General features: G+C 43.6%; 1 protein-coding gene across 1 annotated transcript; it reads right to left on the minus strand.

Moving 5' to 3' along the window:
• Positions 1–19,581: 19,581 nt before the first annotated feature.
• Positions 19,582–44,002, minus strand: LOC138662843 (oocyte zinc finger protein XlCOF6-like). The gene is made up of 7 exons (XM_069748821.1): positions 43,422–44,002; positions 42,949–43,108; positions 42,640–42,819; positions 42,433–42,556; positions 42,254–42,351; positions 41,965–42,055; positions 19,582–21,289 (listed from the first exon to the last, which is right to left on the minus strand). Exons 2-7 carry the CDS (start codon positions 43,024–43,026, stop codon positions 19,773–19,775), a joined length of 2,088 nt encoding a protein of 695 aa, XP_069604922.1. The 5' UTR covers positions 43,027–43,108; positions 43,422–44,002; the 3' UTR covers positions 19,582–19,772.
• Between the last annotated feature and the right edge of the window lie 28,087 nt (positions 44,003–72,089).

Below are 72,089 nucleotides of genomic sequence, written 5' to 3' on the forward strand. Positions count from 1 at the left end.
TGTATATAGTATATACATGTGTCATCTCCCCTGTATATAATATAAACCCGTGTCATCTCCCCATATATAGTATATACCTGTATGTCCTCTCCCCTGTGTATAGTATAAACCTGTGTGTCATCTCTTCCTGTATATAGTATACACCTGTATGTCATCTCCCCTGTATATAGTATATACCTGTGTCATCCCTCTGTATATAGTATATACGTGTGTCATCACCTCCTGTATACAGTATATACTTGTATGTCTATCTGTATGTCATCTCCTGTATATAGTATATACCTGTATGTCATCTCCTCCTGTATATAGTATATACCTGTATATCATCTCCTCCTGTATATAATATATATACCTGTACGTCATCTCCTGTATATAGTATATACCTGTCAGGAACATGAGGTATTTGATTGTGTATTATCATGCACACTGAGCTCTGCTAAGTCCCCTAAAGCTGACAAGACACCTTGCGGGCTGTTCCGACCCCCCTCTTCTCTCACTTCTGCCAGCTTATATGTGTGTAATTGAAAACCCTCCCTAGAATCACTGGACCAATCCCCTACAGCCACTCATTTCCCCCTCCCACTGGCCCAGGAATGCCTTCGTCTGAAAGCTCAGAAGTGTAAAATAGTAGAACAAGGAATGCATATTATTACTCAGCCCTCTCATTGATGTCACGACCGGAGGGCAAATCTTTACCCCTGCTGAGTTGGGAGTGAGAGTTGGTCCAGGATGCGAGCTAGCAACAGCTCGGCAAAGCTGTGCCCATGCATCTGGATATAAGAAAACCCTTTCTCCTCCATATCATATGGCCAGTCACCAACTGAAAATAATCTGAATGACCTGTAAGTGTTCTATTTAATTTTAAGCCTTTTTTATTTGTAATCTCTAATGTACGCATGTATTGTCTCCATTATAATATCCTTTTACTTTGTAAACACTGCCTACCTTTTTATGGAGTAAAATATATAACTTACTAGCTTGTATCTCTGCTCTATAAATGAACTATCGCTTCCTTTGAAGTGAATTACGCTACTGATTTGGGTTGGCTTTGGACCCATTAACCCTTGTGGAATTGGAGCTGGTGGCAGCTTACTTTGTTCTGTGCGTTTGGGAAGCTTTGTACCAACAGTGGCGTTGTTAAATATTGTTCCCACCTGAGTGGGAGTAGTTAAATTGCCCTCCCTGCAGTGAGCCCAAAAGCCAGTACATAGCAGGCAGCCTTTCTGGCGACTAATTACCCTGGCTGCAGTACCTAATCTGACCTGAGGGTAAGGGGGCGTCAGAGAGCTGCAAGTTCCAAACCAGAACTTGGAAGTGGGATATAGATAAATCCCCTTCAGAATGAACCAGGGGCAACCAAACAACCTCAGTTCGTGACAAATTGGTGTGAGGAGTGGGGGCGATAAAGATATCCTCCCCGGGATCTTTGACATATTGGTGGAAACCGTGACATATTGGTGGCAGCACGGTGGGATCCGTGACAATACCTGTGTGTCATCTCCTCCTGTATCTAGTATACTGTATACCTGTGTGTCATCTCCTGTATATAGTATATACCTGTTTCATCTCCCCTGTATATAGTATATACTTGTGTCATCTTCCCTGTATATAGTATATACCTGTGTGTCATCTCCTGTATATAGTATATACCTTTATGTCATCTCCCCATATATAGTATATACCTATGTGTCATCTCCCCTGTATATAGTATACCTGTACGTCATCTGCTCTGTATATAGTATATACCTGTACGTCATCTCCCCTGTATATAGTATAGACCTGTAAGTCATCTCTCTTGTATATAGTATATACCTGTGTGTCATCTCCTCCTGTATATAGTTTATACCTGTGTGTCATCTCCCCTGTATATAGTATATACCTGTTTGTCATCTCCTGTATACAGTAAATAACTGTGTCATCTCCCCTGGATATAGTATATACCTGTATATCATCTCTCCCTGTATATAGTATATACAGGTATGTCATCTCCCATGTATATAGTATATACCTGTCATCTCCTCCTGTATACAGTATATACCTATGTGTAATCTCCCCTATATATAGTATATACCTGTGTGTCATGTCCCCTGTATATAGTATATACCGGTACGTCCTCTCCCCTGTATATAGTATATACCTGTGTTCTCTCCCCTGTATATAGTATATACCTAGTAGTAGAAATTCACCGCACACTCTTGTTTGTCAGTTTGCAAGCGTGTTTTCACAATTTTATTCCAAAGATAGTCTCAAACAGATAAATAAACCACAAGCAGTGCAGTGATATACTAGATATAAATCCCAACGTTTCGACCCTCCAGGGTCTTAACCCCTCTGTGACCTTAGACGTACTATCCCGTCGAGGTGCCCTGGGCTTATCTGACCCTGGACGGGATAGTACGTCATAGCCGATCGGCCGCGCTCACGGGGGGAGCGCGGCCGATCGTGGCCGGGTGTCAGCTGCTTATCGCAGCTGACATCCGGCACTATGTGCCAGGAGCGGTCACGGACCGCCCCCGGCACATTAACCCCTGGCACACCGCGATCAAAGATGATCGCGATGTGCCGGCGGTGCAGGGAAGCACCGCCCAGGGAGGGGGCTCCCTGCGGGCTTCCCTGAGCCCCCCGCAGCAACGCGATGTGATCGCGTTGCTGCGAGGGTCTCCTCACCTCCCTCCCTGCTCGAGCCCCGGATCCAAGATGGCCGCGGATCCGGGTCCTGCAGGGAGGGAGGTGGCTTCACAGAGCCTGCTCAGAGCAGGCACTGTGAAGGCTGCAGCGCTGCATGTCAGATCAGTGATCTGACAGAGTGCTGTGCAAACTGTCAGATCACTGATCTGTGATGTCCCCCCGGGACAAAGTAAAAAAGTAAAAAAAAAATTTTCCAAATGTGTAAAAAAAATAAAAAAAAATATTCCAAAATAATGAAAAAAAAAAAAAATATTATTCCCATAAATACATTTCTTCATCTAAATAAAAAAAAAACCAATAAAAGTACACATATTTAGTATCGCCGCGTCCGTAACGACCCGACCTATAAAACTGTCCCACTAGTTAACCCCTTCAGTAAACACCGTAAGAAAAAAAAAAAAAAACGAGGCAAAAAACAACGCTTTATTATCATACCACCGAACAAAAAGTGGAATAACACGCGATCAAAAGGACAGATATAAATAACCATGGTACCGCTGAAAGCGTCATATTGTCCCGCAAAAAAAGAGCCACCATACAGCATCATCAGCAAAAAAATAAAAAAGTTATAGTCCTGAGAATAAAGCGATGCAAAAATAATTATTTTTTCTGTAAAATAGTTTTAATCGTATAAAAGCACCAAACCATAAAAAAATGATATAAATGAGGTATCGCTGTAATCGTACTGACCCGAAGAATAAAACTGATTTATCAATTTTACCAAACGCGGAACGGTATAAACGCCTCCCCCAATAGAAATTCATGAATAGCTGGCTTTTGGTCATTCTTCCTCACAAAAATCGGAATAAAAAGCGATAAAAAAATGTCACGTGCCCAAAAATGTTTTCAATAAAAACGTCAACTCGTCCCGCAAAAAACAAGACCTCACATGACTCTGTGGACCAAAATATGGAAAAATTATAGCTCTCAAAATGTGGTATTGCAAAAAATATTTTTTGCAATAAAAAGGGTCTTTCAGTGTGTGACGGCTGCCAATCATAAAAATCCGCTAAAAAACTCGCTATAAAAGTAAATCAAACCCCCCTTCATCACCCCCTTAGTTAGGGAAAAATAAAAAAAAATGTATTTATTTCCATTTTCCCATTAGGGCTAGGGTTAGGGCTAGGGTTAGGGCTAGGGCTAGGGTTAGGGCTAGGGTTAGGGCTAGGGTTAGGGCTAGGGCTAGGGCTAGGGTTAGGGTTAGGGCTAGGGTTAGGGCTAGGGCTAGGGTTAGGGTTAGGGCTAGGGTTAGGGCTAGGGTTAGGGCTAGGGTTAGGGTTAGGGCTAGGGTTAGGGCTAGGGTTAGGGCTAGGGTTAGGGTTGGGGCTACAGTTAGGGTTGGGGCTAAAGTTAGGGTTAGGGTTTAGATTACATTTACAGTTGGGAATAGGGTTGGGATTAGGGTTAGGGGTGTGTCAGGGTTAGAGGTGTGGTTAGGGTTACCGTTGGAATTAGGGTTAGGGGTGTGTTTAGATTAGGGTTTCAGTTATAATTGGGGGGTTTCCACTGTTTCGGCACATCAGGGGCTCTCCAAACACGACATGGCGTCCGATCTCAATTCCAGCCAATTCTGCGTTGAAAAAGTAAAACAGTGCTCCTTCCCTTCCGAGCTCTCCTGTGTGCCCAAACAGGGGTTTACCCCAACATATGGGGTATCAGCGTACTCAGGACAAATTGGACAACAACTTTTGTGGACCAATTTCTCCTGTTACCCTTGGGAAAATACAAAACTGGGGGCTAAAAAATAATTTTTGTGGGAAAACAAAAAGATTTTTTATTTTCACGGCTCTGCGTTATAAACTGTAGTGAAACACTTGGGGGTTCAAAGTTCTCACAACACATCTAGATAAGTTCATTGAGGGGTCTAGTTTCCAATATGGGGTCACTTGTGGGGGGTTTCTACTGTTTAGGTACATTAGGGGCTCTGCAAACGCAATGTGACGCCTGCAGACCAATCCATCTAAGTCTGCATTCCAAATGATGCTCCTTCCCTTCCGAGCCCTCCCATGCGCCCAAACGGTGGTTCCCCCCCACATATCGGGTATCAGCGTACTCAGGACAAATTGGACAACAACATTTAGGGTCCAATTTCTCCTGCTAACCTTGGAAAAATACAAAACTGGGGGCTAAAATATAATTTTTGTGGAAAAAAAATATTTTTTATTTGCATGGCTCTGCGTTATAAACTGTAGTGAAATACTTGGGGGTTCAAAGCTCTCACAACACATCAAGATGAGTTCCTTAGGGGGTCTACTTTCCAAAATGGTGTCACTTGTGGGGGGTTTCTACTGTTTAGGTACATTAGGGGCTCTGCAAACGCAATGTGACGCCTGCAGACCATTCCATCTAAGTCTGCATTCCAAATGGCGCTCCTTCCCTTCCGAACCCTCCCATGCGCCCAAACGGTGGTTCCCCCCCACATATGGGGTATCAGCGTACTCAGGACAAATTGGACAACAACTTTTGGGGTCCAATTTCTCCTGTTACCCTAGGGAAAATACAAAACTGGGGGCTAAAAAATAATTTTTGTGGGAAAAAAATTTTGTTTTATTTTTATGGCTCTGCATTATAAACTTCTGTGAAGCACTTGGTGGGTCAAAGTGCTCACCACACATCCAGATAAGTTCCTTAGGGGGTCTACTTTCCAAAATGGTGTCAGTTGTGGGGGTTTTCAATGTTTAGGCACATCAGTGGCTCTCCAAACGCAACATGGCGTCCCATCTCAATTCCTGTCAATTTTGCATTGAAAAGTCAAATAGCGCTCCTTCCCTTCCGAGCTCTCCCATGCGCCCAAACAGTGGTTTACTGCCACATATGGGGTATCAGCGTACTCAGGACAAATTGGACAACAACTTTTTGGGTCCAATTTCTCCTGTTACCCTTGGTAAAATAAAACAAATTGGAGCTGAAGTAAATTTTTTGTGTAAAAAAGTTAAATGTTCATTTTTATTTAAATATTCCTATTAAACACCTGAAGGGTTAATAAACTTCTTGAATGTGGTTTTGAGCACCTTGAGGGGTGCAGTTTTTAGAATGGTGTCACACTTGGGCATTTTCTATCATATAGACCCCTCAAAATGACTTCAAATGAGACGTGGTCCCTAAAAAAAAATGGTGTTGTAAAAATGAGAAATTGCTGGTCAACTTTTAACCCTTATAACTCCCTAACAAAAAAAAAATTGGTTCCAAAATTATGCTGATGTAAAGGAGACATGTGGGAAATGTTACTTATTAAGTATTTTGTGTGACATATCTCTGTGATTTAATTGCATAAAAATTCAAAGTTTGAAAATTGCGAAATTGTCAAAATTTTCGCCAAATTTCCGTTTTTTTCACAGATAAACGCAGGTACTATCAAAGAAATTTTACCACTATCATGAAATACAATATGTCACGAGAAAACATTGTCAGAATCACCAGGATCCGTTGAAGCGTTTCGGAGTTATAACCTCATAAAGGGACAGTGGTCAGAATTGTAAAAATTGGCCTGGTCATTAACGTGCAAACCACTCTTGGGGGTAAAGGGGTTAAGGTACCGTCACACATAAAGATATCGTTAACGATATCGTTGCTTTTTGTGACGTAGCAACGATATCGTTAAGAAAATCGTTATGTGTGACAGCGACCATCGATCAGGCCCCTGCTGGGAGATCATTGGTCGCTGAAGAAAGTCCAGAACTTTATTTCGTCGCTGGATCTCCTGCTGACATCGCTGGATCGGCGTGTGTGACACCGATCCAGCGATGTCTTCACTGGCAACTAGGGTAAACATCGGGTTACTAAGCGCAGGGCCGCGCTTAGTAACCCGATGTTTACCCTGGTTACCAGCGTAAACGTTAAAAAAACAAACACTACATACTTACCTTCAGCTGTCTGTCCCCGGCGCTCTGCTTCTCTGCACTCCTCCTGCATCCTGTGTCAGCGCCGGCCAGCCGGAAAGCACAGCGGTGACGACACCGCTCTGCTTTCCGGCTGACCGGTGCTGACAGTGCAGAGGAAAGCAGAGCGCCGGAGGACAGACAGCTGAAGGTAAGTATGTAATGTTTGTTTTTTTAATGTTTACGCTGGTAACCAGGGTAAACATCGGGTTACTAAGCGCGGCCCTGCGCTTAGTAACCCGATGTTTACCCTGGTTACCGGGGACCTCGGGATCGTTGGTCGCTGGAGAGCTGTCTGTGTGACAGCTCTCCAGCGACCAAACAGCGACGCTGCAGCGATCGACATCGTTGTCGATATCGCTGCAGCGTCGCTTAGTGTGACGGTACCTTAAGTCATGGGGTTACTGGAGAGAATAAGAAAACAAAGAATAAGACACTGAATACTATATACATAATTTACATAATTTACAAAGGGATACAAGGTAGCAATTTGAACCTGATAGCATAAATGATAACGGTTACCAACATAGAAAAATGCATAAAACAGAGATAGGGCAACCAGTAATAGTTGGTATAAACTAGAACAAGACATAGCACAATGTAGTAGCGATCCATGACTTTTGAGTGACATAAATTAAGACAGGCATATATTACCTTGGTTGTTGTAGCCAGAGTAGAGGGTAAAGAATGTGGAAAGGGACCCTTGGTGTTTAGGTGCCCGAGACTGCAATGAAAAATACAGTGAACCCGGCATTGTCAGGGTGACGCTGTTACACCGAGTAAAATGGTTCTTGGGTTGGAGAAATCCATCTTGTGTTTCTTTCTTTAATCTGTGGTTGAAGTTAATGAGATGCTTCATCCCAAAGAGAAGTTCCTGATTCTGGGCCCCCTGCAGTCTGTGGCAGAGGGGGTCTGTGTCGGCACGGTAATAAATTGTGTTATTTCCAGCTTTAGAGAAGGACGATAACTCCATAGAAATGACAAGAATAATAGGCCTCAGGTACCAACTCAGTTAGCAACCAATCACAGCTCAGCTTTCATCTTTTAACCCCTTAGTGACCGAGCCAAATTTTAGAAATCTGACCAGTGTCACTTTATGTGGTAATAACTCTGCAACGCTTCAACAAATCCTAGTGATTTTGAGATTGTTTTTTCGTGACACATTATACTTTATGATAATGGTAAATTTAGTTCAACATTTTTTGTGTTTATTTATAAAAAATATAAAAAATTTGAGAAAAAGTTAAAAAATTAGCAATTTTCTAAATTTGAATGATTATCCCTTTAATCCAGATAGTCATACAACAGCAAACCATTAATAAATAACATTTCCCACATGTCGGCTTTACATCAGCACCATTTGTAAAATGTTATTTTATTTTGTTAGCATTTTAGGAGGTTTAAAAATGTAGCAGCAATTTTTCATTTTTTCAAAGAAATTTACCACATTTATTTTTTTAGGGACTTATCCATGTTTGAAGTGACTTTAGGGGTCCCATATATTGGGAAACCCCCAAACGTGATACCATTTTAAAAACAGCACCCCTAAACATATTGAAAACTGCTGTCAGGTAGTTTATTAACCCTTCAGGTGCTTTACAGGAATTAATGCAAAGTGACATGACAGAAATGAAAATGTGTATTTTTACCACCTAAATGTTGCTAACTTCTAAACAGATTACTATAGCCGTCAGACTCAAAGGCCGCTATTTGGTCATGAATTGCCATCGCAAACATCAAGACCACAAAATCATGATCTAAGTGCACCAATTGGGATAAAGAAGAAGCCCCCACACTCTGTTAACCATTTATAATGAAGTAGTCACTATTGACAGCAGCATCTAAGGGGTTAAACAGATTTGGACGGTGCAAATACTGATCATGGCTGATACAGCAAGTTGTCAGCTATAGTGTACAACCAACAGATGCTGGATTGTCATCTGTATGGGGAGGCCATTCTCTTATATGTCAGGTCAGTTAAAAGGCGTATTGGCGGTCATTAAGGGGTTAAACAGCTCTGATGAAATGAAAGATGCTTAGCGAGTGGTTGCTATGGGCAACACAGGCAGTGTAAGCTGTTGTGGTCAAGAAGATGTGCCTATGAAATAGATATATTAGATATTTATTATATGGGGCATTGCGTGTGGAGTGAGTGTGGCTATGCAGAGTGGGCGGGGCTATGTGGAGTGGGCGTGGCTTCATACGCACACACATATACGTATGTATACATGATTGATTACCACTTGTCTCTGTAAAAACAATCCCCCTTAACCCGTTTCCGACATCAGGTGTAAATGTACGCCGATGTCGGACTTCCTTCCTTTGATGTGGGCTCCATCAGTGAGCCCACATCTTTTCTGGCACATGTCAGCAAGTGCACCGGAAATACCACCCACCAGTGACTGCGTCACATGATCACGGGTCACCGATGGGTTGGCATGACAACCAGAGGTCGACAGCATCCAGCAGATGTCTATGGTTGTCACCGCCGGATTGCTATGAGCGCTGTCCACTAGCTGAAAACGCAGGGACCAGGGATCATCTCGCCGAAGTCCTGCTCTCCTTTTAACATGGGCAAATCGATACTCAGGCAAAACATGGCGAGGGTAAACCAGTGTGGCAATGCTTTATAGTACCAGAAAACAGGCAGATAACATATAGAACAGTCCCAGCACAGTACCCAAGATGGTGCACATCTCAGAGTATCACCCGCTGACTCACCGGGATAATAGCAGCTGTGACTACAGATCTTCCAGGGTTGCTACCTCACCTGTGGCATGCACACAGGAAGGAACAACAAGTATAGGAAGATGACAGTCCTTTGAGTCCATACAAGGTACAAGGCCAGTTGATCTGAGAATTACAACCTGACTTCTACAAATGTATCCATGGTTCAGCGATGGTCAATTGAGATCTGGATTCTACCAAGTTGTTTGCTATAGTATGATAGATCCTTGTCCCTCATAATGGAGCCATGATCTAAAATGGCTGCTGTCCTGTCTCTGGTCCATTTGAGATGTATGAATGTCTTGGCAGAATCTCTCTGGCTGTTTCTCTGAGTCTCTTTCTACAGAGGCATGTAACCTATTTTTAGACTAAGGCTATGTGCACACATTGCGGATTAGGCTTAGGAATTTCTGGTGCAGATTCTGCCTCTCCTGGCAGAAAACGCACCTGCCGATTTGTCGCATTTTTTGTGCATTTTTGCTGCGGTTTTCTTGCGTTTTTTTTACCCCGGTGGTTTTCTATAATGGAATGGGTACAAAAATGCCACAGATTCACAAAAAAGAAGTGACATGCTACTTGTTTTTCTCATTGATTTACATTGTTCTGTAAATTAATTGTGGATCTGCAGCGATTCTGCACTGCAAAAAACGCTGCGGTTCCGCAGAGAATCCGCAATGTGTGCACATAGCCTTAACGTGTCCCTCATTCAGTATTTACCTAAAGGGTAAGAATGGAGACGAGATCAAGTAGCTTTACTTCATTATTTAAACTATTTGCATAATTTTTCCCCCTCTGCTTTAGAAGTCAAACTGGCTCAATAATACAATAACAACCAAAGAAAAAACACGACAAAGAAGTCCCAAAATTATTTAGAATAATGCATATAAATTTATTAGAAGATCAGATAAAAGATGACAAACACATGGAATAGGAGGGGAGTACAACCACATAACACATGTCAAAAAAGGACACTCACAGGACTAAAGAACAATCATAAAGTTGTATGCAGGCGGCTCAGGACATACCTGCTACCATTAAAGTATAATACTATATAAATATTGCACGGCGCCCATACTGCCTGATTATAAACCAACTTGGTGCTAGGGTGTGGGATATACATCCAAAAAGTGGAAAGGGCCACAACAGAGCCACATGAGATAAAAGGTATATTTACCCGTATAGCACCAGGAAAGAAGTCCGGGAGTGTCCACCCGACGCGCGTTTCGGCGGTGTGGCCTTTCTCAAGGGGTAGGGAAGGAAGGGGAAATAGGGGGGGTAGAGAGCCTTCCTTCCTTTTTGTTGGACACAGGAGAATTCCTAAGGCGGGTGGATGGCCTCCATATGGACAGTGACATGCTAACGGTTACAGGTGACATTGAGTCCCTGTATACCAGTATTAAGCATAAAGACGGTCTAACAGCGACCAAATATTTTCTTGAGATGTCTCAGCTGGTATTTAACCATGGAGCACCCAGGACTCATTGCTGCCATATTCTCTGACGTGTGCGCTGTCATGGAGACAGGACGCTTAGCGGCGCAGAATCGTAAAGTGTCTCACATAGCGCACACTGAACTTATTACCACCACATCCATGACGCATGCGCAGTCATGGTGACAGGACGCTCGGCGGCGGAGTCATGTGGTGCAGGACGTCATATCACATGATCGCCACTGCAGCACATAGAGACGCCGCAAGCCGACGAGGGAACAGGAACCATGACGCACATGTGTACTGTGGGGAAATCAAGGTACGCTAGCTAGTCGTATACAGTTGTAATACAATAATGAGTAGATAGATTTAGCGATATTAAATGCACACAATATGGGACGACAGATATTATATAAACAAGAATTGACGTATCATGCAGTCATAACGTCCAACATACAGGTCATCACAAAAGTATTCTTATATATCACAATCAATATGTATACTGACGAAATCTATAAATTATCTGTGTATTATGACCGCCTCATATATTGTGAATACAGATGACAAAATGACAGCAATGTAAGTAACGCAGGCTCTGTGCATTCCTTAAAGATGTCAAGGCAGAAAATTAGGTCCATATGGGTGAAGCTTCTTGATAGTATAAGAAGTCCAGCATCACAAATGTGTCCATCACAAGAATGGTCCAACATCATTTCTGGAAATGAAGGTAATGGGGCTGAATAAAAATAAACATAATAAAATCCTAATCCTAATCCTAATCCTAGTTAATGATAAACTTACCTGGAGCAGCCAGTGCCAGGCAGCAGCTGCCAAGGCAAACAGGATCATGGGGTGCATTAAAAGAGGTCTGGATACACATGATGAGAGCATTATACTGCCTCTGTACAAATCCCTAGTTAGACCGCACATGGAGTACTGTGTCCAGTTTTGGGCACCGGTGCTCAGGAAGGATATAATGGAACTAGAGAGAGTACAAAGGAGGGCAACAAAATTAATAAAGGGGATGGGAGAACTACAATACCCAGATAGATTAGCGAAATTAGGATTATTTAGTCTAGAAAAAAGACGACTGAGGGGCGATCTAATAACCATGTATAAGTATATAAGGGGACAATACAAATATCTCGCTGAGGATCTGTTTATACCAAGGAAGGTGACGGGCACAAGGGGGCATTCTTTGCGTCTGGAGGAGAGAAGGTTTTTCCACCAACATAGAAGAGGATTCTTTACTGTTAGGGCAGTGAGAATCTGGAATTGCTTGCCTGAGGAGGTGGTGATGGCGAACTCAGTCGAGGGGTTCAAGAGAGGCCTGGATGTCTTCCTGGAGCAGAACAATATTGTATCATACAATCATTAGGTTCTGTAGAAGGACGTAGATCTGGGTATTTATTATGATGGAATATAGGCTGAACTGGATGGACAAATGTCTTTTTTCGGCCTTACTAACTATGTTACTATGTTACTATGTAAAAAGCATTAAAAACAAGAGACATGCGTATATGACAACCAGCGGTCTTATTATAGAAACGGTGCAAAACTAATATTTTCATTAAGCCCCTTGGGGTGAACAGTATCCAAAATCCATATCCACCTACATTCCCGTTGGGCTAATTTAGTACTGATTTTCCCACCACGGATCCCCGGGTCTACCAAATCTATACCTCTAACTTTAAGTGTAGAGCCATCACAGTTGTGATGTGTCTTAAAGTGGTGAGGTATAGTCCGAAGTGTGGATATGTCGACATGGTCGGCGGCCGCCGCAATCCCAAGAACGTGCTCACATACACGTACTTTAAGTTGACGCGTAGTGAGACCAATATATTTAAGACCGCACGGACACGTTGCAAAATAAATCACATTTCTGGTGGTACATGTGATGCGTTGCCTAATCTCATAAGTTCTAGACCCAGAGTAGTTGGTAAATGTGTCCGTGAGGTCAATATTAGGACAGGCAACACACCGGCCACATGGAGCACTTCCACACCTTGGACCCACACCATCAATAAAGCGTAACCCAGGGCCCTCCTGATAGTGGCTCCTGACAAGACAGTCACGAAGATTCTTTGAACGTCGGATGGTTACACTAGGGTTTTTAGTGAGGATCTGCTTAAGGATCGAATCTGCTTGCAGGATAGGCCATGCTTTATGAAGGCATTATTTCATACGGGAGAACTGGGCATGGTAGTTGGTAACAAAACGTATTTTATTGGGAAGGTCACGACAATCATTACGAGCATACAGTAATGCGTGTCTTGTAGAATATTTTGCTCTATGATAAGCGCGTTTAACAGCACGTCTCCCATACCCACGCTCATAAAACCTCTCACACAGATCTCTTGCTTTAACTTCAAAGTCCTCATTATTGGAACAGATCCTCCGCAAGCGGAGGAACTGTCCAACAGCTAGTACAGCAGAGCGCCGGGGACAGACAACGGAAGGTAAGTATGAAGCGTTTGTTTTTTTTACTTTTAGGATGGTAACCAGGGTAAACATCGGGTTACTAAGCGCGGCCCTGCGCTTAGTAACCCGATGTTTACCCTGGTTACCGGCATCGTTGGTCGCTGGAGAGCGGTCTGTGTGACAGCTCTCCAGCGACCAAACAGTAACGCTGCAGCGATCCGGATCGTTGTCTGGATCGCTGCAGCGTCGTTTAGTGTGAAGGTACCTTTACTGCTTTCATGAGGTGTGTTGACTCCATAATACAATGCATAATTAGCATATCAGCAAACATCACTAGAATAAGCACACAATAAAAGTCAATTTTCCAGGATTACACAAACAAAAGTCTGTTTTCTTGACCATCCAGAAATCAACACTTAATTTGAAAGCCAACATATAGATAACATTCTATTATTCTTCGTTTGCAAAATAGTCGGCTGTTTAATTAACCCCTGAAACCCCCCAAGGGTGGTTTGCACGTTAATGACCGGGCCAATTTTTACAATTCTGACCACTGTCCCTTTATGAGGTTATAACTCTGGAACGCTTCAACAGATCCTGATGATTCTGACATTGTTTTCTTGTGACTTCATGATAGTGGTAACATTTATTTGATATTGCCTGTATTTATTTGTGAAAAAAATGGAAATTTGGGAAAATTTTGAAAATTTCACAATTTTCCAACTTTGAATTTTTATGCCCTTAAATAACAGATATATGTGACACAAAATACAAAATATATTTCCCACATGTCTACTTTACATCAGCACAATTTTGGAACCAAAATTTTTTTTGTTAGGGAGATATAAGGGTTAAAAGTTGACCAGCAATTTCTCATTTTTACAACACCATTTTTTTTAGGGACCACATCACATTTGAAGTCACTTTGAAGGGTCTATATGATAGAAAATAACCAAGTGTGACAACATTCTAAAAACTGCACCCCTCAAGGTGCTCAAAACCACATTCAAGAAGTTTAATAACCCTTCAGGTGTTTCACAGGAATTTTTGGAATGTTTTTAAAAAAAATGAACGTTTAACTTTTTTCACAAAAAATTTACTTTAGCTCCAATTTGTTTTATTTTACCAAGGTTAACAGGAGAAATTGGACCCAAAAGCTGTTGTGCAATTTGTCCTGAGTTCGCTAATACTCCATATGTAAGGGGGGAAACCACCGTTTGGGGGGAAAGCAGAGCTTGGAAGGGAAGGCGCGCCGTTTGACTTTTCAATGCAAAATTGACAGGAATTGAGATGGGATGCCATGTCGCGTTTGGAGAGCTCCTGATATGCCTCAACATTGAAATCCCCCACAAGTGACCCCATTTTGGAAAGTAGACCACCTAAGGAACTTATCTAGATGTGTTGTGAGAACTGTGAACCCATATAGTTTATATCGCAGAGCCGTGAAAAAAAAAATCTTTTTTTATCCACAAAAATTAATTTTTAGTCCCGTTTTGTATTTTCCAAAGGGTAACAGGCAAAATTGGACCCCAAAAGTTTTCCAATTTGTCCTGAGTACGCTGATACCCCATATGTAGGGGGGAACCACCATTTGGGTGCATGGCAGAGCTCGGAAGGGAAGGAGCGCCGTTTGGAATGCAGACTTAGATGGAATGGTCTGCAGGTGTCACGTTGCATTTGCAGAGTCCCTGATGTTCCTAAACAGCAGATACCCTCCACAAGTGACCCCATATTGGAAACTAGACCCCCAAGGAACTTATCTAGATGTGTTGTGAGAACTTTGAACACCCAACTGTTTCACAACAGTTTATAACGCAGAGCCGTGAAAATAAAAAATCTTATTTTTCCCACAAAAATTATTTTTTAGCCACCGGTTTTGTATTTTACCAAGGGTAACAAGAGAAATTGGACACCAGAAGTTGTTGTGCAATTTGCCCTGAGTACGATACCCCATATGTTGGGATAAACCCGTTTGGGCGCATGGGAGAGCTCGGAAGGGAAGGAGCACTGTTTTACTTTTTCAATGCAGAATTAGCTGGAATTGACATCGGAAACCATGTCGCGTTTGGAGAGCCCCTGATGTGCCTAAACAGTGGAAACCCCCCCAATTCTAACTGAAACCCTAACCCAAACACATGCCTAACCCTAATCCCAACCCTAACCACACCTCAAACCACACTCCTAACCCGAACATACCCTAGCCCTAATCCCATCCATATCCCTAACCCCAACACACCCCTAACTCCAACACACCCCTAACCCTAATCCCAACCATAACCCTAACCACACCCCTCACCCTAATCCCAACCCTAATTCCAACCATAAATGTAATCCAAACCCTAACTTTAGCCCCAACCCTAACCCTAACTTTAGCCCCAACCCTAGCCCTAATGGGAAAATGGAAATAAATACATTTTTTAAAATGTTATTATTTTTCCCTAACTAAGGGGGTGATGAAGGGGGGTTGGATTTACTTTTATAGCTTTTTTTTTAGTTTTTTATGATTGGCTGCTGTCGCACACTAAAAGACGCTTTTTATTGCAAAAAATAGTTTTTGCGTCTCCACATTTTGAGAGCTATAATTTTTCCATATTTTGGTCCACAGAGTCATGTGAGGTCTTGTTTTTTGCGGGACGAGTTGACGTTTTTATTGGTAACATTTTCGGGCACGTGACATTTTTTGATTGCTTTTTATTCCGATTTTTGTGAGGCAGAATGACCAAAAACCAGCTATTCATGACTTACTTTGGAGGGCCATTATACTGTTTCACGTTTGGTAAAATTGTTAAAACAGTTTTATGCTTCGGGTCAGTACGATTACAGCGATACCTCATTTATATTTTTTATGTTTTGGCGCTCTTATACGATAAAAACTATTTTATATAAAAAATAATTATTTTTGCATCGCTTTATTCTGAGGGCTATAACTTTATTTTTTCGCTGATGAAGCTGTATGGCGGCTCGTTTTCTGCGGGACAAGAAGACATTTTCAGCGGTACCAAAGTTATTTCTGTCTTTTTGTTCGCGTGTTATTCCACTTTTTGTTCGGCGGTATGATAAAGCGTTTTTTCCATCTTTTTTTTTACGGTGTTCACTGAAGGGGTTAACTAGTGGGACAGTTTTATAGGTCAGGTCGTTATGGACATGGCAATACTAAATATATGTACTTTTATTTTTTTTTTATTTTATTTATTAAAGAAATGTATTTATTGGAACAATACTTTTTTTTCTTTATTTAGGAATTTGTTGTTTTTTTTTTAACATATTTAAATGTTATCATTTTTGCTTTGCAATATTGCCCCAGGAGGGGACATATTATAGTGTCAGATCACTAATCTGACACTTTGCAGTGCACTGTGTCAGATAAGCGATCTGACAGGCAGTGCAGGGAGGCTTCCCGGCGCCTTCCCTGAGCAGGCGCTTGAAAGCCACCTCCCTGCAGGACCCCCGCAGCCATTTTGGATCCGGGGCCTGCAGGGAGGAGACACTCAGAGCAACGGGATTACATCGCGTTGCTCCGAGGGTCTCAGGGAAGCACGCAGGGAGCCCCCTCCCTGCGCGATGCTTTACTATGCTGCCGGAACGCTGTGATCATGTTTGATCGCAGTGTTCCATTGGTTAATGTGCCAGAAGCGGTCCGTGTAATAATCAGTTGACACCCGGCGGCGATCGGCAGCGCTCCCCCTGTGAGCGTGGCCGATTGCCTATGATGTACTATCCCATCCCTGGGAATTAAGTCCCAGGTCACCTTGATGGGTTAGTACGTCATATGGGATATAGGGGTTAAGATACAATGCTGTATGTCTTCACAATGCCAAAAGTGAAAAAAAAGTTTTTGATATTAAAGAAATAAAAGTTCAAATAGCCCCCTTTCGCCCCATTCACAATAAAATAAAAAAAATCCGAAGCATACACATTTGGTATTGCCGCATTCAGAATTGCTTGATCTATCAAAATAAGAAAAGAATTAACCTGATCGCTAAACGGCGTAACAACAAAAAGTCAAAACGCCAGAATTACATTTTTTTGGTTGCTGCAACATTGCATTAAAATGCATTAACGGGCGATCAAAAGATCGTATCTGCACCAAAATGGCATCATTAAAAATGTCAGCTCGGCACCCAAAAAATAAGCCTTCACCCAACCCAAGATCATGAAAAATGGAGATGCTACGGGTATTGGAAAATGGCGCAATACTTTCATACTTTACCTAATAAAGAGGAGTTATTAGTACTGATAAATGTTTTGGGTCGTGTATTTTCTGTTGGTATTTGGTTTATCCTATAAAACTCCCATATAATATTCTCACCTTGAACGCGTGCTGAGCATCATATTTTTGTACAATTTTTCAATAATATATATAGGTTCTCCCCATCTGAGTTAGTTTTGAAGGTCAACAAAATAAGATTTTCCTGTAATTCATTTCTCACCCTCTAGGTATAATAATGACTTTTCCCTGTGTGGGAGTTTTGATGTTTAAAAAGGTTGACAACTAGTTGGACAAGCCCTTCTCATTCCTCATGTTTGGGCCTGTTAAAATAAAAATCCTCATACAAACCTCCATGGTGGCGCCGTTTCACTGGTGTTGGTGCTTGCGTTCTTGGGGCTCTTCTGGGGTTTTTACGTCATGTGATCCCTGTGCCCAATCAGCGCTGACGTCACTGTCCCCACCTTCGGACAAATCAACCATCATGAGGCAGAGAGCAGCCCTGGCTTCATGTTCATGTTCAATACATCCGAAGGAAGGAGCAGTGAAGCTGCCGCTGATCGGGTGCAGGACTCGTGTGATGTAACAACCTCACATAAGCCCTGGGACAGTGAGTCTCGACACCGCTGAAGTGGAGCCGGCCGCCAGCGGAGCATGAGTGTTTTTATTTTAATGATGCCAAACATGAGAAATCAGTTCACTGCAAAAAAAAGATATATACTGTATATACCGTATTTTTTGGATTATAAAATGCACCTAGGTTTTAGAGTAGGACATTAGGAAAAGAAACTGAAACAACAAATGTGGTCAATTCTGTACTTAATATCCCCTATCCTGGTATGCATGTTCCCCTCATCCCTACCCTGGTATGCATGGATCCCTCATCCCTATCCTGGCAGGAATGATCGCCCTCATCCCTATACTAGTATGCATGGCCACATCCTTATCCTGGTGTGCAGGGCCCCATTTTGTCCTGGTATGATTGGCCCTATCCCTATTCTGGTATGATTGGCCCCCATCCTGGTCGTGGTATGCATGGGCCAATCCTTATAATTGGCCCCCTCCCCCATCCTGATCTGCATGGCCCATCGGAAAACATTAAAAAAAACAACATTACACTTATCTACCCGGCGCTCCCTCCCAGCATCCTGCTCCGGTGCCAGCAGATGCTTTATGCTTGTAAGCAGCACATGGCAGGGACGTCACAAGCAGAGCACAGCTGCCGGAGTACTCGCTGGGACTGTGCGCACAGAGAGTGGTGAGTATTCATTGCTCTTCAGTAGTGCGCAGTGTCAGCTACCGGCTTCCTGCTGCTGCCAGTGGTCACGTGTGCCGCTACTTAAGAGAAATGAATATTCATTGGATTCATTCATCAGGAGACTATTTAATATTGAACTATATTCAAGCAGGACTAGACGAAGAAAACCCTAAAATCATGTATCAAGTTATCCGAAACAGTCAGAAAACCAGCTACATATTGGCAGACCCCAGACTTCACACTATATATAGTGTCAGGAATAGATAGTATGTGACAATACAGTATATACCGCTCAGGGAACACTTAACTTTCAGAGATGATCTCCATATTCATACTAAATAATGGCACAGATCTCCAAGACATTATGATTGCACACATCCCTAGTCTTTATAACGATATTGCACTCATTCCTTGACAGACCGCAGCATGGCCATTAGTTAGAAGCTGCTATTGATCTTTGGAGCAGGTAAGTTTTCCCTGAGTGGTACATATTGGGCCATCTGAAAATGGAGTTTAGTCTAGGACAATTTGTCTGCACTACTAATTACCAGCTACAATTACAATACCAAACTAGGGCAGTCCCTATAGGAGAAAAACACAAGAATTATACTGTATTTTCACATACTATCTATTCCTGACACTGGAGTGGCTTATAAACTTACGAAGTACTGTATATAGTTTGAGATCTGGGGTCTGCCAATATGTGGCTGGTTTTCTGACTGTTTCGGATAACATGATACATGATTTTAGTTTCGTCTAGTCTCGCTTGAATATAGGTCAATATTAAATAGTCTCCTGTTGAGTCGCCTTTGTTGAGGACAATGAAAGCCATAGAAATGAGAGGCTTGGAGAGTGAGTGTGTATACGTCACCTCACCCTATATACTGAGATATGGGGTACAAGTTTTTTCTATTAGTCACCTACTGACTAACCTTCAGGGGGTAAATTATGGGTATAGTTTTACATTTGGAATTAATAGTTTAGTTTTATCCTTTTTTTCAGCAAACATGAGGAATGACAAGAGACAACCAATTTCAGAAGATTCAATTTTGGTTAAAACTATTCCAACATTATGAACATAAAAAAAGGCTTCTCCCCTATGTGACGTCTCTGATGTTTATTAACAGATGATTTCCAAGTAAAATATTTCCCACATTAAGAAAATTAAAAAGGCTTCTCCCCTGTGTGACTGCTCTGATGTCTAACAAGAAGTGCTTTCCATTTAAAACATTTCCCACATTCTGAACAGGAAAAAGGCTTCTCCCCTGAGTGGGTTCTTTCGTGTCTAACAAGATTCTGTTTGATGGTAAAACATTTCCCACATTCTGAACAAAAAAAAGGCTTATCTCCTGTGTGAGTCCTGTGGTGATAAACCAAAGCTGTTTTCTGGGTAAAACATTTCCCACATTCTGAACATGAAAAAGGCTTCTCCCCTGAGTGGGTTCTTTGGTGTCTAACAAGACTCTCTTTGACGGTAAAACATTTCCCACATTCTGAACAGGAAAAAGGCTTATCTCCTGTGTGAGTCCTATGGTGATAAACCAAAGCGGTTTTCTGGGTAAAACATTTCCCACATTCTGAACAGGAAAAAGGCTTCTCCCCTGTGTGGGTTCTTTGGTGTCTAACAAGATTTTGTTTGAGAGTAAAATATTTCCCACATTCTGAACAGGAAAAAGGCTTCTTCCCTGTGTGAGTTCTCTGGTGAATAACCAAATCTGATTTCTGGTTAAAACATTTCCCACATTCTGAACAGGAAAAAGGCTTCTTCCCTGTGTGAGTTCTCTGGTGAATAACCAAATCTGATTTCTGGTTAAAACATTTCCCACATTCTGAACAGGAAAAAGGCTTATCTCCTGTGTGAGTCCTATGGTGATAAACCAAAGCTGTTTTCTGGGTAAAACATTTCCCACATTCTAAACATGAAAAAGGCTTCTCCCCTGAGTGGATTCTTTGGTGTCTAACAAGACTCTCTTTGACGGTAAAACATTTCCCACATTCTGAACAGGAAAAAGGCTTATGTCCTGTGTGCGTCCTATGGTGATAAACCAAAGCTGTTTTCTGGGTAAAACAAATCCCACATTCTAAACAGAAAAAAGGCTTCTCCCCTGTGTGGGTTCTTTGGTGTCTAACAAGATTTTGTTTCAGAGTAAAACATTTCCCACATTCTGAACAGGAAAAAGGCTTCTTCCCTGTGTGAGTTCCATGGTGATTAATCAAAGCTGATTTCTGGTTAAAACATTTCCCACATTCTGAACAGGAAAAATGCTTTTCCCCTGTGTGAGTTATTTTGTGTCTAACAAGATTATCTTTGCGGGTAAAACATTTCCCACATGCTGAACAGGAAAAAAGCTTCCCTCCTGTGTGGGTTCTATGGTGATTAACCAAATCGGATTTCTGGTTAAAACATTTTCCACATTCTGAACATGAAAATGACTTATTTGCTTTAGGAGCAGTTTGTCTTTTAATGCTTATGTTGTGACTTTGATTTTCCTTAGTAGTCAGTAATGAATCAGAAGATGGGACCTGTTTCATAGGATCAGATGACAGATCTTTGCTGTGAATGGATGATGATATATCTGGAGTAATGGCATTCACTTCAGTTGTATCTTGTAGGATCTCAAGACAATCAGATTTAAAAATTGAAGATGTCAGCAGTCCCTCTGATCTCCTGGTACAGTCATCTAAGATAAAAAAAAAAACAATTATTATTTTCTACAAACTTTTAGAATTTTCTAGAACATTCTCTGACTGTTCAATAGTAGTCATACAAGTATAAAAGCACAGGTGACTCGAACCAACATTTCAGTTTATGTTATTGCTGAGTAAGAGAATAACAAATTGTAGATAAAGAGCAATTTCTTTTTTTAGATGGAATCAAGAGGTTGATTGCACCCAGCAGATGCATTTTGCTACGTGTGTGGACAATTTATAAAGACAAGAGTGAGAAAGTATTCCATGAAAGCACGTCGTATGATATGCGAGGCCTACAAGGCATATTTCAGCATGCCTGTAGGGCATCAAGACAAGTCCTGGGTACCTCATTTCACATGCGAATATTGGAAGGTAAGGTGAACAATTGCAGCTCATTTAGATGGCAGTGCTTTATTTTTGTAGAATTTCAATAATTTAGATCTAGTACAGTTTAAGGAGTTGCAATTGACAACATTTTCACATATATCAATGCACTATAGTAAAATATGTATTAAGTAATGTGTAAAATTTAATGCCTTTACATTTATATGATTAATTATATCTGCTATGTTACAGGTTGGTACAGGGGATAAAAGAGAGCCACGAAGTTTGCTAACCCGCAAATTTGGCGGCAACCGACCGACGACTCAAGCAATTGCTACTTCTGCATGGTGGATCCTGCCAAACGGCGCACAGGCAAGAATGCACCTCAAATTGTTTATCCAGGCATTCCTTCTTCCATTGTCCCAGTACCACACTGCCACGAGATGACTGTTCCAACTCCCCCAGAGAGGGATCAACCATCTTCAGGAAAAAGCAGCAAGTCGGACAGTGAGGAAGGTATTGGAGATCAAGATTATGTTTTCACAGATGCGGTTGAGGAGAGAAGGCCATACTTTCCTAACTAGAAAGATGTCAACAATCTAATCTGAGACCTTCGTCTTACCAAGTCCAATGCTGAGCTTCTGACATCCAGGCTCAAGCAGTGGAACTTGTTGGATGAAAATGTGCAAGCCACAGATCAAAGAAAGCGTCACCAAATATTTTCCAACTTCTGTTGAGAAGATGGGTTGTGCTTCTGCAACAATGTGGCCGGTCGTTTTGAGGCAATAGGTATCACCTGTAACCCGAGTGAATGGCACCTATTCATAGACAGTTCAAACCGCAGCCTCAAAGCCGTGCTGCTTCACAACGGAAACTACCTGTCTCTCTCTATGGCTCACTCTTTGTATCTCAAAAAGGACTACACCAGTGTCAAGATGTTGCGGAGAGCCTTGAAGTATGATGACTATGGAAGGGAGGTCATCAGAGGCTTCAAAATGGTGTCATTCCTGATGGGCCTTCAAGGCGGTTTCACAAAATTTCCTTTGTCTCTGGGACAGCTGTGACACTAAGGCACATTATCACAGAAAGGACTGGCCACAGCAGACCGAGTTTTCTGTGGGGAAGAGTAACGTCAAGTGGGAGCCGCTGATAGAACCTCTGAAGGTGTTGATGCTACCATTGCATATCAAGATAGGCCTCATAAAGCAATTTGTCATGGCTCTTGACAAGGAGTAAGAAGCTTTCAAGTACCTCTAAGGTCTCTTTCCAAAGCTGTCGGAGGCAAAGGTCAAGGCTGTTATCTTCGTCGAACAGCAAATCAAAAAGATCATAGAATGTGATGAGTTCGGCAAGCTGCTGAACAGGATGGAGAAAATGGCTTGGAACAGTTTCATTACATTGGTTCATGGCTTCCAGGAAATCACAAGGCTGAAAACTATGTGCAATTGGTTCAGACGCTCAAAGAATTATGCCATAATGGGATGCAGAATGTCTCTCCAAGTGCATATCCTTGATGCTCATCTTGACAAGTTCAAGGAGAACAAGAGAACTCTGAGGAGCAAGGCGAGCGCTTTCATCAAGATATATTGGACTTTAAACTTCATTACCAAGGACAGTATACCGAAAACATGACAGGGAACGACATTTGGGGGCTTGTTCAGGAAAGTGATTTGCAATATACTTGCAAATCTAGAACACCTACAGTACAGACCAAAAGTTTGGACACACCTCATTTAAAGATTTTTTTGTATTTTCATGACTATGAAAATTGTAAATTCACACTGAAGGAAACAAAACTATGAATTAACACATGTGGAATTATATACTAAACAAAAAAGTGTGAAACAACTGAAAATATGTCATATTCTAGGTTCTTCAAAGTAGCCACCTTTTGCTTTGATGACTTCTTTGCACACTCTTGGAATTCTCTTGATGAGCTTCAAGAGGTAGTCACTGGAAATGGTCTTCCAACAATCTTGAAGAAGTTCCCAGAGATGCTTAGCACTTGTTGGCCCTTTTGCCTTCACTCTGTGGTCCAGCTCACCCCAAACCATCTCGATTGGGTTCAGGTCTGGTGATTGTGGAGGCCAGGTCGTCTGGCATAGCACCCCATCACTCTCCTTCTTGGTCAAATAGCCCTTACACAGCCTGGAGGTGCGTTTGGGGTCATTGTCCTGTTGAAAAATAAATGATGGTCCAACTAAACACAAACCGGATGGAATAGCATGCCGCTGCAAGATGCTGTAGTAGCCATGCAGGTTCAGTATGCCTTCAATTTTGAATAAATCCCCAACAGTGTAACCAGCAAAGCACCCCCACACCATCACACCTCCTCCTCCATGCTTCACGGTGGGAACCAGGCATGTAGAGTCCATCCGTTCACCTTTTCTGCGGCGCACAAAGACACGGTGGTTGGAACCAAAGATCTCAAATTTGGACTCATCAGACCAAAGCACAGATTTCCACTGGTCTAATGTCCATTCCTTGTGTTCTTTAGCCCAAGCAAGTCTCTTCTGCTTGTTGCCTGTCCTTAGCAGTGGTTTCCTAGCAGCTATTTTACCATGAAGGCCTGCTGCACAAAGTCTCCTCTTAACACTTGTTGTAGAAATGTGTCTGCTACTAAAACTCTGTGTGGCATTGACCTGGTATCTAATCTGAGCTGCTGTTAACCTGCGATTTCTGAGGCTGGTGACTCGGATAAACTTATCCTCAGAAGCAGAGGTGACTCTTGGTCTTCCTTTCCTGGGGTGGTCCTTATGTGAGCCAGTTTCTTTGTAGCGCTTAATGGTTTTTGCAACTGCAAAGTGGGGACACTTTCAAAGTTTTCCCAATTTTTTGGACTGACTGACCTTCATGTCTTAAAGTAATGATGGCCACTCGTTTTTATTTACTTAAGTGCTTTATTCTTGCAAGAATACAAATTCTAACAGTCTATTCAGTAGGACTATCAGCTGTGTAGCCACCAGACTTCTGCACAACACAACTGATGGTCTCAACCCCATTTATAAGGCAATAAATCCCACTTATTAAACCTGACAGGGCACACCTGTGAAGTGAAAACCATTTCTGGTGACTACCTCTTGAAGCTCATCAAGAGAATGCCAAGAGTGTGCAAAGCAGTAATCAAAGCAAAAGGTGGCTACTTTGAAGAACCTAGAATATAAGACATATTTTCAGTTGTTTCACACTTTTTCGTTAAGCATATAATTCCACCTGCCTTCAGTGTGAATTTACAATTTTCATAGTCATGGAAATACAGAAAAATCTTTAAATGAGAGAGTGTGTCCAAACTTTTGGTCTGTACTGTACTCATTTCTGAACCTTTGAGAGATTTTTGACTGTATTTGTCAATTTACAATGCAAGTGTTGTTGTTTTTTATCAGACCGCATGAACGAAAATATAATAATTTCCTTTTTTGTCAAAATAAATACAACATTTTTCTGGGTTGTGATCATAAAATCAAAGTTTCTGTTGAATGTAGTCGTTTTTCCATAGTCTTTAAACATAAGCAATTGAAATATTTCACTTGGAAGCCAGGAACAAAAATTGTGTTACATGGTGTTATTTACCAAACCAATGACTGTTTTGTCCCCACTCAGGTCCATCATCTGTCAATGGAAAAACAGAGGTTTCCACACTATTAGTGGCTCAAAGGCTGTTGAAAAGTAACAGAGTTTATATAAACCAATCCAGCAAAATCCGCTCTCACTTCTGGGTCTTGCAGTGTGCTCAAACAACATTTAGGATCCCTGTATTTAGCAATATTATAGTGAGAAGAATCCACTTAATTTACAGAGTGTGTCTCCTGGAGCATAATCTGGGCACTATGTGCTGGGTAATAAAATGGCAAATGTGTAATTTTCACTCTCCAACATCCACTGCGTGTTAATTTCCAGAAAGTGGCTGTGGAGTCAAAATATTAATTCCTCCTATACACGTGGTCTAAACTGTTGGTTCCCCTCGTTTAACCCCTTTCTGACATGGGACGTACTATCCCGTCGAGGTGGGGTGGGCCCCCATGACCACGGACGGGATAGTACGTCCAGCGCGATCGGCGGCGCTCACGGGGGGAGCGCCGCCGATCGCGGCCGGGTGTCAGCTGCTTATCGCAGGTGACATCCGGCACTATGTGCCAGGAGCGGTCACGGACCGCCCCCGGCACATTAACCCCTGGCACACCGCGATAAAAGATGATCGCGATGTGCCGGCGGTATAGGGAAGCTTCCCGCAGGGAGGGGGCTCCCTGCGGGCTTCCCTGAGCCCCCCGCAGCAACGCGATGTGATCGCGTTGCTGCGAGGGTCTTACCTCCCTCCCTGCTTCCTCCAGCCCCGGATCCAAGATGGCTGCGGATCCGGGTCCTGCAGGGAGGGAGGTGGCTTCACAGAGCCTGCTCAGAGCAGGCACTGTGAAGGCTGCAGCGCTGCATGTCAGATCAGTGATCTGACAGAGTGCTGTGCACACTGTCAGATCACTGATCTGTGATGTCCCCCCCTGGGACAATGTAAAAAAGTAAAAAAAAAATTTCAAAATGTGTAAAAAAAAATAAAAAAAAATATTCCTAAATAATGAAAAAAAAAAAAAATATTATTCCCCTAAATACATTTCTTTATCTAAATTAAAAAAAAAACAATAGAAGTGCACATATTTAGTATCGCCGCGTCCGTAATGGCCCGGCCTATAAAACTGGCCCACTAGTTAACCCCTTCAGTAAACACCGTAAGAAAAAAAAAAAAAAACGAGGCAAAAAACAACGCTTTATTATCATACCGCCGAACAAAAAGTGGAATAACACGCGATCAAAAAGACAGACATAAATAACCATGATACCGCTGAAAGCGTCATCTTGTCCCGCAAAAAACGAGCCGCCATACAGCATCATCAGCAAAAAAAAAAAAAAGTTATAGTCCTGAGAATAAAGCGATGCAAAAATAATTATTTTTTCTATAAAATAGTTTTTATCGTATAAAAGCGCCAAAACATAAAAAAAATGATATAAATGAGGTGTCGCTGTAATCGTACTGACCCGAAGAATAAAACTGATTTATCAATTTTACCAAACGCGGAACGGTATAAACGCCTCCCCCAAAAGAAATTCATGAATAGCTGGTTTTTGGTCATTCTACCTCGCAAAAATCGGAATAAAAAGCGATCAAAAAATGAAACGTGCCCGAAAATGTTACCAATAAAAACATCAACTCGTCCCGCAAAAAAGAAGACCTCACATGACTCTGTGAACCAAAATATGGAAAAATTATAGCTCTCAAAATGTGGTTACGCAAAAAATATTTTTTGCAATAAAAAGCGTCTTTCAGTGTGTGACGGCTGCCAATCATAAAAATCCGCTAAAAAACCCGCTATAAAAGTAAATCAAACCCCCCTTCATCACCCCCTTAGTTAGGGAAAAATTAAAAAAATGTATTTATTTCCATTTTTCCATTAGGGCTAGGGTTAGGGCTAGGGCTAGGGTTAGGGTTAGGGTTTGGGCTAGGGTTAGGGCTAGGGTTAGGGCTAGGGTTAAGGCTACAGTTAGGGTTGGGGCTAAAGTTAGGGTTAGGGCTATGGTTAGGGCTATGGTTAGGGCTAGGGTTAGGGCTACAGTTTGGGTTGGGGCTAAAGTTAGGGTTGGGGCTAGGGTTAAGGCTACAGTTAGGGTTGGGGCTAAAGTTACGGTTAGGGTTTAGATTACATTTACAGTTGGGATTAGGGTTAGGTGTGTGTCAGGGTTAGAGGTGTGGTTAGGGTTACTGTTGGGATTAGGGTTAGGGGTGTGTTTGGATTAGGGTTTCAGTTATAATTGGGGGGTTTCCACTGTTTAGGCACATCAGGGGCTCTCCAAACGCGACATGGCGTCCGATCTCAATTCCAGCCAATTCTGCGTTGAAAAAGTAAAACAGTGCTTCTTCCCTTCCGAGCTCTCCCGTGTGCCCAAACAGGGGTTTACCCCAACATATGGGGTATCAGCGTACTCAGGACAAATAGGACAACAACTGTTGTGGTCCAATTTCTCCTGTTACCCTTGGGAAAATACAAAACTGGGGGCTAAAAAATAATTTTTGTGGGAAAAAAAAAGATTTGTTATTTTCACGGCTCTGCGTTATAAACTGTAGTGAAACACTTGGGGGTTAAAAGTTCTCACAACACATCTAGATAAGTTCCATTGGGGTCTAGTTTCCAATATGGGGTCACTTGTGGGGGATTTCTACTGTTTAGGTACATTAGGGGTTCTGCAAACGCAATGTGATGCCTGCAGACCATTCCATCTAAGTCTGCATTCCAAATGGCACTCCTTCCCTTCCGAGCCCTCCCATGCGCCCAAACGGTGGTTCCCCCCAACATATGGGGTATCAGCGTACTCAGGACAAATTGGACAACAACTTTTGGGGTCCAATTTCTCCTCTTACCCTCGGGAAAATACAAAACTGGGGGCTAAAAAATAATTTTTGTGGGAAAAAATTTTTGTTTTATTTTTACGGCTCTCCATTATAAACTTCTGTGAAGCCCTTGGTGGGTCAAAGTGCTCACCACACATGTAGATAAGTTCCTTAGGGGGTCTACTTTCCAAAATGGTGTCACTTGTGGGGGGTTTCAATGTTTAGGCACATCAGTGGCTCTCCAAACGCAACATGGCGTCCCATCTCAATTCCTGTCAATTTTGCATTGAAAAGTCAAATGGCGCTCCTTCCCTTCCGAGCTCTCCCATCCGCCCAAACAGTGGTTTACCCCCACATATGGGGTATCAGCGTACTCAGGACAAATTGTACAACAACTTTTGGGGTTCAATTTCTTCTCTTACCCTTGGGAAAATAAAAAATTGGGGGCGGAAAGTTAATTTTTGTGAAAAAATATGATTTTTTATTTTTACGGTTCTACATTATAAACTTCTGTGAAGCACTTGGTGGGTCAAAGTGCTCACCACACATCTAGATAAGTTCCTTAAGGGGTCTACTTTCCAAAATGGTGTCACTTGTGGGGGGTTTCAATGTTTAGGCACATCAGGGGCTCTCCAAACGAAACATGGCGTCCCATCTCAATTCCAGTCAATTTTGCATTGAAAAGTCAAATGGCGCTCCTTCGCTTCCGAGCTCTGCCATGCGCCCAAACAGTGGTTTACCCCCATATGTGGGGTATTGTCGTGCTCAGGACAAATTGTACAACAATGTTTGGGGTCTATTTTCTCCTGTTACCCTTGGTAAAATTAAACAAATTGGAGCTGAATTAAATTTTTGTGAAAAAAAGTTAAATGTTCATTTTTATTTAAACATTCAAAAAATTCCTGTGAAGCACCAGTAGGGTTAATAAACTTCTTGAATATGGTTTTGAGCACCTTGAGGGGTGTAGTTTTTAGAATGGTGTCACACTTGGGTATTTTATATCATATAGACCCCTCAAAATGACTTCAAATGAGATGTGGTCCCTAAAAAAAAAATGGTGTTGTAGAAATGAGAAATTGCTGGTCAACTTTTAACCCTTATAACTCCCTCACAAAAAAAATTTTGGTTCCAAAATTGTGCTGATGTAAAGTAGACATGTGGGAAATGTTACTTATTAAGTATTTTGTGTGACATATCTCTGTGATTTAATTGCATAAAAATTCAAAGTTGGAAAATTGCGAAATTTTCATAATTTTCGCCAAATTTCCGTTTTTTTCACAAATAAACGCAGGTACTATCAAAGAATTTTTACCATTGTCATGAAGTACAATATGTCACGAGAAAACAATGTCAGAATCACTGGGATCCGTTGAAGCGTTCCAGAGTTATAACCTCACAAAGGGACAGTGGTCAGAATTGTAAAAATTGGACCGGTCATTAACGTGCAAACCACCCTTGGGGGTAAAGGGGTTAATGACAGAAAAACCCACAATGGTCACAGCAATAACTTGAATCTGACAAAAGTAATAATAAATAAAAAATCTATATTAAAATGAACAAATGAAAGTCAGACATTGCTTTTCAGCCATGCCTCCACAGAATAAAAAAAAAATAAAACTCATGAAATCGGCCCGGACAGAAATGATGGTACCCTTAACGTAATATTTTGTTGCACAACCTTTTGAGGCAATCACTGCAATCAAACGTAAGTGTCAATGAGACTTCTGCACCTCTCGACAGGTATGTTGGCCGCTCCTCAAGAGCAAACTAATCCAGTTGTCTCGTGTTTGAAGGTTGCCTTGTCCAGACGGCATGTTTCAGCTCTTTCCAAAGATGCTCAATAGGATTTAGGTCAGGGCTCATAGAAGGCCACTTCAGAATATTCCAATGTTTTCCTCTTAGCCATTCTTGGGTGTTTTTAGCTGTGTGTTTTGGGTTATTATCCTGTTGCAAGACCCATGACCTGCGCCTGAGACCAAGCTTTCTGACACTGGGCAGCATATTTCTCTCTAGAAACCCTTGATAGTCTTGAGATTTCATTGTACACTGCACAGATTCTAGACACTCTGTGCCAGATGCAGCAAAGCAGCCCCAGAACATAACAGAGCCTCTGCCTTGTTTCACAGTAGGGACAGTGTTCTTTTCTTGATATGCTTCATTTTTCCGTCTCTGAACATAGAGCTGATGTGCCTTGCCAAAAAGTTCCATTTTTGTCTCATCTGTCCATAGGACATTCTCCCAGAAGTTTTGTGGCTTGTCAACATGTAGTTTAGCAAATTCCAGTCTGGCTTTGTTATGATTTTTTTTAAACAATGGTGTCCTCCTTGGTCGTATCTCATGAAGTCCACTTTGAGTCATACAATGACAGATGGTGCGATCTGACACTGATGTTCCTTAAGCTTGAAGTTCACCTTTAATCTGTTTAGAATTTTTTCAGGGCTCTTTTGTTACCATTCGTATTATCCGTCTCTTTGATTTGCCATCAATTTTCCTCCTGCGGCCATGTCCAGGGAGGTTGGCTACAGTCCCATGGATCTTACATTTCTGAATAATATGTGCAACTGTAGTCACAGGAACATCGAGCTGCTTGGAGATGGTCTTATAACTTTTACATTTAACATGTTTGTCTAATTTTCTTTCTAATCTGAGACAACTCTTTCCTTCGCTTCCTCTGGTCCATGTTGAGTGTGATGCACACCATGTCACCAAACAGCACAGTGAGTATCTGTAGCCCTATATACAGGCCACTCACTGATTCCAAGATTGTAGACCTCTGTGATGCTAGTTAGTGGACACACCGCAATTTAACATGTCCCTTTGTCACATTATTTTCAGGGGTACCATCATTTCTGTCCAGGCCTATTTCATGAGTTTTATTTTTTTTAATTTTGTGGAAGCATGGCTGAAAAGCAATGTCTGACTTTCATTTGTTCATTGTCATAGATTTTTTATTTATTATTACTTTTGTCAGATTCAAGTTATTTCTGTGACCATTGTGGGTTTTTCTGTCATTAAAAGAGGGGTACTAACAATTTTGACCACATATGTATAGATTACCCTCAGTGAATTAATTTACAAAATTGAATCACTTTATGGGGATTTCGACTCTTCTGGCTTTCTGTCATTTAGTCATATTAGGGCTTCTGCATATGATGTGTCCAATCTCATCTGGGATCTGTTCCTGCTGTCCAGATGGAGTAATCTGCTCCCTACTTCAGCCAATTGGAAAGTACCACACCCTAATAAAGCTCAAAGCACATGGCCGGAATCTGCCAGAAACAGCGTTGTTCTCCTCTGGTTCAGTCCACTGTGCTCAGCTTGTGGCTTGTGTATTTGTTTCCTGTTGTGACCGTGGCCTGTTTACCGACTACTCTTGTGTCTTCTGATTCTGTATTCTGTCCTTCTGGTTCTGACCCAGCTACCTGACTATTCTTCTTGCCATCTAATACCACAGAATAGCAGGTAACACCACGGTCCAAGCCTAGGGGTCCAAGTGTAAGTCCAGATCCATGTAATGGTGATAAAGGGAGATGAGCAAGGCAATCTTTGGGATATGGAAAGCAGAGAAGATAGTGCCAAGCATGTTCATGGTGGAGATCTTTTGAGCTGCCAGTTGACCACGAACAGTGCTCCCAATACATTGTGTCTGCAAACTATTCCAGCTAGATCTGAATTCAAACAGCTAAATGGCACTCCTTCCCTTCTGAACACTGCCATGTGCCCAGAGAGTAGTGTACAATCATATGTAGGGTATTGAGAGAAGCTGGAAAATAATTTGTAAGATCCATTTGTTTTCTATTATCCTTTGTGAAGAATTCCAAAGTTATCCCCACATAAAGTGACACATGTCAGATTTTAAAAATTGAAAAAACGATGAGACTTGAATACCTCAAGGCAGGACTTATACCTCAGGGTTTACATGTGGCTATTTTTCCCACTTGGGAACCCTCCGATTCTTTCCATAAATCTTGGGAGCAAGGGCTCACACAACGTTCCAATATATTAAAGAATATGCTGCTTGAACATGACAAAAAAACTCTTTTCCATCACTAAAATCCATGTTAAAGAGCTGGAGTCCAAGCTGAGTAAACTTGACTCATCACAGGCCATGAGTTTCAGGACAAAGTTAAAGATTTTAGATAAATATGAGTCGGATGTAACTTCCAGAAAACCGAAAAAGTTTCAGAGAGATAAACTGGACTTTGAGCACCACACAGTTTTTAGGTGGAAGCATAGTGGTAGTGCCCCTTACACCAAGGCTAATAACAAAAATTTCCAAACTATGGCCACAATGGATCCCTCGTCGGGTGAAGCCAGCTCCAGTGATTTTTCGTCATCAGCTGGAAGCGAGCTAGATATCGGACCCGACGGGGTGGAAAACACAACAAGAACAACAAGAAGGAGGCCAACCAGGTACAGTAGTCGGACATCGCCCTTTCGACAGACTTACGGGACCAGGCGCAAGTAACCTCTGGGCATAAGCCATCCCCTACAATGGAAAGTCCAGAGGTGAGCTTTCTATCGTTACAAGTCATTAATCTTTCTGATCATGTCTTGTCTTCTCAGATTTCTGTTATGCAGATGTTCTGCAGAAATTTGACATTCCAGGTGTACAAGAAACTTGACATTATGCAAACACTTCCAGAGGAGGAACATTAAGCTTTTCTAGATCTGCTTGAGCTTCTTGAAGAAAATCATTCCACCACTATCAGAAGTCCCTTTCCATACAGGAATAAGTCCACAAAAGCCACTTCATTTTCATTGGTACCCACAGTGAAGATATTTTTCGAACTGGTCAAACGAGACATTTTGCTTATGTCTCCTCAGGTTAGTACTTCGTCCAATCTGTTTAGGGCTGAGAAGCAGGCACTCTTTTCGCTCAAAAACAATGTCTTCCTAATTAAGGAGGCCAACAAGGGTGGCAATGTGGTTCTTTGGCCTACCCACATGTATTTGGAGGAAGCAACTAGACAAATTTGAAATTCCCTTCTGATCCAACATCAGTTTTTCTCACCCAATTTCATACACTACTCATGAAAGCGGAACAATATGGTATCATTACCTCCAATGAGAAAAAATACATGTGGGTAGAACATCCTGTTATTTCTACCTTTTACATGTTGCCAAAGATCCACAATAATGCCAACAAGCCGCCCGGCCGTCCAATACTTTCAAGCATTGGAAGCATATGTGAAAAAGCCTGCGCTTATTTGGATTTTTTTCTACAACCCTTAGAACTAACTTTACCTTCCTTCATCAGGGCCACGACTCATATAATTGAGATCTGCCAGGATATTGTTGTGCCGACGAATGCTCTCTTCATGACTTGCGATATCGAGTCGTTGTATTCCAACATCAATCACAGTGACGGAGTCAATGTTGCTGCTTTTTTCTGGACAGATGTAATCATATAGACTGCAGGCATGACTATTATTGATCTATTGAATTTTATTCTCCACCATAATTACTTCATCTTTGATAGGGCATTTTTTCGACAGATCTCTGGAGTCGCCATGGGGGCTCGATGCGCACCAGCGTATGCTAATATCTTCCTTGGATGGTGGGAGGAGAATGTGGTGTATCCCTCCAAAGCTTTCAAGGAACAGATTCGCAATTGGCATCGCTATATTGACGACATATTCTTTCTTTGGGTGGGTACTGAGATGGAATGTGCACAATTCCTAAATTAACTAAATCGGAATTCTCATAATATCCCCCCCATGTAACCTGAAAGATAAGAAAAACAAGTTATATTATACTCTGGGTGTGTCCTAGCTGGCCATGTGAGCGGTCGCATAAGAGAGAGCTCCCACTGCCATTATTGCTCTAATCCTGTGCAGACGCCGCTGTCTGCTTTAAAGTGTGATATATCTGCTGGCTGAAGGTCTCGGGAGCGCTGGAGCACGGTGGGGAGGACGAAATGACCCGGAGATGGCAGAAAGATGCAGGAGCTGGAGAGGCCGGTGCATTCCAAGATAGCGCCGCTGCCAGGGAAGACGTTAATAAGGCTAACACTGCATGTCAGAGACGCTTGGAGGCTGCTGCTAATTTGAGAAAAGTTTTCCCGGGCGGATGATGTAGCGGAAGCGAAGTTATCTGCTGAAGTTTGATCTGAAGGGGAGGAGAAGGATGAAGAAATGACTGCCGCAGGAAAGGCTGAGGTACAGAAGGGGGAGGGAGACTGTGGCAGGGCTGCAGCAGCAGGAGGGGAGCTGACCCTAAAGGCCGTATTTATACTCATATCCTCATGTAGACAGTCCCTAAATGACTTGACCCTAGAGATGAAGGAGGTTAAAGGGGAGATTGTACAGATAAAGGATGCCATACAGAAAATGGACAACCGCATGAGAGAGGTGGAAGAGAAGGTGAACAATGCAGAGGATCATGTTGCAAAGTTACAAAAGACAGAGAAAAAGTTTGCTCACAAGATATCAGAACTGGCGGCAAAAAAATGAGGATCTGGAAAATAGATCCAGAAGAAATAACCTCCGAATAGTGGGTCTGCCTGAAAAATCTGAGGGTAGAAATCCTACTGAATATATTGAAAACTGGCTGAGGGAAAAGGTTGGGGTCGAGGCTCTGACGAAAGTTTTTGCAGTTGAAAGAGCTCACAGGGTTCCACCGCAGTCCCCTCCCCCCCGGAGCTAATCCTCGTACCATGTTGGCCAAGATATTAAACTATAGAGACAGACATTCTTAGAAAGGCCAGAGAAATGGAGGATCTCACGGTTGGAGGACAGAGAATTGTCATTTATCCGGATTACTCCGCTGTGGTCCAGAAACAGAGAATGCAGTTTACTGGTGTCAAGAGGCGACAGAGAACTGGGGTTGCAATTTTCCATGTTTTTTCTGGTGAGACTAAGAGAGGTGGCTTTTAATAGAGTTCATTTTTTCCTGACACCAGAGGACGCTACCCAGTGGATTGATATTAATGCTAAGAAAATACAAGCTAAAGGAGACTGAGAACTCGTAGAGATATGGATATGGGATATTGGTTTCTCTTGGGTTAATTGCATACTTGTTTACTGCTTGTATTCTTTTCAATTATGAAAGAGTTGAGTTTAGCCATTCTGGTTCTTTGGCCAGACAATGCAGCAATAGATAATATGGAGGGCAGAGGAGTGCTTTAGAAAAAGGTGTTCTGCAAATGTGTATTATACCTCTTTTCTTTGTTCTATGTTTTGAAATGTTTTAGATGAATAAAAAGAGTTGTGACCTTAATGGTGGCGGGAGGGGGAAGGAGAAAGTAATCCAAGGGAGAGTGTCTCTAATGGGCAGAGGAGCCCCATTCCAGGTGAAGAAAAAGCTTTAGTGGGGGGGTTAGACAGCTCAGGCCAAGAAATAAGGTTACTCTGAAAGTTGATGAGAGATATGATGGGGGACTGTATTAAAATATTGAGTTGGAATATAAGAGGCCTAGAGGATAAAACCAGGCGGGCGGCAGTTTTACAGTATGCTCATGATCAAAGGGCCTCATTGATATGTCTGCTTGAAACACATTTAGTGCGTGAGAGGGTTGATGTCTTGTCTAGGCGCTGGATACAGAAAGCGTATCACTCTACTTTCTCTATGTACTCAAGGGGAGTGCCAGTACGGATTCCTGCGGGGGTGCGATTTGAGGAGATAAAGGTGTATGTTGATGCGGATGGTCAATATGTGGTGGTGAAATGTTAATTGCTTGGGATGCTGCTGTGTGTAGTGGCTATGTATATTCCACCTCCCTATTCCAGTAAGAAAATTAGAGAAGTGTTGGAGCTGCTGGGGCGAGGAGACCCGATACCACTTCTAATTATTGGAGACCTCAAGAATATACTGTATGTGATGTGTTGTGAATTCTGTTGAACTCCCTCCTGTGGTCGTGAATGGTACTTCGGCGAGTTCTGTCCATGGACTCCCTCTGGTGGCTGTGAGTGAAGCTGCTGCTTCTGAGGTTCCTTACACAGGTGACGTGGTTTTTCCTTTGGTTGGCTGCTCTATTTAACTCCACTCAGATCGTTACTCCATGCCAGCTGTCAATGTTCCTGTGCTGGTTCAGGTCGTTCTTGGATCTTTCTGGAGACCTGTCTCTTCCTGCAAGAAGCTAAGTCCCCGTTTGTTATTTTCTGTTCATGGTTTTCTAGTCCAGCTTGCTTTCATGATTTTGTCTTGCTAGCTGGAAGCTCTGGGATGCAGGGTGGTGCCTCCGCACCGTGAGTCGGTGCGGGGGTCTTTTTGCACACTCTGCGTGGTCTTTTGTAGTTTTTGTGCTGACCGCAAAGTTACCTTTCCTATCCTCTGTCTATTTAGTTAGTCTGGCCTCCCTTTGCTAAAACCTGTTTCATTTCTGTGTTTGTGACTTTCATCTTAACTCACAGTTAATATTTGTGGGGGGCTGCCTTTTCCTTTGGGGAAATTTCTCTGAGGCAAGGTAGGCTTTATTTTCTATCTCTAGGGCTAGCTAGTTCTTAGGCTGTGCCGAGGCGTCTAGGCCTGTTAGGTACGCTCCACGGCTATTTCTAGTGTGCGTGATAGGATTAGGGATTGCGGTCAGCAAAAGTTCCCACTTCCCAGAGCTTGTCCTGTGAATTTAACCATCAGGTCATTCCTGGTGCTCCTAACCACCAGGTCACAACAGTGATGACTTCTGGGATAGGAACAAAAACTTACAGAATAGGTCTGAAGGTCATACTACTACGTTTGGTACATATGTTCAGGAAATTGGCATGATTGATCTGTGGAGGGTTCGACACATTAAGGAGAGGAGGTATTCTTGCTAATCACCGGCCCATGATACCTTATCTAGAATAGATATGGCTCTTGGAAATGAAATATTAGATACAATAGTGGGAGACGTGAGATACCTGTCACGGGCATTTTCGGATCATAATCCGATTGAGGTGGAGCTGCGGCCGATGGAGGCGCGGGCAGTGTGCAGGGGTGAGTGGAAAATTCTCCCCAACTGGTTGCGCAGTATTGATATAGACAACGTACAGCGGGAGATAGAGGAGTTTTTTGAGTTTAATGATGGGAGTGCTGATATACCCACTATTTGGGACACTATGAAAGCGTATTTGAGGGGATCACTGTTTAGCGATATTAGTAGATGTAAGCGGCGGGCAAAACAGGTGGAAAGAACGGCAAGTGAGAGGCTGAGAGTAGCGGAGGACGAAATGATTGCTCTGGGTAACCTTGAGGCTGGGAAACAGTTAAAAGAAGCTCAGAATAAAATGGATATAATTCTTTTGGAGAGGGCGAAGAGAAAAAGTTTCAGAGACTAGCTTTTTATCAGGAGGGGAGGAGGTGGGGCATATGCTGTCGCTGGTGGCCTCTGCTCAGAGGAGTACATCATTTGTGCATTCATTGGTTTCAGCAAACAGTGCGAAGGTGCTGGAGACTTCTGAGATCTTGGAGGTCTTTACGGATGCATTGATGGGAGACACTGGGGCTTTTTAGGGGGACTTGAGTTGCCCAAGCTGAGTGAGGATGACAGGGAAAGTTTGGAGGCACCTATTACGGATGAGGAATTGGGCCGGGCATTAAGGTCAATGGCAAGGGGTAAGGCGCCAGGAGCAGATAGATGGACTACCAGCCGAAATTTACAAAGATATGGAGGAAGTGTTGATGTCTAGATTAAGAGTGGTCTTGGCAGAGACTAAGAGTAGGGGAATCCTGCCAGCCTCCATGAGAGAAGCCATAATAGTGGTAATCCCAAAGGGGGATAAAAACTTACGATATCCTGAGTCATACCGACCAATTTCTTTGCTTACAACAGATGTCAATCTTCTGGCCGGGGTGTTGGCAGCCAGACTGTGAGGTGTTCTCTCTAAATTAATACATCCGGATCAGTCAGGCTTTATGCCCGACAGGTCTACGGCAATTAACTTGAGAAGGCTTTTTATGAATGTACAGGTGGGTGCTGATAACTGCGGCCAGAAATTTATTGCATCCTTAGAGGCCCATAAGGCTTTCGACAGTGTAGAATGGGGTATTTGTGGCAGGTGTTACACGGTTTGGGTTTTGGTCCACAATTTGTGTCCTGGGTCAAACTGCTGTATGCGCAACCAGTGGCTAGAGTCAGGGTGAATGGAGTAAAGTTACATAGAGGTACGAGACAGGGGTGTCCACTCTCCCCTCTCCTGTTTGCTTTGGCTGTTGAGCCGTTGCCCGCCAAGATTAGGAAGTCTGCTGAAGTATCTGGGTTTAAGTATGGGTCAATTGAAGAAAAGATAGCGTTATACGCGGACGACATACTGCTGTTCCTGAGCGATCCACATATTTCATTGGGAAATGCAATTCGGCTTATGGAAAGATTTGGAGCATTGTTGGGGTTGAGGATAAATTGGAATAAATCAACTCTGTTTAAGGTAGCTGACGTAGGGGAAGAGGTGGGAGATGTTGCGGAGGGAGGCAGACAAAGTGGCTGATCAGTTCAAATATTTGGGGATATGGATCTCTCTGCCGATTACAGATTACTTGCATAAGAATTTGACTCCCGTGTTGGGGGTTCTTAAGGCAAAAGTAGGGGCATGGTCTAAATTGCACTTGTCAGTGGTGGGCCGAGTCAATCTTATTAAAATGATTCTCATGCCTAAGATTCTGTATGTTCTCCATAACTCACCTATTTGGATACCACGGAGGAAATTAAGCTGATTAACTCCTTATTTAGGAATTTGGTGTGGGGGAAGCAGCATCCCTGCATTAGGTTGGAGACGCTTCAGAGACCTAAGGATGAAGGAGGTTTGGCTTTGCCTAACCCTGAAATATACTTCCTGGTGGCTCAGTGCCGGCACTTAAAGGGCTGGGAGCGTGAGGCGTCTTCCAGCATGGTACATCAGCTGATAGAGAGGGTGACGACAAGATGTCCTGCGGTACAGAGCTTGGAAGATGGGTCTCTGGGGGCACTTGGGAAAATCTATCCTACGCTATTCCGGATATATAAATTATGTGGAAGTCTAGGATGCATGTATGATCTAAAGACGCCAATCTGGTAATAGGATTATAATATTGCACTTGTATCTTGAGCTTTGCTAAATAATCACCTGCCTGCTATAATTTATACACTATTTATTTATTTAAGATTTGTCATTTGTTCTTAGTGTTCACAACATTGTAGCACCCATTGTTTTAGTAAGGTGACTTAATTTTTTTTATCACGGATCATGCTAATTACTAGACAGCAAAATGTAACTATTGTGAGTCCTAAAGTCCCTCTTTTATTTCTGAAACCTTCTTACTATTTGTATCCATGTATTTATCATGTTTGTTGATCTAATAAAAATAAAATAAGATTTTTTTTATAAAAACCATTCCTCTGGCTCCACTACTTTATCCTTTGAGGTTTATCGTCCTCAGGATGTTTTGTCGATGTCACTGTGAGTGGGCACTAACTAATAGGATTACCACGTTAAATAGGACCAAGTTGTGTATTAATATTATCGGAATACTGTTATCTTAACATTGGGGCCGCACAGAATGGACCAAGACCAGGGAAGGCTCCTGGTCAGCTAAAGCTACGGATGTGTGTAAGAAGGGGGCAGGATCTGCACCGGCCACACTTCAATCACCAGCCAAGAGATTCTAATATAAAAATGCTTTACATAAAAACACTAAACTGCGGTGGATGAAAACGGCACTGGAAAATTATTGGGGCCAGAAAATCAGACCACGGGGACTAAGAATACAAGCTTATCCGACTTTTGATCTTGAAGATGAAAATGTAACTCAAAGGTGCATTAAGGCAGCGAATACATGCTCCTTGGAATTTATCCACATAATTATTGAAAATAATACTGCGTCATTGGCCAAAATGGAGCAGAAGTTACAGGATCTCCACAATAAGGAACAATCAGAAATGACAGCAGGATCTTTTCAAGAGACCATAACCAACATGGAGAAAGACATGGAAAGATGGGAACAAACAGTAAGTCCAACAAATATCAACGTGACAGTTCAGATTTTGCCACCGGTAAGATTTTCCACTGGCAAATAAAGAAACGCTCCATTGACAAGAACCTTTCCAGGACCTCATCCATTCAATCCATATCTTCTGTGAGTGAATGTGACATCAAATCACTGACCCTGAAGAGGCTCCTCAAACGAGGCAATTTGGGAAAAGGAATCAGCATCTCGCATCCTCAAATAAAGATCGTCGTGAGGACAATTTACAGGTAATTTATTACATCATGGATCGACAACCACACAGATGACCGTGCTGCAGAAAAGGCGAACGTTCTCCCCTTCATCTCGCCTAGATTCATTCACGATAATTAAGCATTTACATCTATTTTTGAAAAAATTGATTTAAAAAAATTGCATTATTAATCTGATCAATAGGATCTTTTTCCTATAAGGGAGGAACAGGAGGCCCTTGCTAACATTTCAATATTTATTGGATAAACAAGTCTCTGAGGTGAGCCATTTCCCACACATGTAATTAATAAATCCAAAACATTTCCCCATTTGTCTTTGGTCTCAGCAGTTGATGTTTCTACCAAAATGGTCTCTGAGGATAAAGCATCCCGACCATCTAGACCACATGAGACATCTAATCTAACACCAGAAGACAGAAAGGCTTTGGTGGATATGGAAAAATGGAATGTTGTGGTGTTTTGCTGGATGTACATTTTTTTTGTCTAAGCCTCGCATAAGCCAAAATATTATAGGCATTATAAACAATAATATCAACACTATTATATGCATTATGTAAAAATGGGGGGCAGGTCAGTGAGGGATCAGCGACCTGTCATAAGCCAATACAGATGAATATGTAATAAAAGCAACACATAAGCCCCGCCCACAGCTCCACCCAGAGCACCACAAAGCCCCGCCCACAGCACCACATAAAGCCCCGCCCACAGCCCCGCCCCAGAGCACGAGAATGTCATTAACTGAAAACTACATATACAGATTAAACAGCCAGAAGATAGATTTCATCACCAGGACTATCAGGTAGTTACAGACTCACATAAGTGAGGCAGGCCGAACCCACCACAATCAAACTATCATACAGAATGAACAGGTAAAAAAAAAGACCTAGAATAAAAAAAATATGTTACATCCCCATCAACAACGTATGTATGAGGGGAGAACTTTAAAATTAAACCGGAATTGCATTCATTTATGGTGGACCATTGGAGCTACTATGAATCCTGACCAGAAGATTAGAGGAAATAATATTGCTCCCCATTTCAGGAGAGATTGTGCAGTAATCTGAATTTCTTAGGATCAAAAACAATGTAATTTATGAGGTGGAGTGAATCCATGAAACCAGGGCTGGAGCCAACACATCTCCTGCAGGCGGGAATAAATGTATATTACAGCCATCAGCCACGCACAGCTCAGAGATATATCATGGCACCGGTGTGATGGGTTTATGTAGATTATCACAATCCTCCTTGAAGTTAGTCGGTTTTAATACAAATTGAAAAGTCGGGCTAAAGGGAAACTCTGTTATTGTCCAGAAATTCACACTTGGCCTCACTGCACATTTAATGTTGTCGATAATAAAGTGAAGTTTGGCCAGAAAGACTGGACCTGGTCTTGTAGGGACCATATGATCACATTCAGCAGCACAGAAGGGAGAGAAGGGAGATTCATCCGATAAGATCTCAGGGTTCTAGGAAGCCAACAGCATCATTACCCTCCGCTTTCTCTTACAGGCCCATCATAACATTTTTCTCCAAGTGATTTTCTACCTTGTCAGCACATTCTACGTACGCTGTCATTTGGCTTTATAGTTTACAGATCTGGGCAGGTAACAGCGTCTCCTAAACCCAAGGGGTAGGTGGATCTACCAGGTTGTAAGTTCTATAGAAAAGGGCTTTCAATGACCAAAGTTATTTGAATAGTTTTGGGTGGAGGAGAATGTTGTGGTCTAGAGGCAAAATGGTGATCATGGTAATAAGGCCGGACTACACCACTGATAAAGCAGCCACAGCCGGTGACTGAGAAGAATCTGTGACTTCTATGCATTTAGTGGTCACTACTCACCTGGGTAGCCATATGTGGGAATCTCCTCTTTACACCGCTCATCCCCCCTCACATATGTCTCTGTAGTATTAATATGGGTCAGATCTTCACCCTGAAACAAATATTATAAAAGTCACCGACAGATGGAGAGGTCACATCTATGATCAGCTCTAATCCGGCCATCTCCACCGTTCTCATTACACAAGTATAAAACATATAATACTGGTGGATAAAACAAGACTGAGCACAAGACCTTCACCGGCGTCTACACATCATAGGGGAGATCTCCTGACACCTTCTCTCCATCTACCTGATGATCCTGAGGAGCATTGGGATCTTCTTGGTTACAGTCCTGTGGAGGAAGAGGACGGGGACATCTCTCTGGTGTTGTCCTCTTACTGGATAGATCTGGAGGAAACATACAGGGAGTGAATTCATTCTTTACATACAGATAATTATAGGCCGTGTGTATTTAGTCCTGTCTATTACCTGGAGATGTGAGGGGCTGGGGAACCTCCATTATGACGTTCTTGTACAGATCTCTGTGTCCTTCTAAATACTCCCACTCCTCCATGGAGAAATAGACAGCGACATCCTGACACCTTATAGGAACCTGACACATACAATGATACCGTCATCCCCCCGATCTCTTCATAGTGTTACTGTATAATGTCCCAGCATTCCCAGCAGTGTCACCTCTCTAGTCAGCAGCTCAAACATCTTGTAGATGAGTTCTAGGATCTTCTGGTCATTGATGTCCTCATGGATCAAGGGGTGAGGTGGAGGCCCCGTGATTGGGCTCAGGGGTCTTCCCCATCCCTCAGACACAGGGTCCTGACAGCGATCACTAGAGGTCTTCTTCACCACTGTGTAATCCTGGTAATGGAGAGACACATTAATAAATCTCACTACAGACATTTCCAGAGTCCTCACCTCTCCAGTTCTGTCCATCTGTTATTCCCATAGATAAGAATGATGTAATGTGACGTCATCAGAATCTCTCACCTCTCCAGTAAGCTGGAAGAGGATCTCTAGGGTGAGGTGTAATATCCTCTCCGCCATCTTGTCTCTGTCCATATCCATCTTTGATGGGTAAAGATGGGTAAATCAGGAAGATTCTCTTTTGTAGAAGATCTTCACTGAGAGGATCCGATATTGTAGAGACCTGAATGAGAAGATGAGCCGATGTAACATCATAAGAATCCTGTGTAATAATACAATTACTGGAGATAATAAGGGAAACATATGAGGAGATTTATTATTTTACAGTATTTAGTTTCTTCTTTACATCTACTAATAAATCCTATATATTTAGGCCACAGACAACAAGCAGTTTCCTCCTCGGAGTCGGCAGCTGAATACGTTTCTCATAGACTCATCTTCCATAACGCTAATTCTCATCTCATTTACCAACCCTGGAATCGGCATTAGCAATACTGCAGGAGATATTCATTACACGCGACATGAGAAATAACTACTTCATGATGAGGACGACATCTTCATCTTCTACTACGGCTCTAGAGACAGATTTGGCCAGAGTCGGTCACTGACTCCATCACCACCGGCCTCTATATGAAGGTTTCCCGTCTTCCCCGCACTGTAATCTTCTATCACGTTAGATCTCAGCTCTGATTCACACACAGAAGTTTGAGGCTTTTTGGTTTCCACAATCAACGCGGACAGAAATGAGCTGATCCCAAAGTCTCCATGTACAGGGATTTATGGGGTTTATTTCTGGCCTTAGGCTTTCCTATATTACAGGAAAAACACCAGAAAAAAAACAGATATTGAAATGTTTCTAAAGAAAATTGGCTCCAACAATTCTTGTAAAAAGAAAAAAAAACATGGAAAAAGCAGAAGACACATTTTATAATTTTTAACATGTTAAACATTTATTAAAAAGAAATTAATCTTTTTGTGCCCAGAACATAGATATGCACCGCAGGGACGGCACAGATGAGGCTTCAATAAAAACCCTGGCACTTTAACCACTTGCTGCTGTGAAAAGCAAACATGACATCTAAGAAGGTGACAGAGTTTGGCTGAATGCCCCCCAAGTACTCAATAGTATGGGGCGGCCTAGTTATTACGATACTTACATGTCTAACAATGGGGTCTGGGCTGCAATGTATGAAGGTCTATTAGGCCGGACCAGAGGCAGCGTCCAATAAGTTACCTTTTACCGCCCCATACACATTAGACTAAAGTTCCATGAAATCACTGATTTCGGGGTTTGGGCGATTATATAATGTATTTGGGGCCTCCCGACAGGTGATGTCAGGGCAGAGAAGGATCTGACATCCTGGATTTCAGAGGATAATCCGTTTGTTCTTCCTGCAGATAATCCTCAGCTAGCGGAGCGAGGACAGACAGCGGTAGGTAAGTATGTAGTGGTTGTTTTTTTTACTTTAACGATGGTAACCAGGGTAAACATCGGGTTACTAAGCGCGGCCCTGCGCTTAGTAACCCGATGTTTACCCTGGTTACCAGCGAAGACATCGCTGAATCGGCGTCACATACGCCGATTCAGCGATGTCAGCGGGAGAGCCAGCGACCAAATAAAGTTCTGGCCTTTCTGCCCCGACCAGCGATATCACAGCAGGGGCCTGATCGCTGCTGCGTGTCACACTGAACGATATCGCTAGCCAGGACGCTGCAACGTCACGGATCGCTAGCGATATCGTCCAGTGTGACGGTACCTTTACACTGACAGCAGTGATGATACACGGCACTACAATAGTACAGGGCATCACCGGAGCCATCAGAGGCTTGTAAGTTGGATGATCACACTGATCAGAGGGGTTTAACAAAGGGTTAAAGTGAAAAACATCATAGTTTCACCAACAAGAAATATCTGTCATAGTAACATATAACATAGTAATATAGTTAGTAAGGCCGAAAAAAGACATTTGTCCATCCAGTTCAGCCTATATTCCATCATAATAAATCCCCAGATCTACGTCCTTCTACAGAACCTAATAATTGTATGTTACAATATTGTTCTGCTCCAGGAAGACATCCAGGCCTCTCTTGAACCCCTCGACTGAGTTCGCCATCACCACCTCATCAGGCAACCAATTCCAGATTCTCACTGCCCTAACAGTAAAGAATCCTCTTTGGTGGAAAAACCTTCTCTCCTCCAGACGCAAAGAATGCCCCCTTGTGCCCGTCACCTTCCTTGGTATAAACAGATCCTCAGCGAGATATTTGTATTGTCCCCTTATATACTTTTACATGGTTATTAGATCACCCCTCAGTCGTCTTTTTTCTAGATTAAATAATCCTAATTTTGCTAATCTATCTGGGTATTGTAGTTCTCCCATCCCCTTTATTAATTTTGTTGCCCTCCTTTGTACTCTCTCTAGTTCCATTATATCCTTCCTGAGCACCGGTGCCCAAAACTGGACACAGTACTCCATGTGCGGTCTAACTAGGGATTTGCACAGAGGCAGTATAATGCTCTCATCATGTGTATCCAGACCTCTTTTAATGCACCCCATGATCCTGTTTGCCTTGGCAGCTGCTGCCTGGCACTGGCTGCTCCAGGTAAGTTTATCATTAACTAGGATCCCCAAGTCCTTCTCCCTGTCAGATTTACCCAGTGGTTTCCCGTTCAGTGTGTAATGGTGATATTGATTCCTTCTTCCCATGTGTATAACCTTACATTTATCATTGTTAAACCTCATCTGCCACCTTTCAGCCCAAGTTTCCAACTTATCCAGATCCATCTGCAGCAGAATACTATCTTCTCTTGTATTAACTGCTTTACATAGTTTTGTATCATCTGCAAATATCGATATTTTACTGTGTAAACCTTCTACCAGATCATTAATGAATATGTTGAAGAGAACAGGTCCCAATACCGACCCCTGCGGTACCCCACTGGTCACAGCGACCCAGTTAGAGACTATACCATTTATAACCACCCTCTGCTTTCTATCACTAAGCCAGATACTAACCCATTTACACACATTTTCCCCCAGACCAAGCATTCTCATTTTGTGTACCAACCTCTTGTGCGGCACGGTATCAAACGCTTTGGAAAAATCGAGATATACCACGTCGAATGACTCACCGTGGTCCAGCCTATGGCTTACCTCTTCATAAAAACTGATTAGATTGGTTTGACAGGAGCGATTTCTCATAAACCCATGCTGATATGGAGTTAAACAGTTATTCTCATTGAGATAATTCAGAATAACATCCCTCAGAAACCCTTCAAATATTTTACCAACAATAGAGGTTAGTCTTACTGGCCTATAATTTCCACTATATGGAAAGCAGAGTCTCTGCACAATGTTAGTTAAGTCTCGTCCATAACTACTTTATTATACTCTATTATCCTGTACACAGTGGAGGAGATAGAAATCACAGGTCCGACAGCAATAGCTGGAATTGGGCCCTCTGACGTAAAGAAAAAAAAATCTGCTGTGTGATTCCTAGAAGTGTGTCCTAAAAGTGTGGATTACAGTAGAATTAAAACCTGAAAGATGTATACAGACTGTGCCCTGCTACCTGCCACCATAGCACTTTAACAAGCATCTCTATTCTTCCAACAGGTATTTTCATCCACCCAGCTCTCCTGCTGTCTGTCTATGAAGTGTACATAGTACATCACCCAGCTTTGCACACAGACTTTCCTCTGCTTCTAGCATTCTCATGGTATGCCTTTCAGCTAACCCTGTGTTATTTATGACGTTGTTTACTCAGGCGTGATTGTATGCATCTGTCCCTGACCAGGATGAGCAGAGACCACTCCACTCTGCTTCACACCTGAATGCACTTAGTTGTACATATATTGCATAGCTCAAGTCTGCAATGACTTTAGTATGCCTTTAGTTTAGTGTGATTTCTATAAGTGTGTCCTAAAAGTGTGGATTACAGTAGAATTAAAATCTGAATTGAACCTGAAGGGAACTGGCCGGTCACTATAAACAATGTTTCTGTTTGTTTTCTCTTTCACCCCTATAATCCTTCACTTTCTGCTACCTCCCCCAATCCCCACACCAAGTAAGGAACTGTTTATCTCTGCTTCAATCTTCCCCATCCATCTCACCTCCTCCTCAGAACTGTTCCTTAACATACAATCCTCTGTCTCCAAGCACAGGCAGCCACCTCATGCCCTCTCCTGCTCCCACCTGCTAACACTTTCTCTGCTCCTTCTCACTGCTGGTGATATCTCTCCAAATCCTGGTCCTCCTCACCATATTCCCACAGTCATTTCTACCTCCCATCCATGCTCTATCACAAACTTCCGTAACCTCTCTAACCTTATACCCATTCACCCAGCCCCCGCTTCCCCAGTCCCACTTACAGGATCTCTGTGGAACGCTTGCTCTGTCTGCAACAAGCTTTCCTACATCCATGATCTTTATGTTACTACCAAACTTTCCTTCCTCGCCATCACCGAAACCTGGCTCACCCCTTCTGACACAGCCTCCCCTGCTGCACTCTCTTACGGTGGCTTCCACCTTTCTCACACACCCCGGCCCAGCAGCAAACATGGTGGAGGAGTTGGTTTTCTCCTGTCAGATAACTGCTCCTTCACCCCAATCCCACTGCCACCCTCTGTTACCCTCCCTTCCTTTGAGGTGCAATCTGTGCGAATCTACTCCCCCACCAACCTCCAACTGGCTGTCATTTACCGCCCCCCAGGGCCAGCCACCACCTTCTTTGACCACTTCACCACCTGGCTACTTCATTTCCTTTCTGCGGACATCCCCACTATAATCATGGGCGACTTCAACATCCCCATTGACACTTCCCTCTCAGCTGCCACTAAACTTCTATCTCTCACTTCCTCCTTCGGCCTCACTCAATGGTCATCTGCAGCCACTCACAAAGATGGTCACACACTGGACCTCATCTTCACCCGCCTCTGCTCCCTATCTAACCTCTCTAACTCACCTCTTCCACTCTGACCACAACCTTCTCACATTCTCATCTCTCTCCACTCGATGTCTACAATCCCCACCCCACAAACTTTCACATCCTCGCAGAAATCTTAAACATCTTGACCTACATTCATTCTCTGAATCCCTCCTCCCTCTCACAGACATAAGTTCCATACACAATGCGGATGACGCTGCCGCTCTATATAACATCACAATAGCTGTAGCTTTGGAATCTGCTGCCCCACTTACACATACCAAAGCTCGCAAAATCAACAGACTGAACTGAAGAACTGAGGCGAGCTTCCAGGGCTGCTGAGCGCAGATGGAAAAGATCCCACTCCAACGAGCACTTCATTGCATTGAAACAGTCCCTCACTACTTTCAAGACCACACTCGCCACAGCTAAACAAACCTACTTCTCATCTCTCATATCCTCCCTGTCTCACAACCCTAAACAGTTATTCAACACCTTCAATTCTTTCCTCCGTCCCCCAGCACCTCCTCCCTCCCCACTAATCTCCGCTGAAGACTTTGCCTCATTTTTTCAAGCAGAAGATCGCACCCCTCCAATCTATTCTAAACTCTGCTGCCTGACTAATCCACCTGTCCCCCCCACTATTCCCCAGCCTCTCCCCTCTGTCAATCCCTTCACTGGCCCCCCATTGCCCAAAGACTCCAGTACAAAACCCTAACCATGACGTACAAAGCCATCCACAACCTGTCTCCTCCATACATCTGTGACCTCGTCTCCCGGTACTTTCCTGCACGCAACCTCTGATCCTCACAAGATCTCCTTCTCTACTCCCCTCTTATCTCCTCTTCCCACAATCGTATACAAGATTTCTCTCGCGTATTACCCCTACTCTGGAACCCTCTACCACAACACATCAGACTCTCGTCTACCATCGAAACCTTCAAAAAGAACCTGAAGACCCACCTCTTCAGACAAGCCTACAACATGCAGTAACCACCGATCGACCAAACCGCTGCATGACCAGCTCTACCCTCGCCTACTGTAGCCTCACCCATCCCTTGTAGATTGTGAGCCTTCGCGGGCAGGGTCCTCACTCCTCCTGTACCAGTTATGACTTGTATTGTTTAACATTATTGTGCTTGTTTTTACTATGTATACCCCTCCTCACATGTAAAGCACCATGGAATAAATGGCGCTGTAACAATAAATAATAATAATAATAATATATATAAAGCTAAGTATGTATGTATGTGTGTGTGTCATGCCACACTCATTCCACATAGCAACCAATCACTAAGCATCTTTCATTTCACCAGAGCTGTTTAAAAGAAGCTGAGCTGTGATTGGTTGCTATGAGCAACAGTTTTCCCACTCCACAGCACCTCAGCAGACACTGACCAGGTGGGAGAAATCTAGCAACCCTGGGAACATAAGCTCCAGCAATGGTCTGCCCCCCAGAAAGGAGCAGAGAGCACATGACAGAAATGAATCCCCCTCCTCTATTACTGCCGCGCTCTATTGTTACCGGCGTAGAAAATTGCATCATCAGCGGCCGCACACAGAGCCGCACTGCCAGGTTACATAACAGCACATCTCCAGGAACTCCCTGCTCAGCGCCACCCAGCTCGGGACTATGGGATGGAGGATGTGTGATGGGTTTATGGGCACTGGACTATGGGATGGAGGATGTGTGATGATCTCCCGCTTTGACTACTGCAACATCCTTTTCTGTGGCCTCCCTGCTAACACCCTTGCACCTCTCCAGTCCATTCTTAACTCTGCTGCCCAACTAATTTCTCTCCTCGTTACTCCTCCGCTTCTCCTCTCTGCAAATCTCTTCACTGGTGACCATTCCCTCAGCGTATCCAGTTCAAATGACTAATACTGACCTACAAGGCCATCTATAACCTGTCTTCTCCATACATCTATGAACTAATCTCCCGATATCTTCCCTCATGTAATCTCCGGTCCTCCCAAGACCTCCTTCTCTCCTCCACACTTACTCGCTCCTCACCCAACCGCCTCCAAGATTTCTCCCGAATATCCCCCATCCTCTGGAATTCTTTGCCCCAACACGTCTGACTATCAACCACATTCGGATCCTTCAGACGGAACCTGAAAACCCATCTCTTCAGGAAAGCTTACAGCCTGCACTGACCCCGCACCACTACTGGAGCTACCGCCTCACCAACATCGGAGCTCCTGCAACCCCCCAACCTACTGTCTCCTTCCCCATAATCCTGTAGAATGTAAGTCCGCAAGGGCAGGGTCCTCGCCCCTCTGTATCAGTCTGTGATTATTAGTTTACTGTAAGTGATATCTGTAATTTGTATGTAAGACCTTCTCATGTACAGCACCATGGAATCAACGGAGCTATATAAATAATAATAATAGCATATGGGTACTGGACTATGGGATGCAGGATGTGTGATGATCTCCCGCTTCGACTACTGTAACATCCTATTCTGTGCCCTCCCTGCTAAAACCCTTGCACCTCTCCAGTCCATCCTTAACTCTGCTGCCTAATTCATCTCTCTCCTCGCTACTCCTCCGCTTCTGCCCTCTGCAAATCTCTTCACTGGCTACCATTCCCACTTGCCTTGTCCATGTATGGTTTGGTCCAGTAGCCCATGTATCATCAGATTGTCCTGGTTCCTCGACAGCTGACGTGGACCTTGTTAATCCAGGTGACGTCTGAGCCGGCATGACTTTCTTTGATCGTGACACTCATGTTTATTGAGGAAGGCACCATAGTGTTATGGACCACTACTGGTACATTATGTCCAACAGGGCAGAGCCAGGATTTGAACCCCAGTCTCCCACATTGGTGGCTATGATTTTACTATACACAGCACATGCATTGCTGGCTTCTATGATATCTTTTACTGAATGTTACCGACTTTTTCCGATGTTAAGAAAAATGCTCCTGTAACCGATCATGAATCCGAATGTACCATATTGGTGCTGAATTTATGTTTGATGATTGTTTTCCGAACATATTCGCTCATCTCTAATTATGGCCAGCTCAACCTGCTACGCAAAATAAACCCCCCCACTCAGTATGGAGGCATTTACTGTCCACCAGAACCCCAGTATAATGGCCCCTACCAGCCACACATTCAATATGAGAGTCCAAACAGCTCTTCTCTTAATATGATGCCTCCACAATTCCTGATATTAGAAATTAAACCACACACTACTCAGCCAACCCAGTTCCTGAGGAGCGCTGCTCTGGTCTGTGCGGTGTGAGTACTGAGGCTCCGTACTACAGGTGTGATGTAGTGACGTCATTGTGCCTGCAGTGCACAGAGTCTCAGATTCAGAAGTGAAGGCTGAATGGTGGATCAGGAGCTTTCCACTCCCTGATTCACTAATCTATTCAGCGGTATCACCGTCATGGGAATGTGGATATCGCTGAAATTGTGATGATGGGAAGGAGAGGGTGACCAATACCGCACCCCACCGAGCCCTGTCTATTCATAGCCATCATAGCAACCGAGTGGGCGACCTTTATGGATGATACACTCCTGCCTATCCAACTATCGTATGGTAAATATCTCATAGATCCTGGGTTCATTAGTATTTGCACCAAGAATGAGGCTAAGTGAGTATTTATTAATTGTCGGTGGTCGGAGGTATTCAGTGAGGTGGATGGTACCATATTGTGCATGTAGGGGGCAGTACTGTGGGAACATTAAAAAGTGGGGGGATGGCAGTACTGTGGGGACATTATACTGTGTGTGAGGGGGATGCCAGTCCTGTGGAAACATTGTCCTATGTCTGTAGGAAGCCACTAATGTGGGAATAAAATACTGTGTGTGGTGGGATGATGGTACTGTGTGACGTTTATACTGTGTGTGGGTGTATGGCGGTACTGTAGGAACATTATACTGTGTGTGGGGGTATGGCGGTACTATGAGAACATTATACTGTGTGTGGGGGTATGGCGGTATTATGAGAACATTATACTGTGTGGGGGTATGGCGGTATTATGAGAACATTATACTGTGTGTGGGGGTATGGCGGTACTGTAGGAACATTATACTGTGTGGGGGTATGGCGGTACTATGAGAACATTATACTGTGTGTGGGGGTATGGCGGTACTATGAGAACAATATACTGTGTGGGGGTATGGCGGTAGTGTGAAAATACCTTTTTACGAGAGATGCCAGTACTGTGGAAACATTATACTGTGTGAGCGCCATCATATATATTACATAAGGGGTGTAAAAAGGAGAGTCATAAAAAAGACTCCTCAGGGCTGTGCTGCATTTGTACAGACTGCTATCTGCCGTCCAGACGGGACCATGTGACATCACTGGGAAGAGGGAGGGTTTCCGGAGGGAAGAGTCTAGAGGGTGCACCTGGTCAGGAGACCTTGATGACGCAGTTACTGATATTATAAAGGCCGGAGCCCCAAAGGCAGAACAGATTTGGCGCCAACAAAGGAAAGGGGTGCGGGGAAGAATCTGAGGTACCAGCTCATGGTAAAGTGCCCGAGGCAGCTGGGTGTGGGGCAGGACCTGCTTACAGGGCATAATGGGGGCATTACACTGTGTGGGGCCAAGAAAGGGGCCCTGTACTAGGAGAACAATCCGCTCCCTCACTTCCTGTCCTCCATAGTTGGCTCGTGTGTATCTATTCCAGGAAACAGAACAACAACGTTATGAATCTTATAAAGTGGCAACAACAACCCCAAAAGAGTCTCAGTGCAGAAGGGGTTAATGTCCTCGCGCTCAGTAATGGGGAATCTCCACATACCTCCACCTGCAGAGCCGCACTCCACATATATGGCTGCTCTGTGCGCACAGGACCTGTGATGAGGTCACAGGAGGGAGGAGTCAGGGTCACGTGATCCGCAGTGAAGACGCTACATGGAGACTTCTCCTCAGTGACATTTCCGCCATTATTCGCCCTCACTACTGGCACAATTACCTCGCGCCGCCTTTTCTACACAATGTTCTGTGTGGAATGTAACGTGTGATTTCTCTGGAGACAAATAGACCCCACACATGAGGGAATTATTACCGGTTACCGGACGTCTAGTATATGGCGGCATATGATTGTGCTATCGCCTCCACACCAGGAGCTAAAATGCCGAAATCTCGCTTATTTACCCCTTCCAGTGTCCGGCTAAGGGTCATATACGGCCATGCTCCTCTACAGTCGCTGTGGGGGTTTGTTAATAGGATGGAGGGCGGCGTCCATGCTTGGACTTCAGAGAGATTAATAAAATCACAGCTCACCTTCCCGATCCTTTACCCCTTATACCTGACCTGTTTAGCCAATTACCTGGAGATAAATGGTTTTACAGACTTAGGCCGGCTTCACACTCAGCGTATGAAAATACGGTCCGTTTTTTACGGCCGTAATACGCTGAAAAGTCCCCAAAATAGTGGTCCATAGCTCCTCCGTAGGTAGGGTGTTTCAGCGTTTTTTGCGCATGGCATCCTCCGTATGTAATCCGTACTGCTTTTTTTTATCGCAGGCTTGCAAAACCGACATACGGCTATACAAGGGATCCATGTGTTAAAAAAACAAAACATATATATATACTGTCATATATATATATATATATATATATATATATAACAGTATATATATATGTTATATATATGTCAGTAGACACATATATGTATATATATTAATATTTCATCCAGCGCGATATAGCAGAAAGCCGGTAATTCAATTACCGGCTTTTGCTTTCTCCTTCCTAAACCCGACATGATATTAGACCTGGTTTACATACAGTAAACCATGTCTTCTCCCCATTTTTTTTGCATATTCCACACTACTAATGTCAGTAGTGTGTCTATGCAAAATTTGGCCGTTCTAGCTAGTAAATTAAAGTGTTAAATGGCGGAAATAATTGGCGTGGGCTCCCGCACAATTTTCTCCGCCAGAGTAGTAAAGCCAGTGACTGAGGGCAGATATTAATAGCCTGGAGAGGGTCCATGGTTATTCTGGCACTTGGCCACTCTCTTCCCATTCCCGTGTAGCGGTGGGATATGGGGTAATGAAGGGTTAATGCCACCTTGCTATTGTAAGGTGACATTAAGCCAAATAAATAATGGAGAGGCGTCAATTCTGACACCTATCCATTATTAATCCAATACTAGTAAAGGGTTAAAAAAACACACACACATTATTAAAAATTAATTTAATGAAAAAATCACAAAGGTTGTTGTATTAATTTATTCTACTCTCAATCCACTCACTGAAGACCCTCGATCTGTAAATAAAAAAAAAACAACAATATACATACCTTCCGAGGATCTGTCACGTCCAACGATGTAAATCCATCTGAAGGGATTAAAATATTTTGCAGCCACGAGCTTTGCTAATGCAACATTGCTCATGTCTGCAAAACCCCGGAGAGTGTAGGTAAAGTAGGTCATTGACCTATATTTACCTGCATTTGCGGTGAGGCGCCCTCTGCTGGCTGTTCCTAGATCGTGGGAACTTTCCTAGAAAGCTCCCTGGCTCGAGTTCATATGAGGACAACCAGCAGAGGGCGCCTCTTATGGCTGCAAAATATTTTAACCCCTTCAGATGGATTTACATCGTTGGACGTGACAGATCCTCGGAAGGTATGGATATTGTTGGTTTATTATTTTGTGTTTATTTACAGATCGAGGGTCTTCAGTGATTGGATTGAGAGTAGAATAAATTAATACAACAACCTTTGTGATTTTTTCATTAAATTAATTTTTAATAATGTGTGTGTTTTTTTTTAACCCTTTACTAGTATTGGATTAATAATGGATAGGTGTCAGAATTGACGCCTCTCCATTATTAATTTGGCTTAATGTCACCTTACAATAGCAAGGTGGCATTAACCCTTCATTACCCCATATCCCACCGCTACACGGGAATGGGAAGAGAGTGGCCAAGTGCCAGAATAGGCGCATCTTCCAGATGTGCCTTTTCTGGGGTGGCTGGGGGCAGGTGTTTTTAGCCAGGGGGGGGGCCAATAACCGTGGACCCTCTCCAGGCTATTAATATCTGCCCTCAGTCACTGGCTTTACTACTCTGGCGGAGAAAATTGTGCGGGAGCCCACGCCAATTTTTTCCGCCATTTAACCCTTTAATTTACTAGCTAGAACGGCCAAATTTTGCATAGACACACTACTGACATAAGTAGTGTGGAATATGCAAAAAAAATGGGGATATGAGATGGTTTACTGTATGTTAACCAGGTCTCATATCATGTCGGGTTTAGGAAGGAGAAAGCAAAAGCCGGTAATTGAATTACCGGCTTTCTGCTATATCGCGCTGGATGAAGTAATAATATATATACATATATGTGTCTCACTGACATATATATACCTATTCTATGTGTACACATTTATTCTACCTATTCTACTATAAGCTGTCAGTGTGATTTTACTGTACACCGCACTGAATTGCCGGCTTTTCTCTCTAACACCGCTGCGTATTCCTCGCAAGTCACACTGCTGGTCCGTGTGTAATCCGTATTTTTGGGGCTTCCATAGACTTTCATTGACGTTTTATTTGCACAATACGGTGACAAACGCAGCATGCTGCGATTTTGTACGGCCGTAGAAAGCCGTATAATACTGATCAGGAAAATACGGCAGATAGGAGCAGGGGCATAGAGAATAATTGTGCCGTATTTTATGCGAGTTTTATGGATGTAGTTTCTACGCTCTTACGTCCATAAAACTCGCTATTGTGAGGCTGGCCTTACCGTGAGAGGGGCATATAACCTTATACGTATCGCCATGGTGACGGATGGAAGACCGCACACAATACACCTGAGGAGCAGATTGAACATTTGATGCTGCCATTCGGGGTAACCAATGCTTCGTCAGTCTTTGAAAATGTTATTAATTATATTTTTCTCACTGATTGGTAGATTTCAAACCTATAACATAATGCACAACTCATAGAATCATGGTAAACGTAATTTTATTAATCATAAAAAATCACATAACATAAGTAGAAGGGAAAAACAAAACCAGGTGGAAAAAGGGGTACGGGGTAACACAGAAACCAAAATAGCATATATTACGACTCATAAAATCGAATGAAAAAGATAGAAAAATCTCCAATAAATAACAAAATATATGCAAATAATAATTTCAACATAAGTATCAACAGAGTGTAAAAATAACAGTCTCGTCTGAAACGAGATCATCAATTATAAAGTACTATATAGTACCACATAAATAATTGTGGTGCCACAAGGTGTAATATTCCAGGAAAATTGAAAGTGCCAGAATGCTATTCAATATAAGAAGGGGATATAAATAAGACACCGTGCAAAAGACATTGTGTCAAAGTCATAAACTGTGTGCACAAATTATTATAGCAACAGAATGCAATTATCTATATGGCAACACAGCGTAGACATTGCGCATTAAATCAATAATATAATGCAAATAGCAGCACACTATAGCAGCACAGTGTACTGGTCTACAGGCTTTAGGTGTATTGGGAGTACACTGTGCTGCTATAGTGTGCTGCTATTTGCATTATATTGTTGGACAAGTAGTCTTTCCTTGCTGCCAGATAGATTTAATGCGCAATGTCTACGCTGTGTTGCCATATAGATAATTGCATTCTGTTAATTGCTATAATAATTTGTGCACACAGTTTATGACTTTGACACAATGTCTTTTGTACGGTGTCTTATTTATATCCCCTTCTTATATCTTATATCTTATATCTTATATCACCTTCCCCTTACTGTTGGGGTTCCTCAAGGATCAGTCCTAGGCCCCCTACTCTTCTCGTTGTATACTGCCCCTATTGGACAAACAATCAGTAGATTTGGTTTCCAGTACCATCTCTATGCTGACGACACCCAATTATACACTTCTGCTCCCGATATCACACCGACCTTTTTAGAAAACACCAGTGATTGTCTTACCGCTGTCTCTAACATCATGTCCTCCCTCTATCTGAAACTAAACCTGTCAAAAACTGAACTCCTCGTGTTCTCTCCCTCTACTAACCTACCTTTGCCTGACATTGCCATCTCCGTGTGCGGTTCCACCATTACTCCAAAGCAACATGCCCGCTGCCTTGGGGTCATCCTTGATTCTGACCTTTCATTCACCCCCTACATCCGATCACTGGCTCGCTCTTCTTACCTGCATCTCAAAAACATTTCTAGAATTCGCCCTTTTCTTAATTTCGACTCTGCAAAAACTCTGACTGTTTCACTTATTCATTCTCGTCTGGACTATTGTAACTCTCTACTAATCGGTCTCCCTCTTGCAAAACTCTCCCCGCTCCAATCTGTCCTGAATGCTGCAGCCAGGATCATATTCCTCACCAACCGTTACACCAATGCCTCTACCCTGTGCCAGTCATTACACTGGCTACCCATCCACTCCAGAATCCAGTACAAAACTACTACCCTCATCCACAAAGCACTCCATGGCTCAGCACCACCCTACATCTCCTCCCTGGTATCAGTCTACCACCCTACCCGTGCCCTCCGCTCCGCTAATGACCTCAGGTTAGCATCCTCAATAATCAGAACCTCCCACTCCCGTCTCCAAGACTTTACACGTGCTGCGCCGATTCTTTGGAATGCACTACCTAGGTTAATACGATTAATCCCCAATCCCCACAGTTTTAAGCGTGCCCTAAAAACTCATTTGTTCAGACTGGCCTACCGCCTCAATGCATTAACCTAACGATCCCTGTGTGGCCTATTTATAATAAAAAAAAAAAAAAAAAAGGTTCCTCGCATCATGTTCTCATACACTTTATGCAGTATTAGCCCTCTGTGTCTGTACTGCTACATACTTAGGCAGGTAACTGGTTCATGCAGCTTTACATGAACACCTGAGCCTTACACTATAGCTGGTCCGAATAACTAAAGCAATTGTTACCATCCACCTCTCGTGTCTCCCCTTTTCCCCATAGTTTGTAAGCTTGCGAGCAGGGCCCTCACTCCTCCTGGTATCTGTTTTGAACTGTATTTCTGTTATGATGTAATGTTTATTGTCTGTACAAGTCCCCTCTATAATTTGTAAAGCGCTGCGGAATATGTTGGCGCTATATAAATAAAATTATTATTATTATTATTATTATTATATTGAATAGCATTCTGGCACTATCAATTTTCCTGGAATATTACACCTTGTGGCACCACAATTATTTATGTAGTACTATATAGTACTTTATAATTGATGATCCCGTTTCAGACAAGACTGTTATTTTTACACTCTGTGGATACTTATGTTGAAATTATTATTTGCGTATATTTTGTTATTTATTGGAGATTTTTCTATCTTTTTCATTCGATTTTAGTCGTAATATATACTATTTTGGCTTTTGTGTTAACCCGTACCTCTTTTTCCACCTGGTTTTGTTTTTCCCTTCTACTTATGTTATGTGATTTTTTTATGATTAATAAAATTACGTTTACCATGATTCTATGAGTTGTGCATTATGTTATAGGTTTGGTATATTTTGGTAATGCACACTATATGTTTACTGTTCTATATATATGTGTATTGATTGGTAGATTTGTTGTAATTTTCCTGGGTGATATATTGAGTTAGGCCGGAGTCCCACACAGCGAGATACGGCTGAGTCTCGCAGGGTAAAACCAAGCTCTGGCACCGACACTCCGAAGCGGAGCGTGCAGCTCCTTGTGTTGCTATGCAGCCGCACCCTCCACTCTGGAGTGCCGGCGCCAGAGCTTGGTTTTGCCCTGCGAGACTCAGCTGCATCTCGCTGTGTGGGACTCCAGCCTTAGGCTGGAGTCACACTCAGCGTAAGACAATATGGTCCGTATATTACGGCCGTAATACTCTGAAAAGTCCCCAAAATAGTGGTCCGTAGCTCCTCCGTAGGCAGGGTGTGTCAGCGTATTTTGCGCATGGCATCCTCCGTATGTAATCCGTATGGCATCCGTACTGCGTGTTTTTCTCGCAGGCTTGCAAAACTGACATACGGCTATACAAGGGATCCATGTGTAAAAAAAAACAAAAAACATACATACTGTATATATATATATATATATATATATATATATATATATGTCAGTAGACACATATACAGTGGGGCAAAAAAGTATTTAGTCAGTCAGCAATAGTGCAAGTTCCACCACTTAAAAAGATGAGAGGCGTCTGTAATTTACATCATAGGTAGACCTCAACTATGGGAGACAAACTGAGAAAAAAAAATCCAGAAAATCACATTGTCTGTTTTTTATCATTTTATTTGCATATTATGGTGGAAAATAAGTATTTGGTCAGAAACAAACAATCAAGATTTCTGGCTCTCACAGACCTGTAACTTCTTCTTTAAGAGTCTCCTCTTTCCTCCACTCATTACCTGTAGTAATGGCACCTGTTTAAACTTGTTATCAGTATAAAAAGACACCTGTGCACACCCTCAAACAGTCTGACTCCAAACTCCACTATGGTGAAGACCAAAGAGCTGTCAAAGGACACCAGAAACAAAATTGTAGCCCTGCACCAGGCTGGGAAGACTGAATCTGCAATAGCCAACCAGCTTGGAGTGAAGAAATCAACAGTGGGAGCAATAATTAGAAAATGGAAGACATACAAGACCACTGATAATCTCCCTCGATCTGGGGCTCCACGCAAAATCCCACCCCGTGGGGTCAGAATGATCACAAGAACGGTGAGCAAAAATCCCAGAATCACGCGGGGGGACCTAGTGAATGAACTGCAGAGAGCTGGGACCAATGTAACAAGGCCTACCATAAGTAACACACTACGCCACCATGGACTCAGATCCTGCAGTGCCAGACGTGTCCCACTGCTTAAGCCAGTACATGTCCGGGCCCGTCTGAAGTTTGCTAGAGAGCATTTGGATGATCCAGAGGAGTTTTGGGAGAATGTCCTATGGTCTGATGAAACCAAACTGGAACTGTTTGGTAGAAACACAACTTGTCGTGTTTGGAGGAAAAAGAATACTGAGTTGCATCCATCAAACACCATACCTACTGTAAAGCATGGTGGTGGAAACATCATGCTTTGGGGCTGTTTCTCTGTAAAGGGGCCAGGACGACTGATCCGGGTACATGAAAGAATGAATGGGGCCATGTATCGTGAGATTTTGAGTGCAAACCTCCTTCCATTAGCAAGGGCATTGAAGATGAAACGTGGCTGGGTCTTTCAACATGACAATGATCCAAAGCACACCGCCAGGGCAACGAAGGAGTGGCTTCGTAAGAAGCATTTCAAGGTCCTGGAGTGGCCTAGCCACTCTCCAGATCTCAACCCTATAGAAAACCTTTGGAGGGAGTTGAAAGTCCGTGTTGCCAAGCGAAAAGCCAAAAACATCACTGCTCTAGAGGAGATCTGCATGGAGGAATGGGCCAACATACCAACAACAGTGTGTGGCAACCTTGTGAAGACTTACAGAAAACGTTTGACCTCTGTCATTGCCAACAAAGGATATATTACAAAGTATTGAGATGAAATTTTGTTTCTGACCAAATACTTATTTTCCACCATAATATGCAAATAAAATGTTAAAAAAACAGACAATTTGATTTTCTGGATTTTTTTTTCTCAGTTTGTCTCCCATAGTTGAGGTCTACCTATGATGTAAATTACAGACGCCTCTCATCTTTTTAAGTGGTGGAACTTGCACTATTGCTGACTGACTAAATACTTTTTTGCCCCACTGTATGTATATATATTATTACTTCATACAGCGCTAGATAGCTTTAAAGCCGGTAATTCAATTACCGGCTTTTGCTATCTCCTTCCTAAACCCGACATGATATGAGACATGGTTTACATACAGTAAACCATGTCATATCCCCATTTTTTTTGCATATTCCACGCTACTAATGTTTGTAGTGTGTATATGCAAAATTTGGCCGTTCTAGCTATTAAAGGGTTAAATGGTGGAAAAAATTGGCGTGGGCTCCCGCGCAATTTTCTCTTCCAGAGTAGTAAAGCCAGTGACTGAGGGCAGATATTAATACCCTGGAGAGGGTCCATGGTTATTGGCCCCCCCCCTGGCTAAAAACATCTGCCCCCAGCCACCCCAGAAAATGCACATCTGGAAGATGCGCCTATTCTGGCACTTAGCTTCTCTCTTCCCATTCCCGTGTAGCGGTGGGACATGGGGTAATGAAGGGTTAATGCCACCTTGCTATTGTAAGGTGACATTAAGCCAAATTAATAATGGAGAGGCGTCAATTATGACACCTATTCATTATTAATCCAATACTAGTAAAGGGTTAAAAAAAACACACACACATTAATAAAAATTATTTTAATGAAATAAAAACAAAGGTTGTTGTAATAATTTATTCTACGCTCAATCAACCTGAAGACCCTCGCTCTGTAACAAAGTAAAAATAATAAACCAACAATATACATACCTTCCGAAGATCTGTAACGTCCCATGATGTAAATCCATCTGAAGGGGTTAAAATAATTTGCAGCCAGGAGCTCTGCTAATGCAGCGCTGCTCCTGGCTGCAAAACCCTGGGGAATGAAGGTAAAGTAGGTCAATGACCTATATTTACCTGCATTTGCGGTCAGGCGCCCTCTGCTGGCTGTTCCTGGAGCGTGGGAACTTTCCTAGAAAGCTCCCAGGCTCGAGTTCATATGAAGACAACCAGCAGAGGGCTTGAATTATTAAAGCTATCTAGCGCTGTATGAAGTAATAATATATATACATATATGTGTCTCACTGACATATATATATATATATATATACCTATTCTATGTGTACACATTTATTCTACCTATTCTATTGTAAGCTGTCAGTGTGATTTTACTGTACACCGCACTGAATTGCCGGCTTTTCTCTCTAACAGCGCTGCGTATTTCTCGCAAGTCACACTGCTGGTCCGTGTGTAATCCATATTTTTGGGGCTTCCATAGACTTTCATTGGCGTTTGTTTTGCGCAATACGGTGACAAACGCAGCATGCTGCGATTTTCTACGGCCGTAGAAAGCCGTATAATACTGATCAGTAAAATACGGCAGATAGGAGCAGGGGCATAGAGAATAATTGGGACGTTTGTTAGGCGAGTTTTACGGACGTATTTTATGCGCTCATACGTCCGTAAAACTCGCTAGTGTGACGCCGGCCTTGGGGTACCGTCACACTATACGATTTACCAACGATCACGACCAGCAATACGACCTGACCGTGATCGTTGGTAAGTCGTAGTGTGGTCGCTGGAGAGCTGTCACACAGACAGCTCTCCAGCGACCAACGATGCCGAGGTCCCCAGGTAACCAGGGTAAACATCGGGTTACTAAGCGCAGGACCGCGCTTAGTAACCCGATGTTTACCCTGGTTACCAGCGTAAAAAAAAACAAACAGTACATACTTACATTCCGGTGTCCGTCAGGTCCCTTGCCGTCTGCTTCCCGCACTCACTGACTGCCGGCCGTAAAGTGAAAGCACAGCACAGCGGTGACGTCACCGCTGTGCTCTGCTTTCACTTTACGGCCGGCAGTCAGTGAGTGCGGGAAGCAGACGGCAAGGGACCTGACGGACACCGGAATGTAAGTATGTACTGTTTGTTTTTTTTTACATTTACGCTGGTAACCAGGGTAAACATCGGGTTACTAAGCGTGGCCGTGCGCTTAGTAACCCGATGTTTACCCTGGTTACAAGCGAACACATCGCTAGATCGGTGTCACACACACCGATCCAGCGATGACAGCGGGAGATCCAGCGACGAAAGAATGTTCCAAACGATCTGCTACGACGTACGATTCTCAGCAGGATCCCTGATCGCTGCTGCGTGTCAGACACAGCGATATCGTATGGATATCGCTGGAACGTCACAAATCGTACCGTCGTAGCGACAAAGGTGCCACTGTGTGACGGTACCCTTACTCACGTACTCTGGAGGAGCATGGTGAGCATGTCAGACAGGTTCTCCAGGTTCTACGTGACAACTATTTATTTGCTAACCTGGAGAAATGGCAATTTGTGGTACAGCAGGTCCAGTTCTCAGGACATTTGGCTTCTGCATTGGGGTTTCAGATGGACCCCGTTAAGGTCCAAGCAGTCCTTGATTGCTTTTAACCAAGTAACCTGAAAGCGTAAGGCTATGTGTACACGTCCGGAAAGTATGCAGAAATTTCCTGAGATGATCTTGAGGTTTTCTGCAGGAATTCTGCATGTGTTTTTGTCACATTTTTATCGCGTATTTTGCGAGTTCGGATTTTTCGCGTTTTTTTTTCCGGAGGTTCCCAATGCAATAAGATAGTGGGAAATCCGTTTAAAATCTGCAAAATTAATGAACATCCTGCGTATTTTTCCGCATGCGTTTTTATCGCGCAAAAAAAGGCAACATGTGCACAAAAATTGCGGAAAGCATTATTAATGATGGGATGCATATGTATGTGTATTTTAAGCATTTTTGAAGCATTTTGATGGTGAAAACACAAGCAAAAAATGCAAAAAATCTGCAAATAATCCGGAACATGTACACTCAGCCTTACAGAGATTTCTTGTAGTTGAGATACTGAGGAACAAACAAGAGAAAAATAGGGTCTTATCTGCTAACAAGATATAATGAGAATAGAGGAGTATTACACTCACCTGATAGAGCGGCACCTCAGCAACATGTTCAATGCATAAATCAGCTGCTGCAGGACACGGGGCCAAAGACTGAGCAGAATAGCTGATCCGGGTATAATGTGTCTGTACCTGCACTGCTGATGAAGACTATCAGATATGGAGATTTCCATAAAAATGTTTATTCAAATAGGTTTTCAAAGTCAACGCGTTTCACAGTCACACAGGAGCTCTTCCTCAGGAGAAACCTGATAGCGGATGAACATGTCAAGCTTGGAACGTTTTATATGGAGTCTTTTTGAGAAAAAAAACGCCAAACAAAGCGCGATATGTCAAAGTTCATAAGAAACAGTGCCTAGTAAAAAGGCTATAAAGGCACAGATGATTGGCCTCGGGGAGACCAAAACATCCAACACTGCGGAGACACCATCACGTGTTTCTCAACGCAGTGATTCCAGAACACTGCCCCCATCCCTTATGGGAAATATGCAGATGCATGTAAAGAAGCTGCGGAGACACCATCACGTGTTTCTCGACGCAAGCAGTGAATAGCCAGGCCTTTCCCCGGGAAGGAACAACCACGGGAAGGGCAGCATCCTATGAAGGAAAGCCACCTATGCCAAGCATGGTATCCATCCACAGACAGCTGTTTCGGGGTTTTTGCCCCTCATCAGTGTGGAGTAGGAATCTGGCTATCAGGAGCAGTGCCTAGTAAAAAGGCTATAAAGGCACAGATGATTGGCCTCGGGGAGACCAAAACATCCAACACTGCGGAGACACCATCACGTGTTTCTCAACGCAGTGATTCCAGAACACTGCCCCCATCCCTTATGGGAAATATGCAGATGCATGTAAAGAAGCTGCGGAGACACCATCACGTGTTTCTCGACGCAAGCAGTGAATAGCCAGGCCTTTCCCCGGGAAGGAACAACCACGGGAAGGGCAGCATCCTATGAAGGAAAACCACCTATGCCAAGCATGGTATCCATCCACAGACACCTGTTTCGTGGTTTTTGCCCCTCATCAGTGTGGAGTAGGAATCTGGCTATTAGGAGCAGTGCCTAGTAAAAAGGCTATAAAGGCACAGATGATTGGCCTCGGGGAGACCAAAACATCCAACACTGCGGAGACACCATCACGTGTTTCTCAACGCAGTGATTCCAGAACACTGCCCCCATCCCTTATGGGAAATATGCAGATGCATGTAAAGAAGCTGCGGAGACACCATCACGTGTTTCTCGACGCAAGCAGTGAATAGCCAGGCCTTTCCCCGGGAAGGAACAACCACGGGAAGGGCAGCATCCTATGAAGGAATGCCACCTATGCCAAGCATGGTATCCATCCACAGACAGCTGTTTCGGGGTTTTTGCCCCTCATCAGTGTGGAGTAGGAATCTGGCTATTAGGAGCAGTGCCTAGTAAAAAGGCTATAAAGGCACAGATGATTGGCCTCGGGGAGACCAAAACATCCAACACTGCGGAGACACCATCACGTGTTTCTCAACGCAGTGATTCCAGAACACTGCCCCCATCCCTTATGGGAAATATGCAGATGCATGTAAAGAAGCTGCGGAGACACCATCACGTGTTTCTCAACGCAGTGATTCCAGAACACTGCCCCCATCCCTTATGGGAAATATGCAGATGCATGTAAAGAAGCTGCGGAGACACCATCACGTGTTTCTCGACGCAAGCAGTGAATAGCCAGGCCTTTCCCTGGGAAGGAACAACCACGGGAAGGGCAGCATCCTATGATGGAAAGCCACCTATGCCAAGCATGGTATCCATCCACAGACAGCTGTTTCGGGGTTTTTGCCCCTCATCAGTGTGGAGTAGGAATCTGGCTATTAGGAGCAGTGCCTAGTAAAAAGGCTATAAAGGCACAGATGATTGGCCTCGGGGAGACCAAAACATCCAACACTGCGGAGACACCATCACGTGTTTCTCAACGCAGTGATTCCAGAACACTGCCCCCATCCCTTATGGGAAATATGCAGATGCATGTAAAGAAGCTGCGGAGACACCATCACGTGTTTCTCGACGCAAGCAGTGAATAGCCAGGCCTTTCCCCGGGAAGGAACAACCACGGGAAGGGCAGCATCCTATGAAGGAAAGCCACCTATGCCAAGCATGGTATCCATCCACAGACAGCTGTTTCGGGGTTTTTGCCCCTCATCAGTGTGGAGTAGGAATCTGGCTATTAGGAGCAGTGCCTAGTAAAAAGGCTATAAAGGCACAGATGATTGGCCTCAGGGAGACCAAAACATCCAACACTGCTGAGACACCATCACGTGTTTCTCAACGCAGTGATTCCAGAACACTGCCCCCATCCCTTATGGGAAATATGCAGATGCATGTAAAGAAGCTGCGGAGACACCATCACGTGTTTCTCGACGCAAGCAGTGAATAGCCAGGCCTTTCCCCGGGAAGGAACAACCACGGGAAGGGCAGCATCCTATGAAGGAATGCCACCTATGCCAAGCATGGTATCCATCCACAGACAGCTGTTTCGGGGTTTTTGCCCCTCATCAGTGTGGAGTAGGAATCTGGCTATTAGGAGCAGTGCCTAGTAAAAAGGCTATAAAGGCACAGATGATTGGCCTCGGGGAGACCAAAACATCCAACACTGCGGAGACACCATCACGTGTTTCTCAACGCAGTTATTCCAGAACACTGCCCCCATCCCTTATGGGAAATATGCAGATGCATGTAAAGAAGCTGCGGAGACACCATCACGTGTTTCTCGACGCAAGCAGTGAATAGCCAGGCCTTTCCCCGGGAAGGAACAACCACGGGAAGGGCAGCATCCTATGACGGAAAGCCACCTATGCCAAGCATGGTATCCATCCACAGACAGCTGTTTCGGGGTTTTTGCCCCTCATCAGTGTGGAGTAGGAATCTGGCTATTAGGAGCAGTGCCTAGTAAAAAGGCTATAAAGGCACAGATGATTGGCCTCGGGGAGACCAAAACATCCAACACTGCGGAGACACCATCACGTGTTTCTCAACGCAGTGATTCCAGAACACTGCCCCCATCCCTTATGGGAAATATGCAGATGCATGTAAAGAAGCTGCGGAGACACCATCAAGTGTTTCTCGACGCAAGCAGTGAATAGCCAGGCCTTTCCCCGGGAAGGAACAACCACGGGAAGGGCAGCATCCTATGAAGGAAAGCCACCTATGCCAAGCATGGTATCCATCCACAGACAGCTGTTTCGGGGTTTTTGCCCCTCATCAGTGTGGAGTAGGAATCTGGCTATTAGGAGCAGTGCCTAGTAAAAAGGCTATAAAGGCACAGATGATTGGCCTCGGGGAGACCAAAACATCCAACACTGCGGAGACACCATCACGTGTTTCTCAACGCAGTGATTCCAGAACACTGCCCCCATCCCTTATGGGAAATATGCAGATGCATGTAAAGAAGCTGCGGAGACACCATCACGTGTTTCTCGACGCAAGCAGTGAATAGTCAGGCCTTTCCCCGGGAAGGAACAACCACGGGAAGGGCAGCATCCTATGAAGGAAAGCCACCTATGCCAAGCATGGTATCCATCCACAGACAGCTGTTTCGGGGTTTTTGCCCCTCATCAGTGTGGAGTAGGAATCTGGCTATTAGGAGCAGTGCCTAGTAAAAAGGCTATAAAGGCACAGATGATTGGCCTCATACTAGGCACTGCTCCTAATAGCCAGATTCCTACTCCACACTGATGAGGGGCAAAAACCCCGAAACAGCTGTCTGTGGATGGATACCATGCTTGGCATAGGTGGCTTTCCTTCATAGGATGCTGCCCTTCCCGTGGTTGTTCCTTCCCGGGGAAAGGCCTGGCTATTCACTGCTTGCGTCGAGAAACACGTGATGGTGTCTCCGCAGCTTCTTTACATGCATCTGCATATTTCCCATAAGGGATGGGGGCAGTGTTCTGGAATCACTGCGTTGAGAAACACGTGATGGTGTCTCCGCAGTGTTGGATGTTTTGGTCTCCCCGAGGCCAATCATCTGTGCCTTTAAAGTTCATAAGAAAGTCCGTCAAACAAAGATAAATTAAGGTTCATGAGAAAACAAAAAAAACATTTACATACATTAATTATATTAAAAAGTACTTATGAATGAAGTGAGGTCACCTAAAAGAATGGATAAACATGTATGTGATGTGAATGAGAAAGTTCTCGCCAGTAAATAAATCATTTATAAATGGTGTTATTGAGTTGTGTCAGTAGTTTCCTATATGAGAGGTGACCTTGTGTTCTGGAAGGTTCTGAAGTCACAGGTATAGCGGTGTAAAGCTGTGCACCACTAGTGAACTGGATGGATCAGCATTGGACTGAAAAAATAGGATTATCGGAAAAGAATCCATTGACGCAGAAGACAAATCCGTAACCCAATGGTTAATAAGTAATAAGAATGAATGTCAGCCTGGGGTGTTACATAGTGAGAAATGGAAGTGCTGACAACACAAGAATGTGACTGAATCTTGTATGTGGCGGCTGTCTATTCGAAGAGCGCGTGTTGGTTCCTGATCGCGGCTGTTCTGGTGACAGGAGACATAAACCTAGTGAGCATGTATCGGGGTCAAGCTACTATGGTGGAAGCTGATAGAATGTGTAGTGAATGGGAGTAAGGGAAAATGAGGGAGGTGTTGATGAGGTGAATAATGCGATACAAAGAGCGTTGGCTGATCACTCAGGCTACAGAATGGAGGATCCATTGGAGAAGCACTCTGGATGCCAGGGAGTTTGGGTCCCCGCGCTGCATGTTTGGCGCTCTTTAGAGAGCCAATAAACATGTAGGGATTGTCTGCCACGCACTGTAATGCCGTGGCCATGTTGGTTGTCAGATGTGACATAATTTCAAGTGACATCTTTTTAAGTGTAACATCAGAAATATACCAGAAATCGGCCAGACGGTAAGACTAATCACTGTCTTCTGATTTAATTTGCCTTTCTTTTCTTCCTTTGCTCTTTAACCATGCTCACATTTGCCCCCACCGTTTTTGCTCCACTAATCCTCACTCTCCTTCACTAACCCCAAACCACATAACTATCTCCCCCTCTCTCTTTCCCCCACCTCGCTTCATTTGCAGACCTGCTCCTTAACCTCAGACCTCTCCTACTAAAATATAACATAAGCCAATCACTCTCCTTCACCAAACTGCTTTCTCTCTCTCTGCTCATTCTCACTGCTGGTGACATATCCCCCAATCCTGGCCTCCCCCGCCTCATTCATCCCACTAATCCTCACCCCTATCCTTCCCGCACTAAGAGTAACTACCGCAATCCTTCACACATAAAATCTGTGCCACTGACTCCCACCCCCCTGCTTCCTTTGGAATGTCTGCTCCGTCTGCAACAAGCTGCACGTGATCCACGGTCTCTTTACTTCCCCCAACCTTTCCTTCCTGGCCCTCACTGAGACCTGGCTGGCGTCCTCTGACACGGCCTCACCTCCTGCACTGAGTTATGGTGGCCTCCACTTTACCCACACTCCTAGCTCTGGCAACAGACATGGCGGAGGACTGGGTTTCCTTCTTTCTAAAAACTGCTCCTTCAACCCTATCCAACCCTCGCCCTTCCTTATCCTCCCTTCTTTCGAGGTTCACTCTGTCCGTATCTACTCTCCCTCTAATCTTCAAATGGCTGTCATATACAGACCACCGGGCTCAGCCACTGCCTTCATCGACCAATTCTCCACCTGGCTCCTTCACTTTCTCTCTGCTGACATCCCCACCATCATCATGGGCGACTTTAACCCCTTTCTGACCTGGGACGGGATAGTACGTCCGAGGTCAGAGGCCCCTCTTTGATGCGGGCTCCGGCAGTGAGCCCGCATCAAAGCCGGGACATGTCAGCTGTTTTGAACAGCTGACATGTGCCCGTAATAGGCGCGGGTAGAATCGCGATCTGCCCGCACCTATTAACTAGTTAAATGCCGCTGTCAAACGCAGACAGCGGCATTTAACTACCGCTTCCGGCCGGGCGGCCGGAAATGATCGCATCGCCGACCCCCATCACATGATCGGAGGTCGGCGATGCTTCTGAATAGTAACCATAGAGGTCCTTGAGACCTCTATGGTTACTGATCGCTGGTAGCTGTGAGCGCCACCCTGTGGTCGGCGCTCACAGCACACCTGCATTTCTGATACATAGCAGCGAACATTAGATCACTGCTATGTAGCAGAGGCGATCATGCTGTGCCTGCTTCTAGCCTCCCATGGAGGCTATTGAAGCATGGCAAAAGTAAAAAAAAAAAGTAAAAAAAAATGTGAAAAAAATAAAAAAAATATAAAAGTTTAAATCACCCCCCTTTCGCCCCATTCAAAATAGATCAATAAAAAAAAATCGAACCTACACATATTTGGTATTGCTGCGTTCAGAATCGCCCGATCTATCAATAAAAAAAAAAGCATTAACCTGATCGCTAAACGGCGTAGCGAGAAAAAAATTCAAAACGCCAGAATTACGTTTTTTTGGTCACTGCGACATTGAATTAAAATGCAATAACGGGAGATCAAAAGAGCGTATCTGAACCAAAATGCTATCATTAAAAACGTCAGCTTGGCACGCAAAAAATAAGCCCTCAACTGACCCCAGATCACGAAAAATGGAGACGCTACGAGTATCAGAAAATGGCGCAATTTTTTATTTTTTTTTGCAAAGTTTGGAATTTTTTTTCACCACTTAGATAAAAAATAACCTAGTCATGTTTGGTGTCTATGAACTCGTAATGACCTGGAGAATCATAATGGGAGATCAGTTTTAGCATTTAGTGAACCTAGCAAAAAAGCCAAACAAAAAACAAGTGTGGGATTGCACTTTTTTTGCAATTTCACCGCACTTGGAATTTTTTTCCCGTTTTCTAGTACACAACATGGTAAAACCAATTATGTCGTTCAAAAGTACAACTTGTCCCGCAAAAAATAAGCCCTCACGTGGCCATATTGACAGAAAAATAAAAAAGTTATGGCTCTGGGATGGAGGGGAGCGAAAAACAAACACGGAAAAACGGAAAATCCCAAGGTCATGAAGGGGTTAATATCCCCACTGACACCTGCCTGCCAGCAGCCTCCAAGCTCCTGGCCTTTGCTTCATCCTTTGGACTTAAGGTACCGTCACACTAGACGATATCGCTAGCGATCAGTGACATTGCAGCGTCCTGGCTAGCGATATCGTCCAGTGTGACAGGCAGCAGCGATCAGGCCCCTGCTGTGATATCGCTGGTCGCTGTAGAAAAGCCAGAACTTTGTTTCGTCGCTGGCTCTCCCGCCGACATCGCTGAATCGGCATGTGTGACGCCGATTCAGCGATGTCTTCGCTGGTAACCAGGGTAAACATCGGGTTACTAAGCGCAGGGCTGCGCTTAGTAACCCGATGTTTACCCTGGTTACCATCGTTAAAGTAAAAAAAACAACCACTTCATACTTACCTACCGCTGTCTGTCCCCGGCGCTGTGCTTCTCTGCTCTGGCTGTGAGCGCCGGGCAGCCGGAAAGCAGAGCGGTGACGTCACCGCTCTGCTTCCCGGCCGCTGTGCTCACAGCCAGAGCAGAGAAGCAGAGCGCCGGGGACAGACAGCGGTAGGTAAGTATGAAGTGGTTGTTTTTTTTACTTTAACGATGGTAACCAGGGTAAACATCGGGTTACTAAGCGCGGCCCTGCGCTTAGTAACCCGATGTTTACCCTGGTTACCGGCATCGTTGGTCGCTGGAGAGCTGTCTGTGTGACAGCTCTCCAGCGACCAAACAGCGACGCTGCAGCGATCCGGATCGTTGTCGGTATCGCTGCAGCGTCGCCTAGTCTGACGGTACCTTTACTCAGTGGTCCTCCACAGCCACCCACACAGATGGACATACACTAGACCTCATCTTTACCAGCCTCTGTTCCTTATCTAATCTCACAACCTCTCCCTTCCCCTATCTGACCACCATCTACTCACATCCTTGTCTTCCTCATCCGCACCCCATGTCCAGCCACTACCACATCCTTGCAGAAACATTGCAGACCTAGACATTCACAGACTCTCAGACTCTCTTCTACCCCTGTCCTCCTTATCCTCACTCCACAAAACAGACAGCGCCACTGCTTTCTATAACTCCACCCTCACATCAGCCATAGACTCAGTCGCCCCTCTCATGCATTACAAAGTGCGACAAATCAATAGGCAACCTTGGAATAACAATCTCACCAAAAAACTTTGAAAAGCGTCCAGAGTCGCGGAGCGGCGTTGGAAGAAAACACGTCTGCCAGACGACTTCACTGCTTTCAAACAAGCTATACTTGCCTTCAAATCAGTCCTGACCTCTGGTAAACAGACCTATTTCACAAACCTTGTATCTTCCTTATCCTACAACCCAAAACAATTGTTCAGCACATTTAACTCCCTCCTCCGCCCACCACTGCCACCTTCAACTCCCCTCAACTCTTCCAAGGACTTTGCCACCTACTTCAAAAACAAGATCGACCAAACAAGGCAACCCTTTACTGTTCCACCACCCCACCCACTCCATATACCAGACCTCTGCCCTTCCCTAATAACCTCCCTCTCCAACATCACTGAAGGAGAGCTCACTCACCTCCTCACCAACTCACACCTCACCACCTGTGCACTTGACCCCATCCCTTCCCACCTGCTCCCCAACCTCACTAACATGCTTATTCCAACCCTAACCCATCTCTTCAACCTATCACTATCTTCTGGTACCTTCCCCTCTGCCTTCAAACACGCCACCATCACACCCATCCTCAAAAAAACTAACCTTGACCCAA

This window comes from Ranitomeya imitator, chromosome 2 (assembly GCF_032444005.1).
Source record: "Ranitomeya imitator isolate aRanImi1 chromosome 2, aRanImi1.pri, whole genome shotgun sequence".
NCBI classification, from domain to species: domain Eukaryota; kingdom Metazoa; phylum Chordata; class Amphibia; order Anura; family Dendrobatidae; genus Ranitomeya; species Ranitomeya imitator.

What these genes read in the sequence shown, in the direction of transcription:
- LOC138662843 (XM_069748821.1), bottom strand. Translation starts at nt 43,026, where the DNA reads ATGGATATGGACAGAGACAAGATGGCGGAGAGGATATTACACCTCACC. An exon ending in ATGCTCCTCAGGATCATCAG is followed by an intron (nt 42,056 to 42,253) that starts GTAGATGGAGAG and finishes TATTTGTTTCAG; the next exon opens with GGTGAAGATCTGACCCATAT. An exon ending in TCCCACATATGGCTACCCAG is followed by an intron (nt 21,290 to 41,964) that starts GTGAGTAGTGAC and finishes TTTTTATCTTAG; the next exon opens with ATGACTGTACCAGGAGATCA.